The following is a 72,089-nucleotide window of genomic DNA, read 5'->3' on the forward strand; positions in this document are numbered from 1 at the left end:
TATGTGTCCGGTGTTCTGTCGAAATCTGCGACCCGTCAGAATGTGCAACCGTGACATCACCACATTCCTTAACGCACACATGACGGGTTACAGAATACGACAGAACAGCTGAGCCTGTCAGATTTTGCAGCCTTCACAGAAGCACCGCTGTTCTGGTACATTGAGGTATGTTTTCTGCTTTGCTTGAGTCATATTTTAACATGTTGGCTGCCGAAGAGAAATGTATGGTAGGCCCTGTTTGACAAATAAGGGGTTATAATGTCTTTATTAACGTTTATTATAAGTTTACCATACGGCTTTATAAAAACATAATTTATGTAAGAACTTACCTGATAAATTCACTTATTTCATATTGGCAAGAGTCCATGAGCTAGTGACGTATGGGATATACAATCCTACCAGGAGGGGCAAAGTTTCCCAAACCTCAAAATGCCTATAAATACACCCTTCACCACACCCACAGTTTAACGAATAGCCAAGTAGTGGGGTGATAGAAAAAGGAGTAAAAAGCATCAAAAAAGGAACTGGAAATATAATTGAGCTTTATACAAAAAAACATAACAACCATAAAAAGGGTGGGTCTCATGGACTCTTGCCAATATGAAAGAAATGAATTTATCAGGTAAGTTCTTACATAAATTATGTTTTCTTTCATGTAATTGGCAAGAGTCCATGAGCTAGTAACGTATGTGATATTAATACCCAAGATGTGGAACTCCACAGAAGAGTCATTAGAGAGGGAGGGATAAAAATAAAAACAGCCATTTTCCGCTGAAAAAATGAAATCCACATCTAAAAAAATAAGTTTTTCTCATAATTGAAAAGAAAAAACTTAAAACATAAGCAGAGGAATCAAACTGAAACAGCTGCCTGAAGAACTTTTTTACCAAAAACTGCTTCCGAAGAGGCAAATACATCAAAATGGTAGAATTTAGTAAATGTATGCAAAGAAGACCAAGTTGCTGCTTTGCAAATCTGATCAACTGAAGCTTCATTCATAAAAGCCCACGAAGTGGAAACTGATCTAGTAGAATGAGCTGTGATTCTCTGAGGCGGGGCCTGACCCGACTCAAAATAAGCCTGATTAATCAAAAGCTTTAACCAGGATGCCAAGGAAATGGCAGAAGCTTTCTGACCTTTCCTATGACCAGAAAAAACAACAAATAGACTAGAAGTCTTCCTGAAATCTTTAGTAGCTTCAACATAATTTTTCAAAGCTCTTACAACATCCAGAGAATGTATGGATCTCTCCAAAGAATTCTTAGGATTAGGACACAAAGAGGGAACAACAATTTCCCTATTAATGTTGTTAGAATCCACAACTTTAGGTAAAAATTTAAATTAAGTCCGCAAAACTGCCTTATCCTGTTTGAAAATCAGAAAAGGAGACTCACAAGAAAGAGCAGATAATTTGTAAAATCTTCTAGCAGAAGAGATAGCCAAAAGGAACGACACTTTCCAAGAAAGTAGTTTACTATCCAAAGAATGCATAGGCTCAAAAGGAGGAGCCTGTAAAGCCTTCAAAACCAAATTAAGATTCCAAGGAGGAGAGATTGATTTAATGACAGGCTTGATACGGACCAAAGCCGGCACAAAACAGTGAATATCAGGAAGCTTACCAATCTTTCTGTGAAATAAAACAGAAAGAGCAGAGATTTGTCCCTACAAGGAACTTGCAGACAAACCTTTATCCAAACCATCCTGAAGGAACTGTAAAATTCTAGGAATTCTAAAAGAATGCCAGGAGAATTTATGAGAACACCATGAAATATAAGTCTTCCAAACTCGATAATAAATCTTCCTAGAAACAGATTTACGAGCCTGTAACATAGTATTAATCACTGAGTCAGAGAAGCCTCTATGACTAAGCACTAATTGTTCAATTTCCATACCTTCAAATTTAACGAGTTGCGATACTGATGGAAAAACGGTCCTTGAGACAGAAGGTCTGGTCTTAAAGGAAATGGCCAAGGTTGGCAACTGGACATCCGGACAAGATCCACATACCAGAACCTGTGAGGCCATGCTTGTGCTACCAGAAACACAAACAATTGTTCCATGATGATCTTGGAGATCACTCTTGGAAGAAGAACTAGAGGCGGGAAGATATAAGCAGGTTGGTAAACTCCACCAAAAAAATCCACCAACTCTGTCTGAGGATCCCTGGACCTGGACAAGTACCTGGGAAGTTTCTTGTTTAGATGGGAAGCAATCAGATCTATTTCTGGAAGACCCCACATCTGAACAATCTCAAAAAACACATCTGGATGGAGTGACCACTCCCCCGGATGTAAAGTATGATGGCTGAGATAATCTGCTTCCCAATTGTCTACACCTGGGATATGTACCGCAGAAATTAGACAAGAGCTGGATTCCACCCAAAAAAGTATCCGAGATACTTCTTTCATAGCTAGGTGACTGTGAGTCCCACCCTGATGATTGACATATGCCACAGTTGTGATATTGTCTGTCTGAAAACAAATTAATGGTTCTCTCTTCAACAGAGGCCAAACCTGAAGAGCCCTGAAAATAGCACAGAGTTCTAAAATATTGATTGGTAACCTCACCTCTTGAGATTTCCAAACCCCTTGTGCTGTCAGAGATCCCCAGACAGCTCCCCAACCTGAAAGACTTGCATCTGTTGTGATTACAGTCCAGGTTGGAAGAACAAAAGAAGCCCCTCGAACTATACAATGGTGGTCTAACCACCAAGTCAGAGAGAGTCGAACATTGGGATTTAAGGATATTAACTGTGAAATCTTTGTATAATCCCTGCACCATTGTTTCAGCATCCAAAGCTGGAGAGGTCTCATATGAAAATGAGCAAAGGGGATCGCGTCCGATGCTGCAGTCATGAAACCTAAAACTTCCATGCACATAGCCACTGAAGGGAATGATTGAGACTGAAGGTTCCGACAAGCTGAAAACAATTTTATTTGTCTCTTGTCTGTTAAGAGACAGAGTCATGGACACTGAATCTATCTGGAAACCTAAAAAGGTGACCCTTGTCTGAGGAATCAAGGAACTTTTTGGTAAATTGATCTTCCAACCATGTCTTTGAAGAAACAACACTAGTTGATTTGTGTGAGATTTGGCAGAATGAAAAGACCGAGCTAGTACCAAGATATCATCCAAATAAGGAAACACCGCAATACCCTGTTTTCTAATTACAGAGAGTAGGGCACCGAGAACCTTTGAAAAAATTCTTAGAGCTGTCACTAGGCCAAATGGAAGAGCAACACATTGGTAATGCTTGTCTAGAAAAGAGAATCTCAGAAACCGATAGTGATCTGGATGAATCGGAATATGAAGATATGCATCCTGTAAGTCTATCGTGGACATATAATGACCTTGCTGAACAAAAGGCAGAATAGTCCTTATAGTCACCATTTTGAAAGTTTGCACTCTTACAAAACGATTCAAAATTTTCAGATCCAGAACTGGCCTGAATGAATTGTCTTTCTTTGGGACAATGAATAGATTTGAATAAAACCCCAGACCCTGTTCCTGAAACGGAACTGGTATGATTACCCCTGAAAGCTCTAGATCTGAAACACACTTCAGAAAAGCTTAAGCCTTCACTGGATTTGCTGGAACGCGTGAGAGAAAAAAATCTTCTCACAGGAGGTCTTATTCTGAATCCTATTCAATACCATTGGGAGGCAATACTCTGAATCCAATGATTTTGCACAGAATCTGCCCAAATGTTTTGGAATATTTTTAATTTGCCCCCCACAAGCTGAGCTGGCCTGAGGGCCGCACCATCATGCAGACGTGGGGGCTGGCTTTGGTTTCTTAAATGGGTTGGATTTATTCCAACTTGAAGAAGGTTTCCAATTGGAACCAGATTCTTTGGGGGAAGGATTTGGTTTCTGTACCTTATTCTGTCGAAAAGAACAAAAACGATTAGAAGTTTTAGTTTTCCCTTAGATCTTTTATCCTGAGGTAAAAAAACTCCCTTCCCCTTGTGACAGTTGAAATAATTTAATCCAACTGAGAACCAAATAAATTCTTACCTTGGAAAGAAAGAGATAGTAATCTAGACTTAGATACCATGTCAGCATTCCAATACTTGAGCCACAAAGCTCTTCTAGCTAAAATAGCTAAAGACATAGATTTAACATCAATTTTGATTATATCAAAAATAACATCACAGATAAATTGATTAGCATGATTAGCAAGCAAACAATGCTAGACAAATCAGGATCTGTTTCCTGTTGTGCTAAGCTTTCCAACCAGAAAGTTGATGCAGCTGCAACATCAGCCATAGAAATGGCAGGCCTGAGAAGATTGCCAGAATATAAATAAGCTTTCATTAGATAAGATTCAAGTTTTTTATCTAAAGGATCCTTAAAGGAAGTACTATCTTCCGTAGGGATAGTAGTGTGTTTGGCAAGAGTAGAAATAGCCCCATCAACTTTGGGGATTTTTCCCCAAAATTCCAATCTGACTGCTGGCAAAGGATACAACTTTTTAAACCTAGAAGAAGGAATAAAGGAAGTACCAGGCCTATTCCATTCCTTTGACATCATATCAGAAATAGCATCAGGAACTGGAAAAACCTCTGGAGTAAACACAGGAGGTTTATAAACAGAATTTAAACGTTTACTAGTTTTAGTATCAAGAGGACTAGTTTCCTCAATATCCAAAGTAATCAACACTTTTTTTAACAAGGAACAAATATACTCCATCTTAAAGAGATAAGTAGATTTGTCAGTGTCAATATCTGAGGTAGGATCTTCTGAATCAGATAGAAAATGTCATCAACTTTATGAGAAGTTTTAAAAGACCTTTTATGTTTATTAGAAGGTGGAATAGCAGACAAAGATTTCTGAATCGCATCAGCAATAATATCTTTTATATTCACAGGGATTTCATGTACATTAGATGTTGAAGGAACAACAGGCATTGTACTAATACTGATGGATACATTCTCTGCATGTAATAGCTTATCATGACAACTGTTACATACTACAGCTGTAGATATAATCTCCACTAATTTACAACAGATACACTTATCTTTGGTAGAACTTTTATCAGGAAGCAGGGATCCAACAGTGGTTTCTGAGACAGGATCAGATTGAGACATCTTGCAAATGTAAGAGAAAAAACAACATATAAAGCAAAATTATAAATTTCCTTATATGGAAGTTTCAGGAATGGGAAAAATTGCAAACAGCATAGCCCTCTGAGCATAGAAAAAAAGGCAAGAGGCATATCGGAAGTGGGGTTTAAATAAATAAATTATTTGGCGCCAAGTATGACGCGCAACGCAAAATGAATTTTTTTTGGCGCTAACAACATCCTGAAATGACGCAACTCGTGTCATGGCAGACGCAACCTTGTGCAAGGAGACCTGGCGTCAACTAAGACGCCGAAAATTACGAATTTGCGTTATCGAACGTACCTTTGCGCCCCAAAAAATTCTCAAGCATTTTGCGGCCTCGCAAGCCTAATTTTGTCTGCGAAAATTAATGAAAAACAGTCAATTTTGAAGAAAAGACTCTACCCCAGGTAAGAAAAAAAAAATAAAGTCCTAAATATGTTTTCCCAATTTTGAAACTGAAAGTCTGCAAAAGGAAATATACATAAACCTGACTCATGGCAAATATAAGCCCAATACATATATTTAGAACTTTACATTAATACATAAAGTGCCAAACCATAGCTGAGAGTGTTTTAAGTAATGAAAACATACTTACCGAAAGACACCCATCCACATATAGCAGATAGCCAAACCAGTACTGAAACAGTTATCAGTAGAGGTAATGGGATATGAGAGTATATTGTTGATCTGAAAAGGGAGGTAGGAGATGAATCTCTACGACCGATAACAGAGAACCTATGAAAAGATTTCCCGTGAGGAAAACCATAGAATTCAATAGGTGATACTCCCTTCACATCCCTCTGACATTCACTGTACTCTGAGAGGAATCGGGCTTCAAAATGCTGAGAAGCGCATATCACAGAAGAAAACCAAGCAGAAACTTACTTCACCACCTCCATAGGGAGGCAAAGTTTGTAAAACTGAATTGTGGGTGTGGTGACGGGTGTATTTATAGGCATTTTGAGGTTTGGGAAACTTTGCCCCTCCAGGTAGGATTGTATATCCCATACGTCACTAGCTCATGGACTCTTGCCAATTACAAGACAAATAAGGGATTATAGTGTCTTTATTAACGTTTATTATAAGTTTACCATACGACTTTATAAAAACAAAATTTATGCTTACCTTTCTTTCCGGACATGGAGAGTCCACAATGTCATTCCAATTACTAGTGGGATATTCACTCCTGGCCAGCAGGAGGAGGCAAAGAGCACCACAGCAAAGCTGTTAAGTATCACTTCCCTTACCCATAACCCCCAGTCATTCAGCCGAAGGGAAATGGAAAACGAAGATAACACAAAGGTGTAGAGATGCCTGAGGTTTAGAGAAAAATTACTGTCTCATCTAAAGGGTGGGGTCGTTGACTCTCCATGTCTGGAAAGAAAGAAATTTATCAGGTAAGCATAAATTTTGTTTTCTTTCCTAAGACATGGAGAGTCTACAACGTCATTCAAATTACTAGTGGGAACCAATACCCAAGCTAGAGGACACGGAATGAATAGGGAGGGAGAATAAGACAGGCAGACCTAAACAGAAGGCACCACCGCTTGAAGAACCTTTCTCCTAAAGGAAGCCTCGGCCGAGGCAAAAGTATCAAATTTGTAGAATTTGGAAAAAAAAGGCCCAAGATGCAGCCTTGCAAATCTGTTCCACAAAAGCTTCATTTTTGAAAGCACAAGAAGAGGAGACAGCCCTAGTGAAATGAGCTGTAAGTCTCTCAGGAGGCTGCTGTCCAACAGTCTCATAAGCAAAACGAATCATACTTCTCAGTAGCCTTCTGACCCTTACACTTTCCAGAGAAACAAACAGGGCAGAGGAGAGGCAAAAATCCTTAGTAGCCTGTAGATAGAATTTTAAAGCACGCACCACATCCAAGTTGTGCAGCAGACGTTCCTTATGAGAAGAAGGATTAGGAAAGAGAGAAGGAACAACAATTTCCTGATTACTATTTCTATCCGAAACTACCCTAGAAAGAAACCCCCAATTAGTACGATGGCCCGCCTTATGTGCATGAAATATAAGATAAGGCAAATCACACTGTGAAGCCGAGAGTTCAGATACTCTCCGAGCAGAAGAGATAGCAACAATAAACAAAACCTTCCAAGATAACAACTTAATATCTATGGAATGCATTGGCTCAAACAGAGCCTGCTGTAAAACTTTAAGAACAAGTTTAAGGCTCCAAGGAGGAGCAACAGATGTCCACACCTGGAATGTGGATAGCAGATAGAAGACAATTGAGAGCTTCCGCCCACTGCAGAATGCGAGACACCTCCTCATGACCAAGGAACTCAGAGTTCCACCCTGGTAGATGATGTAAACCACTGAGGTGAAGTTGCCAGACTGGAAACTGATAAACTGGGCTAAAGACAACTGAGACCATGCCATCAGAGAATTACAAATCGCTCTCAACTTCAAGATGTCTATGGGGAGAGGAAACTCCTTCCTAGTCCAAAGGCCCTGAACCTTTAATGAGTCCTAGACTGCACCCCAGCCTTGCAGGCTGGCATCCATGGTCATAATCGCCCAGGAGGGTCACTGACCATCGACTTGTAAGTCAGGCATGCTAACCAGTAAGCTATGACAGACCATCCCTGAGAAATCCACCACAAGAGAGAGATCCTTGGCAACCGGACCAAATTTATCCTCTGAGACAAATGAGAATGATCTCCATTCCATTGTATGAGCATGCATGGTTGCAGAACTCTCAAATGGAAGCGAGCAAATGGAATGAAGTCCGGGAAGTGACCAACAGACTAATTACCTCCATGCATTGAGCTTCTGATGACTGAACAGAAGTCTGTAGAGAAAGGCAAAAGGAGAGAAGTTTTGATTCTCTGACCCCCATCAGAAAAAGCTTTATAGATAGGGAAACCATTATGGTCCCTAAGAAACACACCCTTGTAGGAACAAGGGAACTTTTCTCCAAATTCAGTTTCCATTCATGGGAACGAAGAAAGGACAACAAGATCTCCGTATGAGAATTTGCTAGTTGAAAGAATGGCGCCAATATTTTTAAACGCAAATTCGGTCACTTGAAAATCATGATTTAGGCAAGGCTAGTTGGAACCCATCAGTGAAAGGGCACTCGCTGTGAGGAACACCTAGTCACAGCCGGATTTGAACTCTTGACCTTCAGCTTTGAAGGCAGCAAAGTTTACCAGTAGGCCATTGTGTCCAATTAAGGCGCCACAGCAATTTTCTGAGACCTGACAACCGCTGAAAATTCTGGGAGCTGTGCCAAGGCCAAGCAACAATTAGAAGTGCTTGTCTATAAAAGCGAGTCTCAGGAACTGGAGATGATCCCAGAGAATGGGAACATTAAGATACACATCCTCCAGGTCTATGGTCGACATGAACGGACCTTATTGAACCAAAGGAAAAATGGAACGAATAGTTTCCAATTTGAAGGACGGTACCCTTAGAAATAAGTTGAGACACTATAGATCTGAAATGGGTCGAAAAGTTCCCTCTTGTTTGGAAACCACAAACAGATTTGAATAGAATCCTAAACCCTGTTACCTTACTAGAACTGGAATAATCACTCCCATGGAGGAAAGGCCCTGGATGCAACTTAAGAAGATTTGTCTCTTCAATAGTTTCCAATTTGAAGGACGGTACCCTGAGAAATAAGTTGAGACACTATAGATCTGAAATGGGCTGAAAAGTTCCCTCTTTTTTGGAAACCACAAATAGATTTGAATAGAATCCTAGACCCTGTTACCTTTCTGGAACTGGAACAATCACTCCCAGGGAGGAAAGGCCCTGGACGCAACTTAAAAAGATTTGTCTCTCCAATTTGTGCTCCAATACCGCCGCAGGGCAGATAGGCAGCAAGCGACTAAGGACACCGGCATAAACTAAAGCAGTCTTATGTTTAATTTTAAAATACTACCCACTGAACCGGTACTAACTGCCATATTGAGACTTCACACTACCCTCTATGCTCCCGACTGAAAACTGCCACTACGCTTCAGAAATTGGAGCGCCAATAAGGAATATAGATACAGTATGTCTCTCATATTAGGCAACTAATAAATAAATACATGCCCCATAGTTATAAAAGGTAGTGCGGCGTGTTACAGTGCAAAAATACACTACCATACACATGGAAAAAGGAGCTCCGGTGCTAAAAGGGATACACCGGGGATTCCTATATAAAACCCCACATAATTCAAACAAAGGAGATAAGCTGCTCAAATTAGTTAAGGAGAGCCGAGCCTAACCAAGGCCTTATCTCCAAGTATTAACCGCCCATTAAATAAATCCCTTAATCTAGAGATTTGTTAAAGACTTAGGCTCCATCTATAAAAGAAAGGAGGATGAATCCCCAAAGTGCTAGGGCCTTCTCACCTAGTGGTGCTTCAGCTGCAGTGCAGGAATAGCTTCTTAGGTGTGTTAGACACACTAACATCTAACAGGGACCTGAAAATTCAGTTGTCGGGCAGGAAGCCAGCTCACAAGGCAAGAAAGGACACATACGCCTTAGAGAGACCTATAGAAAAAAAAGAACAGAGTAACCAACTCTGGCTTTCTATACCAAGGGCAGCAAATATGTTAGAAAACAAAGCAAGGACTACATCACCACATTCTAACTGCTTAAAAGCCACCACTACTCTTACTCAAGAGATTGATGTGGACACAGCTAAACCCAAATCCTTGCTTGCAGGGAAAAGTACCCAAAAAAGAAAAAATATCTTCAGACACCGAACTTCACCTCCTCCATTGACAGAGGCCAAAGAGAATGACTGGGGGTTATGGGTAAGGGAAGTGACACTTAACAGCTTTGCTGTGGTGCTCTTTGCCTCCTTCTGCTGGCCAGGAGTGAATATCCCACTAGTAATTGGAATGACGTTGTGGACTCTCCATGTCTTAGGAAAGAAAACATATTTCTAGAGAGAGCAGCTGAAGAGAGTATGAAAGTTTACTCAAGATATAAGTGCTCAACTAGACAGCACACATGATGAAGCGCATCTGGTATTGTCACTGTTACAATGTACTATAAACACATTATTGCCACTAGTGCTGCGGGCTGTATCTTCAGTCACGTAAGACCTGGAGTAACATCTGTCCAATAAGCCAGGGTTTCCCACTGGGATGTTACTGCTGCTGGTAGTGGTCAGAATTATGGTGACATTGCGAGGCAATGCTTCTGTGAAGGCTGCAAACAGGCTCAGCTGTTCAGTCGGATTCTACGACCCGTCACATGTGCGCTCAGGAATGTGGTGATGTCACAGTTGCACATATCAACAGAACACCGGCCATGCCCCCTTCAAGTAAGCGTAAGAGAGTATCTGACAAACAACCTACTATTGACTTGTCTAGCTACTCTGAATATCATAAGATCAGGCTTGCTAAACAATTATTTTTAGAATTGGATTCTACTTCTGATGGTAAGTTCCTTTCCGATGACCAGGAGTCCCTGGAGGAGCTGGAATATTTACGTTTCCTTTTAAAGGAGGTGTTATCCACTTTCTATGTCCAGTACTCAAAGCCATGCATCACTTTTAATCCATCTTCCACTTTTAAGAAAATGTATCTGCTATCCCCTTCAAGTGTGAAACTTTGGAAAGCTATCCCAAAAGTTAATGGTGCCATTCCCACTTTAGTTAGTCGCACTACTATCCCTTTGGAAGATAGTACTTCCTTTAAGGACCCTATGGATAGAAAATTAGGGTGTTTTCACTGTAAGACTTTTCTTCAAGTGGGTTATTTGTTCAAGCCAGCTATCAGCATAGCTTGTGTAGCTGCAGCTACTACTCTTTCGGTCTATCTGACAAACATCCAGATGATTCTGAGGATGAAGAAGTTCACAGTGATTTGAGGTTGATTTGTGACACTAATGTAGACATTATCAAAATGAATGAAAAAAAAATGGCATTTTCTGTGTTAGCAAGGAGAGTCTTATGGCTTAAATCTTGGTCAGCAGACACGGTCTCTAAATCTAGATTATTACCTCTTCCTTTCAAAGGAAATATTCCTGATTTGGATGATATTATCTCCACTGTAACTGGGGGGAAAGGATCTTTTCTCCCTCAGAAGAAAAACAATATTCCAATAGTTTTTTGTTCCTTTTGTCAACCTCCTCTTCTCAAAAGCAAGATTCTACCATATCATTTTGGAAATCTAATCCAAGTTGGTCCAAGTTTTAACAGTCAAAAAGCCTAACCCCTCTTCCAAGACTGCATGAAGGTATGGCCCCCGATCCAGATCTTGTTCTGGTAGGGACAGATAATGCCTTTATCGGAAGGCCTGGCCTCAATCCGTTCAGGATCCTTGGGTGCTAAATATAGTTTCCCAAGGTACAGAATAGGCTTCAGGACAAGGTCAGCTGAGAACAAAAAATGCACGCTCTCCCAAGTGTGAGAAAATACAAAAAATAACTTTTATTGTCAAGGATTAAAAAATAAGATTACAGACAGACATGATGCCTAGCAGAGAGCAAAGTTATTTTTTATATTTTCTCACACCTGGGAGTGCCTGCATTTTTTGTTCTCAGCTGGCATTTTCCAGGCAGTTTGATCTACCGCGGCTACGGCACTCCGGACCTGGGGAGTAATCTTTGGGCTATCTTCAGTTTTCCTTACGGTGCACCCGGATGTGCTACCCTACGTCGTGGTACTTGTGTTCACTGCTTCAGGACAAGGCCTTGCAAAGTAAGTTGTTTTCTGTCTGATGCTCCAAAGGATCCTGTCAAAGCGCTAGCCTTCTTTCATTGTGTTTAAGAACTGGAAACTTTGGGAGTGAATGTTACAGTCCCAATTTCGGAACAAGTCTAGGGATTCTATTCAAATCTGTTCATAGTTCCCAAGAAAGAGTGCATTTTCAGGCCTATTCTAGATTTAAAAACTCTAAAAAAATTCTCAGGGTTCTTGATTTCAAAATGGAAACTATCTTAAAGGGACAGTCCAATCCCTAGTTTTGCATTACCAACACAGTTATATAAATACACTTTTTACCTCTATGATTATCTTGTATCTAAGCCTTTGCAAACCCCCTTATTTCAGTTCTTTTGACAGACATCCATTTTAGCCAATCAGAGCTGGCTCACTGGAACTCCAAGTGCGTGAGCACAGTGTTATCTATATGACACACATGAACTAACACCCTCTAGTGGTGAAAAACTGTCAAAATGCCCTGAGAGAAGAGGCGGCCTTCAAGGGCTTATAAATTAGCATATTAACCTCCTAGGTTTAGCTTTCAACTAAGAATACCAAGAGAACAAAGCAAAATTTGGTGATAAAAGTAAATTGGAAAATTGTTTAAAACTACATTCTCTATCTGAATCATGAAAGTTTTGGACTAGACTGTCCCTTTAACTATTCTCCCCCTTCTCAAACAGGGACAGTTTATGTCCACAATAGACTTGAAGGATGCTTACCTTCATATCCCTATTCACAAGGATCATTATCATTTCTTTTGTTGCCTTTTAGGACAAATGTTTTAAGTTTGTAGCGCTTCCATTTGGTCTGGCTACTGCTACCAGAACTATTTTATCTGTCATCTGCTCTCAGGGTATTTATGTGGTTCCTTACCTGGATGATATCTTGGTACAGGCTCCATCTTTACCTTTAGCAATTTCTCATACCAACAAGCTTTTGTTGTTTCTTCGCAATCATGGCTGTATAATCAAAGTTTTGAAGAGTCGTCTGTCCCCTCAAACCAGAGTTTCTTTTCTAGGTGCCATTATCGATTCGATGAGTCTTTCTTTGACAGAGCAAAGGAAAATCAAATTGCAATCAGCGTGTGTGATACTTCAATCTACTGCCAATCCTACAGTAATTCTTTTCATGGAAGTTTTGGGTCTAACGATTGCTGCATCATGTGCCATTCCCTATGCTCTGTTTCACAGGTGTCCTTAGCAGCTATGAATGCTAAGTCAGTGCTACAAGGATTACACTCTTCTCTCTGCTGGATCTAATAATAAAGAATTCTTAGTGGACAGAGAATCAATATCTCTAGGAGCATTGTTTCTTCAGCCTTCCTGGACGATAATCACATTGGATGAAAGTCTTTCAGGTTGGGGGCAGTGTGGGGATCACATAGAGTTTGGTCTCCTCAGGAGGCGAGGTTACCAATAAACATCCTAGAGTTCTATGTGATCTTCAGGGCCCTCCAGAACTGGCCCCTTCTGAAAGAAAAGTCTTTCCTTCTCTTCCAATCAGACATTGTCAAAGCGGTGGCTTATATCAGTCACCAAGGAGGAACTCGAAGTTCTCTGGCAATGAAGGAGGTTTCACACATCCTATATTGGGCACAAAAGAATATCTGTACAATCTCTGCGATTCATATCTCAGGGGGTTAGGAATTGAGAAGCAATGACTTAAGTCGCCAAGCTCTTAACCTGGGGGAATGGTCTTTACACCTAGAATTATTCAATCTATGGGGTCTTACACAGATAGGCCTAATGGCTTCTCGTTTGAACAACATACTTCCCAGGTATTTCTTTCATATAGGTGGAGAGAGTCCACGATCCGTTACATATGGGATAAACATTCCTACAACTAGGAAGAGATGAAGTTTCCCAAACCCCAAGAGCCCTATAAAACCCCTCCCACCTCACACATACCTTAGTTTTTACTCTGCCTCAATTGGAGGTGGTTGAAGCATGAAGATGTGCATGATTTTTTTCAGTGGAAGGGGCTTTCAGTCTATGTTGAAGCCTGGTTCCCCTCTGAGTACAGTGATTGTCAGAGGTATTTATTTGGGGTATGGTTTGTGATACAATGATTTTGCCTCATGGGAAATCCTTTGTAGGCCCTCTGTAAATTTGGTTGCTGGGACACGTCTTCTGCCTTCCTTTACAGATCTACATTATACTCCTATTACCTCTGCTGATATGTTTTAGTACTGTTTTGGCTGTCTGCTACTTGCTTTAAGTGGATGAGTGTCTATGGGCAAGTATGTTTTAAATGTTTATATATAGGCACTCATATAGCCATATTGTCGGCTCCTTTAATTGTTAAAAGTTTATCTATATAGTATGTATATACGGCTCTGGGACAGAATATCACTATTACCCTTGCTTTGTACACAAATTTATTTTGGCATGCTTTTTATCAAGCCAGCTGTAGTAACCCAATGATTAGATCAGCTACCTAGCAAGCAGACAGGTTTAGAAATTAAATCCAGCTGCAGGTACTTGCACCTCGATTGTGCCTTCAAAAGTTTGTTTAAAAACACTAGACTGAACATGTTCCAAAGGATACTGGTATACCTGCATTAACTATCTGTAAAGCTATTTAAAGGGAGTATATTTTTTTTTTCCTTTCCTCAAAAGCTTTCTTACAGTTTTTTAGTGCGTATTATTTTACTTTGCTTATGCAATGCAGCAAACTCTGTCCCTAAACTTACCCTAGAAACTGAATCTCCTGAACACTTTTCTATTATTATTTAAGTGTGCTTATTATAAAATAAATAAAGTACTTTCTTTCCTAAGATATGGTGAGTCCACGGAATCATCAATTACTAGTGGGAATATCTCTCCTGACCAGCAGGAGGTGGCAAAGAGCACCACAGCAAAAACTGTTAAATACCACTCCCCTTACCCACAACCCCTAGTCATTCTCTTTGCCTGTAGTAGTTGCAAGGAGGTGGTAAAGTTAGGTGTCTGTAAGATTCTACAATCAAGAGTTTGTTATTTTCAAAGCAGGACAAGATGTTCTGATCTTTGCTAAGGGTTTAGCCGTAGTCCATTTCAGTCTCTTCAGTAGAGCATTGGTGGCTTTTAAGCATTTGGGAACGTATGGGGTATAATCCCCTCTGTGCCTCCCAATTGATTTATTGCTGCCCTTGTCATAAAGCCTGTTTTTAAGTTGGCACAGTCTTTTTATTTTTCACAGGTCCATATGAGGAGGGTGCCTCTTAAACTTTGTGAGCTGCCTGCTGCAGGGCAGTTACTTTTATGGTAAGTGCTATATTATATTATATTCTTATATTGGCACTTAAACGGTTAATTCAGTTTTTCTGATAAGGGGTTATATTACAGGGCATTGACAAGGTTCTAGCTCGTGATATTTTTATTACTTTGTATGCGATTTTCAGTTTAATGTTTTTTGCAACATTTTTTTCCCTGGGTAAGGTTATGAGTGTCTGGGTGTGTTGTGATGTTTTGGTGGGCGGAGCCTGCTGAGGAAAGTTTTGGCGCACTTTTTCAAACCAGGAAGTGTTTGTTTTATTTTAGTACAGCTCTGGGCTGTGTACAAGTGGCTGTTTCTTTGCTGCAGTGTGGTTTCAGTCCGGAGTGTTACTATTTTTTCTCCGTTTGATCAGCAGGTTCAGGTAGGCACTTCAGCAATCTGGCTGAGGTGTAGAGGTGCCCATGTTTATTTTACTTTACTTTTATAAAGTATAAGTTTATTGCTATAAATGTCTGGGTTAACGTTACTTTTTTAAAGGTATAGTAACGTTTTTTTAGGCTTCTTTTTTTCTTTTGTATAAATTTATTATTTGTAATTTATTTTTTGTGTTTTGATGGACTAAGTGGCCCTGCAAAATGTTATTTGTACTCTGTTGGGGGCCAATATGGAACCTCCTATTTCTTTCTGTTCCTCATGTATTGAGGGAACATTGCATTACAAAGATAAACTTTTTGAATCTGAGCTGTTTTTTTTCTAGGGAAGATGCTATTCAAGTGCAGCCTTGTTCTCAGGCATCCCTACCCTTGTCTGCCCGCATGTTATACCCTGTGCTTCCTCTCATGCTCCAGCTGGAGTTTTCTTTGTAGTATATGGCTTCTTATATATCTTCTGCAGTTTCTGAAGCGTTATCTGCTTTCCCTATGTTGCAGGGGAAGCGTAAGAGGAAATTTAAAAATTTGGAGACCCCTGTTTCAGGGGTTGTTTTTTTCTAATGTCTCTTCTCAGAAGTCTGAGGAAGAGGATTCTTCTTTATTGTCTGAGAGTGAGATGGTTAAATTCCTAGTCTGCGGATGTTTCTTCTAAACTAAGCTTTTGTCTTTTCCTTACAAGGGTAAGACCTTGTTTGGACCAGGTCTGGCTGAGATTATTTCTGATATTATGGGAGGTAAGGGTAAGTTTCTTCCTCAGGATAAAAGACATATACAAAAGGGTCATAGTAATTTTCGTTCCTTTCTGAACTTCTCAGCTAAACCTTCCCCTTCCTCTTCCAAGCAGGAGCATTCTAAGTTTTCCTGGAAGTCCAATCATTCCTGGAATAAGGGGAAGCAATTTATAAAGCCTGTTACTGACTCAAAGTCAGCATGAAGGGACTGCCCCTGATCCGGGAGCGGATCTTGTGGGGGGAAGATTTTATTTTTCGCTCAGGCTTGGGTTTGGGCTGTTCCGGATCCCTGGGTGGTGAACATCATATCCCAGGGTTACAAGCTAGAGTTCAGGACTTATCCCAGGGGCAGGTTTCTTCTCTCCAGTTTATCTGTAAATCAGATAAAGAGAGAGGCATTCTTGTGTTGTGTCCAGGATCTTTCCGATATAGGAGTAATAGTTCCTGTTCCTTTTCAGGAGCAGGGTCTGGGTTTTTATTCCAATCTGTTTGTAGTTCCCAAATTAGAGGGAACATTCCATCCTATTCTATATTTCCAGAGTGTGAACAAGTTTATCAGAGTTCCGTCTTTCAAGATGGAGACTGTTCATTCTATTCTTCATTTAGTTCAGGAGGGTCAGTTCATGACCACAGTGGATTTAAAGGATGCGTATCTGCATTTTCCTATCCACAATTATTTTCACAAGTTTTTAAGATTTGAGTTTCTAGACAAACATTTTCAGTTTGTGGCCTTTTCATTGGGTCTTGCTACGGCTCCCAGGATTTTTTCGAAGGTTCTGGGAGCATTTTTGCCGGTTCTTTGGTTACAGGGTATTGCAGTGGCGCCTTATCTGGGCGATTTTTCTGGTTCAGGCACCATCTCTTCAACTAGCTCCCTCACAGAGATATTGTCTTTTCTGCGCTCCCACATTTGGAAGGTGAATTTAGGAAAAAGTTCATTGATTCCGGTTACAGGAGTGGTATTTTTGGGAACAATAATAAATTCCCTAGAAATTACGTTTTTTTCTGGCAGAGGTCAGAAAATCAAAGATCTTCAATCCTTGTCTTATTCTTCAGGCCTTTCTCTGGCCATCAGTAGCTCAGTGTATGGAGGTTATTGATCTGATATTGTCAGTTATAGACATCATTCTGTTTGCTTGGTACCATCTCAGGCCTCTGCAGCTGTGCATGCTCAGACACTGGAAAGGGGATTATGTGGATCTGTCTCCACATATTGTTTTTGATAAGGAGATAAAAACTCTCTTCTGTGGTGGTTGTCCCAGGATCTTCTCTGGGAACCTGCTTCCGCAGACCTACCTGGGTGATTGCGACCATGGATGCCAGTCTTGGGATGGGGAGCTGTCTGGAGTTCATTAAAGGCTCAGGGTCTTTGGACTCGGAAGGAGTCGGTTCTTCCCATAAATATTCTAGAGCTGAGGGCAATCTTCAATGCTCTTCTAGCCTGGCCTCAGTTAGCTTCAATTGTTGTCTGTCTTCGATCCACATTCCAGGGGTGGACAATTGGGAAGCGGATTTTCTAAGCCGACAGACTTTTCATCCAGGGAAGTGGGTACTCCATCCAGAGGTATTTTCTAACTTGATTCTCAAGTGGGGGCAGTCGGAGCTGGATCTCATGGCATCTCTTCAAAATGCCAAGCTTCTAAGGTATGGGTCACGGTCTTGAGATCCTCAGGCTGTACTGTTAGATGCTCTGGCTGTTCCTTGGAACTTCAGTCTAGCGTATGTTTTTCCTCCGTTCGCTCTACTTCCACGGGTCGTTGCTCGAATCAGACAGGAAAGGGCGTTGGTTATTCTCATTGTCCCGGCGTGGCCTCACAGAATCTGGTATGCGGATCTGGTGGAGATGTCATCTTTTCCACATTGGAGTCTTCCGTTATGGAAGGGCCTTCTACTTCAGGGGCCCTTCCTTCATCAAAATCTTGTTTCTCTGAAGCTGACTGCTTGTAGAGGGAACGCTTGATATTATCTAAGTGTGTTTTTTCTGAATCAGTTATTTAAGCTATGATTCAGGCTGATAAGCCTGTGTCTACAAATATTTATTATAAGATTTGGAGGTTATATTTGTATTGGTGTGATTCCAGAGGTTTTTCTTGGAATAGAGTTAAAATTCCTAGGATTTTGTCTTTTCTCCAAGAGGGTTTGGAGAAGGGTTTATCTGCTAGTACCTTGAGGGGTCAAATTTCTGCTTTATCTATTTTGTTGCATAAACATCTGGCGGATATGCCAGATGTTAAGTCTTTTTGCCAGGTTCTGGTTAGAGTCAGGCCTAGGTTTAAATTTGATACTCCTCCGTGGAGGATCAATTTGGTTCTTAGAGTTCTTCAACATGCTTATTTTGAACCTATGCATTCTTTGGATATTAAGTGTTTATCCTGGAAAGTTTTGTTTTTGGTTGCTATTTCTTCTGCTCAAAGAGTTTCGGAGCTTTCAGCTTTGCAGTATGAATCTCTTTTCCTTATTTTTCATTCTGATTATGTTGTTCTGCGTTCTGCCTTAGTTTTTCTTCCTAAGGTGGTTTCAGATGGGAATATTAATCAAGACATTGTTGTTCATTCCTTGTGTCCTGATCCTTCTTCTCATAAGGAACGTTTGTTGCACAACCTAGATGTGGTACGTGCTTTAAAGTTTTATTTACAGGCAACTAAGGATTTTCATCACTCTTCTTCCTTATTTGTTGTTAATTCTGGGAAGAGAAAGGGTCAGAAAGCTACGGCTTCTTCTCTTTCTTTTTTGTTGAGGAGTTGATTGGCTTATGAGACTGCTGGACGGCAGCCTTCTGAGAGAATCACGGCTCTTTCTACCAGGGCTGTTTCTTCTTCTTGGGCTTTTAATAATGGAGCTTTTATGGAACAGATTTGCTGGGCTGCTACTTTGTCATCCTTTCACACTTTTTCAATATTTTACAAATTTGATACTTTTGCTTCGGCTGAGGCTTCTTTTGGGAGAAAGGTTCTTCAAGCAGTGGTGCCTTCTGTTTAGGGTACCTGTCTTGTCCCTCCCTTATCATCTGTGTCCTCTAGCTTGGGTATTGATTCCCACTAGTAATTGATGATTCCGTGGACTCACCATATCTTAGGAAAGAAAACATAATTTATACTTACCTGATAAATGTATTTATTCCCGGATATGATGAGTCCACGGCCCACCCTTTATTTAAGACAGTTTATTTTTCTATAAACATCAGGCACCTTTGCACCTTATATTACTTCCTTTCTCCTTTCCTTTTTGTCGAATGACTGTGGATTGTGGGTAAGGGGAGTGGTATTTGCTGGTCAGGAGAGATATTCCCACTAGTAATTGATGATTCTGTGGACTCACCATATCCGGAAATAAATAAATTTATCAGGTAAGCATGAATTATGTTTTCTTCAGTTCTTTTATATGACTCATGTTTAGATTTGTTAAATGCATACTGACCAATCTAATGATTCTTTGGGTACTAATACACCTGTCCTCTGTTTATTACAGGATGATGCTAACAAAGTACTTCTGACTACATTTTGCAACACTATTTATACATTTTTTTGCAGCTTACCTGCCTTCAAACAATGGTAAAAGGTCAGTTCAAATGTTTTCCTTATAAGTGCTAGGCACCCTGTTCCAAGGGATACTGTGGTATCTTCAGATAATGAGGGATCCTTACTCTTTAGAGGAAATCTCATCTGCTGTAGAAACCTGATAATTACTCTTTTTTTTTTTTTATTTTAAAGGGACAGTCTAGTATAAATTAAACTTTCATTATTCAGATAGGACTTTTAATTTTAATCAACTTTCCAATTTACTTTTATCATCAAATTTGCTTTTTTTCTCTTGGTATTCTTAGTTTAAACTAAACATAGGTAGGCTTGTATGCTAATTTCTAAGCCTTTGAGGGCTGCCTCTTATCACATGCTTTTTAAATCTCTTTTCAACACAAAGAGACAGAAAGTACATGTGGGCCATATAGATAACACTGTGTTCAGGCACAGGGGGTTATTTAAGATTTAGCACAAACCAATGCTAAATTTAAGACAATAGATAATAAACAGTCACAGTCATGTGATCAGGGGGCTGGAAGAAGGTTCCTATATATAAGGTAATCACAGAGGTAAAAAGTATATTAATATAACTGTGTTGGTTGTGCAAAACTGGGGAATGGGTGATAAAGGGATTATCTATCTTTTAAAACAATAACAATTCTATGGTAGACTGTCCCTTTAAGTTGAACACATCATTCTCCTTTTAAAGAGTTCTTAGTCACTTTAAGGATTAAAAATCCTAAGGGTATACTTTTCTGGAAAAACTTTATCAGTTTGTTGCTCTTCCACTATGGTCTAGCTACAACTCCAGGCTACCGCAACACTGCCCTGAATGCGCCCGATCCCGTCTGATCTCTGAAGTTATGCAGGGCCAGGTCTAGTCAGTACCTGAAAATGAATAAGATCAAGGTTCTAGGTAACCTTTTGTCTATAATAGAGCTCAAGGTAATGCAGTGCTTTCACCACACAAATTCATTACCTGAATGATATCTTAGTACTAGCTCAGTCCTTTCCTTTAACAGCATTTCACACAAAACAACTATTGTTGTTTCTTCAAACAAATTCAGTGTCAATTAATTTTTCTCAAAACAGATTAGAGACGGATAAGACTGGTATTAACCTATCTGAATATTCAGTCTCTTTCTCTCCCTTCAGTGGCTATGTGAATAGAAGTACAAGGTCTCATAATTTTCATTTGCTCAATTTCACATAAGACCTCTTCAGCTTTATATGTTCTGTCAATAATGCAAGGTTTATACCCAGATTTTTTAGATTTCAATACAAACCTGGTGGCTGAATCATCAATGTATTATTCAGGAGGCTTCTTACTCGTCCTACCTGATCTGTGATTACCACAGATACAAATTTTCAGGTTGGATAACCGTTTGGGGGTCTCTGAGAGCACAGGTTTTGGGATCGATCCTCAGAGGCAAGGTTGCCAATCAATATTATAGAACAATTTTCAGGACCCTTCAAGTTTGCCATCTGTTAATAAGGGAGTCTTATCTTCATTTCCAGTCAGACAATGTCACAACAGTAACTATTGTCAACCATCAAGGGGTAACTCACAGTTCTCTAACCTTGATGGAGGTGTCTCGGATTCTCTCTTTGCAGAAGTCAACTTTTGCTAAATCATATGAGTAACATCTCAAGAGTGACCAATGGGAGGCAGACATTCTCAATCATTAAAGTTCAACCACCCCCGAGAGGAGACCCCGGGTGCACCTGCCACCTTTGAAACACACAATCCCGTACTACGTGTATTTCCAAACTTGAGCCGTTCACGGCATCCCTTTGGATCCACTATACCATATTGGTGAGGTATGGCACCACTTATCCGCTAGAGTTAACATGTTGTGACATGTTAACATGGTTTGTGCCAGACTTATGTGTAGTCTAACAGATTGTTGCTAGCAATAAGCTCTCCAACTCTATAATAAGTTGACCCCTACCGAACGATCCCTGTAGAACTGAACGAACTAGTTCTTTAGTGTACGTTTTTTATTTAAGGGGGCAATTGATATGTAATTATCTTAAACATGTTACGTAACAACACCAATTCTAATATTGGTCACGAGTAATAGTTGTTCTGATATTTAGAGCCGTACTGGACAGAGGTCACTGTATAACTGTTTAACAAGAGAACTGCCTAGAATATTATGAAATTAATACAGTTGAATTACGGAATCAATTCAAAGCGTGGTTGGTATCTACAGCACTCTTGTTTAAAGTTACTTTGTATCAATATGCAACCAACCAATATTTAATCTCTAAATCCATTTCAACGGCCAGTAATGAATGATATATCATTAATTTCAGTATAGTATCTATTATAAAGCGGCTGCAACTAACTTACATGAACTCATATAGGGTATATAGTGTATACTTTGAACACATCACTTTCATATTATAGGGACAATTTAATAATATATGTGTTCAAGCATTACATACACTATATATAGGTTCTATACATTCTAAATAGTGAATACTAATCCAACTGTGAATATAATATCAAAACCATTAAGAGGGGCATGAGCACGATAATTTCAGCTGTCCAATTAGTTTTGATACACATTATATATTTATTGATGGACCCTAGAGGTTAAAAGTGAGGGTTAACATTTCTTGTGCTAAGTGCAGACGAGACTGCACCTATCAGAGAGCGGTCGCAAGCTCATAGTGAACGAGTGGAGAGTATATCGCTACACTATTTATATTCAGTAATTTAAACCAGCGGATTCACGATATATATGGATTGATCTGATCCATTTACAGACTTGGGAGCTAATCACAAATAATTAATCAAGGGGAACTGTGATCATACTTACAATAAGGTCTAAACAGTATCTAACATTAGTCCCCGTTGTGTGTATATATATATTTTTCACACGAGTCAGTGTCTGAGTTTTTTTTTAATGTGTGTGTTACCCTCATTTTAATAAATTGTGAATAAAAGTTATATTTTAACCACATTTTTTTAATCATACTGCCCAAAAGTCAGGGTCCAGAGTGCTATATGTGCATGATTTGTGTGGGGGAACTCTGCTTTCCTTTGTTACCCCATTTTGTGCTTGGATAACAGATGTATTAACCTGAATCTTCAGTCTCTTTCTCTCCCTTCAGTGGCTATGTGAATAGAAGTCAATTCTTGCCTAAATCATATGATTAACATCTCAAGAGTGAACAATGGGAGGCAGACATTCTCAGTTCAAACACCCCATAGAGAGGAGACCCCCAGGTACACCTGCCACCTTTGATACACACAATCCCATACTGTGTACGTGTATTTCCAAACTTCAGCCGTTCACGGTGCTGTGTCCCTTTGGATCCACTATACCATATTGGTGAGGTATGGTACCACTTACCCCTACTTCATGGCCCACTTGTATTCAGCCTTTAGGGAGACCCCTCTCCTAGGCTCTGCTTGGCTATGAGGCTCCTGTGATTTCCTGTGCTTACAGGCGTATTACTCTCACCATCCTCACACTCTGACCAGCTTCACACACTCACGGATCTGTTGCGGCTCGCCCGCTGTCATTTCTCCACAAGCCTCCGCTCCAGGTGATGATGTCACTTGACGCGGCCGGCTTACTGGGGGTAAGGTAGTTACTTGATGCCTGTTTGACTTCGGTCTGAGCGTGTCCTTCTAGATACTTGATTCAAAGTGTATGCAACTTACTGGAATCAGTGCTGCTCTCTCTCCATTTGGGCCAATGATTAATCATGAAAGAACAATTCTGGAGATGCAGCAACTTTATAAAAACAGTCTTTTATTTGCTTTTTAAAACAGGAACATAAAAATAGCAATAACAATGCACTTTAGCTGAAATTAAAGCTTACGCATTTCGGCTTAGATGCTGTACTCATAGCTCTCTAGGTTTACCTACTGCTTATGGGCTTAAAAAAGGGGGTAAGACCAATGCATTCACTAATGGGCAGGTGGTTGCTAACTATTAATTAGAGGCTCACCTTAAAGGTATACTGCCTCAGTTGAACACCTTTGTATTGTGTAACTTAACTTTAACCTGTTCATGTGAAACATACCCCATTTGTTAACTTATATAGACTGTCACATAATTGATGTGGTATAGATGGGCTTGCATATAGCATTTTGTGCACCTATTTTGATATGCCAAAACAGTATATACATATTCTATATAGTTATAGCATCACTAAGCTAGACAGCTTTATACATACATATCATTATAAACCATCTAACTGTAAAACAGCATGGACAGAATAAATCCTAATATAACACTTACAATTTGCATATATATATATATATATATATATATATATATATATATATACACACACATTCCCTATTGTACCCATTGTTTCAGGACACTTTGTATTAATTTATTTACCGATTTCTATAATACCTACATGATCTATATTGTATATATACTTAACCCCTCAAACATACTGTTTATAGAAGTTTTTATAAATGGAATTTTTTTCATGTGACATTCTAAAACCTCTATTCTCCTGATAAACATTTTCATACATTTTGTAGTTTAATAGTTTAACAGCACCCTCCAAAATATCATAGCTTATGTCTTATAATAGATTTCTTGTGGGATCAGTGCCATTCAGACAGTCATAATGCCCACATTGTTGGTTGTATTATATTGTATTGCATCACATTGCAAACTTGTACATGAGGTGTTTCAAGTGATTTGAATTGTAGGGACTATATAGGATATACGTTTAAACATATAATATGGAAGTTGAAGTTGTCACAGAGACAGGGTCATTCTTTTCTTTGAAATCATTACATGAGAGGGACAATAATGTACAGGATTTTTATGTCATTTCTTTCATGTAATTGGCAAGAGTCCATGAGCTAGTGACGTATGGGATATACAATCCCATACGTCACTAGCTCATGGACTCTTTAATTATGTTTTTTTTGCATTAAAAAAATAAGGAATAAACAAATGTATTAAAGATTTTAATTTACACATTATTTCTTTATTCTTTTAATAAAGCGTTCATTAATTTGGTTTTGTACCGAATGCACGAATTTGGCAATGTACACATCTAACGTGTAAAAGGAATCAATTATATTGCATCTTCAATGTAGGCACCAATGCTGCTTTGAAAGTATCACCCGTATCAGAAAATCCTCACCTCCCACAAAAATATATAGTAAAACGCCTCTCTGTGAGACTTGAAGCATTGATTTCAACCCTTTTGAAAATTTCACATGCAATCTCGATCTCGCAACAGATCCCTTTTGCAAATATCACCATTACCAAAATGCTTTTATTATCAAAGCCCTCAGGAGCAGCAATGCATTCTTGAGAGCTAGCTGCTGATTGGTGGCTGCTCATAAAAAAAAAATTTGTCATTGGTTCACCAGATGAGTTCTGCTAGCTCCCAGTAGTACCTTGCTGCTCCTTCAAAAAAACAATACCAAGAGAATGAAGCACTTTTGATAACAGAAATAATTTGGAAATTTGTGAAAAACTGTTCCCTCTTATCTGAAGCATGAACGAAAAAAAAATGGGTTTTATATCCCTTTAAATTAAAGCTGCTATTCAGTTGCTCCTCTGCTGCCCCAACAAGGGGTTAATTCATTTCCATTAACATATGGATGATGCTGTCAAAATTCAGCCAAACTGAATGACCCAAGGAACTAATCTTGAATGAAAGATCTATAACCATTTTACTCATTTAACTGTCCTTTGATATGATGGCCACTAGATGGCAGTGGGACCAAACTAATGGAGTCCAGGACGATTGAGTTCTCCTAATTAAAAGAAAATAACAGCAAGTGCATTTAAAATATAATTAACAGAATGTTTGTCGTTTGAAAATTTTATCAATACCAGAACTTTCAACATACGCAATGTGCAGAAGGGGCTGCAAGTGATCTATAACCATAGTTATAACAAATGTGTGCATTTTTACTACATGCAAATAATTTTTTGTACTTGAATATATAAATAAATATACATATATAAATGCATATTTTTATTCATATAGTACTAGTTATCTAGTTTAGTATTTAGTAGACCATTATGTTTTAAATAAGCACTTCTACACTGCTATAGTGAAGCTAAAGTGATGGCAACATTTATATGTTTTAAAATCAATTCTGGAATCTAAGCAAAATTTTAGATGGACTTTAATTGATCACTAATAATGATGTAACTTTTTAATCTAGCCGTGCCATCCTAATACCCAGCGCACCGGCCGCCCACTTCAAAACTCGGTTTGAACTGTTCTCTAATCAATGAACTTATTTACCTCAAGCACAATTGCTTGCAAGGATTTGAAGGTGGTCATTCTTTGGCCTTTAACTCTTCATAGACTTCAGTGGCCAGTCTAAGTTACCCATTAATGGGTTTTCTCCAACATAGGTGTGTCCGGTCCACGGCGTCATCCTTACTTGTGGGATATTCTCTTCCCCAACAGGAAATGGCAAAGAGCCCAGCAAAGCTGGTCACATGATCCCTCCTAGGCTCCGCCTTCCCCAGTCATTCTCTTTGCCGTTGTACAGGCAACATCTCCACGGAGATGGCTTAGAGTTTTTTAGTGTTTAACTGTAGTTTTTATTATTCAATCAAGAGTTTGTTATTTTAAAATAGTGCTGGTATGTACTATTTACTCTGAAACAGAAAAGAGATGAAGATTTCTGTTTGTAAGAGGAAAATGATTTTAGCAACCGTTACTAAAATCGATGGTTGTTCCACACAGGACTGTTGAGAGGAATTAACTTCAGTTGGGGGAACAGTGAGCAGACTTTTGCTGCTTGAGGTATGACACATTCTAACAAGACGATGTAATGCTGGAAGCTGTCATTTTCCCTATGGGATCCGGTAAGCCATTTTATTACAGACAGTAAATAAGGGCTTCACAAGGGCTTTTTAAGACTGTAGACATTTTCTGGGCTAAAACGATTGATATATAAGCATATTTTATACTCCATAGCCTTGAGGAATTATTTTAATCTTGGGAATTTTGTAAAATAACCGGCAGGCACTGTATTGGACACCTTATTCTCTAGGGGCTTTCCCTAATCATAGGCAGAGTCTCATTTTCGCGCCTGTATTGCGCACTTGTTTTTGAGAAGCATGACATGCAGATGCATGTGTGAGGAGCTCTGATACATAGAAAAGACTTTCTGAAGGCGTCATTTGGTATCGTATTCCCCTTTGGGCTTGGTTGGGTCTCAGCAAAGCAGATACCAGGGACTGTAAAGGGGTTAAATATAAAAACGGCTCCGGTTCCGTTATTTTAAGGGTTAAAGCTTCCAAATTTGGTGTGCAATACTTTTAAGGCTTTAAGACACTGTGGTGAAATTTTGGTGAATTTTGAACAATTCCTTCATACTTTTTCGCAATTGCAGTAATAAAGTGTGTTCAGTTTAAAATTTAAAGTGACAGTAACGGTTTTATTTTAAAACGTTTTTTGTACTTTGTTATCAAGTTTATGCCTGTTTAACATGTCTGAACTGCCAGATAGACTGTGTTCTGAATGTGGGGAAGCCAAGGTCCCTTCTCATTTAAATAGATGTGATTTATGTGACACAAACTTTAGAGAAAATGATGCCCAAGATGATTCCTCAAGTGAGGGGAGTAAGCATGGTACTGCATCATCCCCTCCTTCGTCTACACCAGTCTTGCCCACACAAGAGGCCCCTAGTACATCTAGCGCGCCAATACTCCTTACTATGCAACAATTAACGGCTGTAATGGATAATTCTATCAAAAACATTTTAGCCAAAATGCCCACTTATCAGCGAAAGCGCGACTGCTCTGTTTTAGAAAATACTGAAGAGCATGAGGACGCTGATGATATTGTTTCTGAAGGGCCCCTACACCAGTCTGAGGGGGCCAGGGAGGTTTTGTCTGAGGGAGAAATTTCAGATTCAGGGAAAATTTCTCAACAAGCTGAACCTGATGTGATTACATTTAAATTTAAGTTGGAACATCTCCGCGCTCTGCTTAAGGAGGTGTTATCCACTCTGGATGATTGTGAGAATTTGGTCATCCCAGAGAAACTATGTAAAATGGACAAGTTCCTAGAGGTCCCGGGGCCCCCCGAAGCTTTTCCTATACCCAAGCGGGTGGCGGACATTGTAAATAAAGAATGGGAAAGGCCCGGTATACCTTTCGTCCCTCCCCCCATATTTAAAAAATTGTTTCCTATGGTCGACCCCAGAAAGGACTTATGGCAGACAGTCCCCAAGGTCGAGGGGGCGGTTTCTACTCTAAACAAACGCACCACTATACCCATAGAAGATAGTTGTGCTTTCAAAGATCCTATGGATAAAAAATTAGAAGGTTTGCTTAAAAAGATGTTTGTTCAGCAAGGTTACCTTCTACAACCAATTTCATGCATTGTCCCTGTCACTACAGCCGCGTGTTTCTGGTTCGATGAGCTAGAAAAGGCGATCACTAGTAATTCTCCTTCTTATGAGGAGATTATGGACAGAATCCGTGCTCTCAAATTGGCTAATTCTTTCACCCTAGACGCCACTTTGCAATTGGCTAGGTTAGCGGCGAAAAATTCTGGGTTTGCTATTGTGGCGCGCAGAGCGCTTTGGTTAAAATCTTGGTCAGCGGATGCGTCTTCCAAGAACAAATTGCTTAACATTCCTTTCAAGGGGAAAACGCTGTTTGGCCCTGACTTGAAAGAGATTATCTCTGATATCACTGGGGGCAAGGGCCACGCCCTTCCTCAGGATAGGTCTTTCAAGGCCAAAAATAAACCTAATTTTCGTCCCTTTCGTAGAAACGGACCAGCCCCAAGTGCTACGTCCTCTAAGCAAGAGGGTAATACTTCTCAAGCCAAGCCAGCCTGGAGACCAATGCAAGGCTGGAACAAGGGAAAGCAGGCCAAGAAACCTGCCACTGCTACCAAGACAGCATGAGATGTTGGCCCCCGATCCGGGACCGGATCTGGTGGGGGGCAGACTCTCTCTCTTCGCTCAGGCTTGGGCAAGAGATGTTCTGGATCCTTGGGCGCTAGAAATAGTCTCCCAAGGTTATCTTCTGGAATTCAAAGGGCTTCCCCCAAGGGGGAGGTTCCACAGGTCTCAATTGTCTTCAGACCACATAAAAAAACAGGCATTCTTACATTGTGTAGAAGACCTGTTAAAAATGGGAGTGATTCATCCTGTTCCATTAGGAGAACAAGGGATGGGGTTCTACTCCAATCTGTTCGTAGTTCCCAAAAAAGAGGGAACGTTCAGACCAATCTTAGATCTCAAGATCCTAAACAAGTTTCTCAAGGTTCCATCGTTCAAAATGGAAACCATTCGAACAATTCTTCCTTCCATCCAGGAAGGTCAATTCATGACCACGGTGGATTTAAAGGATGCGTATCTACATATTCCTATCCACAAGGAACATCATCGGTTCCTAAGGTTCGCATTCCTGGACAAGCATTACCAGTTCGTGGCACTTCCGTTCGGATTAGCCACTGCTCCAAGGATTTTCACAAAGGTACTAGGGTCCCTTCTAGCGGTGCTAAGACCAAGGGGCATTGCAGTAGTACCTTACTTGGACGACATTCTGATTCAAGCGTCGTCCCTTCCTCTAGCAAAGGCTCACACGGACATTGTCCTGGCCTTTCTCAGATCTCACGGATGGAAAGTGAACGTAGAAAAGAGTTCTCTATCTCCGTCAACGAGGGTTCCCTTCTTGGGAACAATAATAGACTCCTTAGAAATGAGGATTTTTCTGACAGAGGCCAGAAAAACAAAACTTCTAAACTCTTGTCAAATACTTCATTCCGTTCCTCTTCCTTCCATAGCGCAGTGCATGGAAGTAATAGGTTTGATGGTAGCGGCAATGGACATAGTTCCTTTTGCGCGCATTCATCTAAGACCATTACAACTGTGCATGCTCAGTCAGTGGAATGGGGACTATACAGACTTGTCTCCGACGATACAAGTAAATCAGAAGACCAGAGATTCACTCCGTTGGTGGCTGTCCCTGGACAACCTGTCACAGGGGATGAGCTTCCGCAGACCAGAGTGGGTCATTGTCACGACCGACGCCAGTCTGATGGGCTGGGGCGCGGTCTGGGGACCCCTGAAAGCTCAGGGTCTTTGGTCTCGGGAAGAATCTCTTCTACCGATAAATATTCTGGAACTGAGAGCGATACTCAATGCTCTCAAGGCTTGGCCTCAGCTAGCAAAGGCCAAGTTCATACGGTTTCAATCAGACAACATGACGACTGTTGCGTACATCAACCATCAGGGGGGAACAAGGAGTTCCCTGGCGATGGAAGAAGTGACCAAAATCATTCAATGGGCGGAGACTCACTCCTGCCACTTGTCTGCAATCCACATCCCAGGAGTGGAAAATTGGGAAGCGGATTTTCTGAGTCGTCAGACATTACATCCGGGGGAGTGGGAACTCCATCCGGAAATCTTTGCCCACATTACTCAACTGTGGGGCATTCCAGACATGGATCTGATGGCCTCTCGTCAGAACTTCAAGGTTCCTTGCTACGGGTCCAGATCCAGGGATCCCAAGGCGACTCTAGTAGATGCACTAGTAGCACCTTGGACCTTCAAACTAGCTTATGTATTCCCGCCGTTTCCTCTCATCCCCAGGCTGGTAGCCAGGATCAATCAGGAGAGGGCATCGGTGATCTTGATAGCTCCTGCGTGGCCACGCAGGACTTGGTATGCAGACCTGGTGAATATGTCATCGGCTCCACCATGAAAGCTACCTTTGAGACGAGACCTTCTTGTTCAAGGTCCGTTCGAACATCCGAATCTGGTCTCACTCCAACTGACTGCTTGGAGATTGAACGCTTGATCTTATCAAAGCGAGGGTTCTCAGATTCTGTTATTGATACTCTTGTTCAGGCCAGGAAGCCTGTAACTAGAAAAATTTACCACAAAATATGGAAAAAATATATCTGTTGGTGTGAATCTAAAGGATTCCCTTGGGACAAGGTAAAAATTCCTAAGATTCTATCCTTTCTTCAAGAAGGATTGGAGAAAGGATTATCTGCAAGTTCCTTGAAGGGACAGATTTCTGCCTTGTCTGTGTTACTTCACAAAAAGCTGGCAGCTGTGCCAGATGTTCAAGCCTTTGTTCAGGCTCTGGTTAGAATCAAGCCTGTTTACAAACCTTTGACTCCTCCTTGGAGTCTCAATTTAGTTCTTTCAGTTCTTCAGGGGGTTCCGTTTGAACCCTTACATTCCGTTGATATTAATTTATTATCTTGGAAAGTTTTGTTTTTGGTTGCAATTTCTTCTGCTAGAAGAGTTTCAGAATTATCTGCTCTGCAGTGTTCTCCTCCTTATCTGGTGTTCCATGCAGATAAGGTGGTTTTACGTACTAAACCTGGTTTTCTTCCGAAAGTTGTTTCTAACAAAAACATTAACCAGGAGATAGTCGTGCCTTCTTTGTGTCCGAATCCAGTTTCAAAGAAGGAACGTTTGTTGCACAATTTGGATGTTGTTCGCGCTCTAAAATTCTATTTAGATGCTACAAAGGATTTTAGACAAACATCTTCCTTGTTTGTTGTTTATTCTGGTAAAAGGAGAGGTCAAAAAGCAACTTCTACCTCTCTCTCTTTTTGGATTAAAAGCATCATCAGATTGGCTTATGAGACTGCCGGACGGCAGCCTCCTGAAAGAATCACAGCTCATTCCACTAGGGCTGTGGCTTCCACATGGGCCTTCAAGAACGAGGCTTCTGTTGATCAGATATGTAAGGCAGCGACTTGGTCTTCACTGCACACTTTTACCAAATTTTACAAGTTTGATACTTTTGCTTCTTCTGAGGCTATTTTTGGGAGAAAGGTTTTGCAAGCCGTGGTGCCTTCCATTTAGGTGACCTGATTTGCTCCCTCCCTTCATCCGTGTCCTAAAGCTTTGGTATTGGTTCCCACAAGTAAGGATGACGCCGTGGACCGGACACACCTATGTTGGAGAAAACAGAATTTATGTTTACCTGATAAATTACTTTCTCCAACGGTGTGTCCGGTCCACGGCCCGCCCTGGTTTTTTAATCAGGTCTGATAATTTATTTTCTTTAACTACAGTCACCACGGTATCATATGATTTCTCCTATGCAAATATTCCTCCTTTACGTCGGTCGAATGACTGGGGAAGGCGGAGCCTAGGAGGGATCATGTGACCAGCTTTGCTGGGCTCTTTGCCATTTCCTGTTGGGGAAGAGAATATCCCACAAGTAAGGATGACGCCGTGGACCGGACACACCGTTGGAGAAAGTAATTTATCAGGTAAACATAAATTCTGTTTTTCTAACTCTGAGGGTTCTCTTGCTGAGGATAGTCTCTCTGAGGCCCTGATATTCAAAGATTCTCCAGCTTGGAGAGAAATTGTTGTTCAAACTTCACAGGGGCTGAACTCATAGAATTTTTAAAAGAAAAGTGCAGAACTCTCCAGCACTGCGAGATCTCTCTCATTTATGTATGTGACTCGAGGCAGAGACAAGCACAGTGCAGTTTTGTTACACTTTGTGCATTGTATTTTATATTATTATACATTTTAGATTGGGTTCTTTCAATATTATTGCATTTAAAGGGACAGTCTTCTCAAAAATTGTTATTGTTTAAAAAGACAGATAATCCCTTTATTACCCATTCCCCAGTTTTGCACAGCCAACATAGTTATATTAAGCAAGCGATAGACCAGGCAGGACTCAAGGCGCTAATAATCCAAAAGTCAGCTTTATTTAGGAAACTTTAAAATCTTAAGTTAGCAGAGCATGACAGCTCCCAGACAAAAGTGTCTTACGCGTTTCGGCTATACAAGCCTTACTCATAGACAACATAGTTATATTACTATACTTTTTACCTCTGTGATTACCTCTTATGACAGCCCCATTTATCACATGGTTATTTATTTATTATCTATTGACTTGCATTTTAGCCAATTACTGTTATGTCCTGCACAACTCCGCGAGAGAGAGAGCACAACTTTATCTATATGACACACATGAATTAGCAGTCTCTTGTGAAAATCTAATAAAAAAAAGCATGTGATAAGAGGCTGTCTGTACTGACTGAAATGTAGAGGTTTAAATGTTATAAAGTATATTTATATAACAATGTTGGTTGTGCATAGCTGGGGAATGGCTATTAAATGCATTATCTATCTTTTAAAACAATAACAATTTTGGTGTAGACTGCCCCTTTAAGCATTGTGCTTTTCTCATTTATATTTTAATGCATTTTTTATCTAGCAGAGATTTTTCGGATTATACTTTGTGTATTCCTGTGTTTCTTTTACAAATTACATTGCACTTTTTATTTTCTCCATTGTAAACTGACAGTTTCACAAATTGGGAGAGACAGGGTAGTTCCCTGGGCTGAACAGGGGAGTTCCCAGGGTATGTCGGAAGCTCTCAAAAAAAGTCTTGTGAAATTTTGTAAGCAGTTTACACAAGCTGGTCTCACTGATTTGTCTCCCCAGCTGTATGCATGTGAAGTTTGCTCAGAATTCACAATACACTTATTTTAACTAACAGATAAGTAATATATACTAAATATAGACAAAGGCAAGTTAAATTGTAGTGAAAATATTTCAGTTTAATTTTGAATTGATACAAATGGAGCCTTTATAGCAGCCCCAGGGGTTCTCCAGTTACCTTCTCTCTCCCATGTGAAATTTTGTATCCCAGAAACTACTTTCTATGGAAGGCATCTCTCATCTCTCTGGGATTTCCAGGTTTCTCCCCTTTTCTTAGAAAATTCATCAAGTTCTGCCCCTGTGAAGTCAGCACTATGTTTTCTCTCCAAACTAGAGAATGCTTGATTATATGTCACATAGAAAGTAATGAGACTCTCTTGGAAACTGAAGTTGACAATTTTTCAGTTTAATGTAAATAAAAGACAAGGAAAGAGCAATCTGATTTGTAAAAAAATACACATAAATATACAAAGTATGAACCTAACTTTAATTTGTTAAAGTTACACTCTGAAGGCATAATCAGAATTTGTAAAATCCCAATCCTAAATACACTGCTATAAATGCAACAGAACTGTCATGTCATGTAGTGCTATATTGCACTGGGCTTGTCTCTCCTTCACATACAGAAATGCAGCGAATGTCCCTTGGAAAAGTACAGCAAAATCCAACTTTTGAAAATATCACTAGGTATTTCTCGCAATGCTGGAGGATCATTTTATATCATTTCACCTGAGCAGCAAGGTTTTGAATATCAGGGCCTGAGTATCAGGACTCTGCTACTGTGGCAGAGAATGTTTTGTTAAATTTAAGGCTTGAGCATAAAAGCAAGAAAATAGAGAGACGCACTAAACTGAGACAGAACAAAAGCTAGAAAAACTTCCATGCTTAACCACAAGGTCAGTGCCTCTCAGTGTGCAGTCTTTTTTAGCACATTATGCCTTTCACAGAGAAAAAATATCCTGTAGCATATCAGTCTGACCCAATGACAGTCCAACGCCGAAACACCAGGCAATTCTTCTCTGAACAAGAGAAAACAACAAACCCCAGATGTACGTTTTGGCCTCTCTAGCTTTTGTTCTATCTCAGGAGTGCTGTTCTCTCTCTTCTGATATTTATGCAAATTACTCTTGGGTCTCCCTAAGAGTAATGGGAGAAACCAGACGTGGACTCCTTGCACACATGCCCTTAGAGAGATACAACTACACCTGCACGAGGCCCACAGAAAGCCGAAACGATTGTCTGTGTAATGCTCGTGGGATATCCCAGAGCAGAGAAAGTTAGTAAGATGAGGAGGGCGGCACTCACCACAGGCAGGACAGTCCCCAGCGGCAACGGCAGAGCAGTCCAAGGGCACACCACTAGAATGGTCAGGCAGGCAGGGTTTGGCAACAAAGAGACAATCCAGAACAACAGGGGTTAATGAGCAGAGTAGTCAGACAGGCAGGGATCAGCAGCAGTGTATCAGTCAAGCAATTTAGGGGTTAAATAGGCAGAGTAGTCAGACAGGCAGAGTTCAGCAGCAGTATATCAATCCAGCAATTCAGGGGTATAGCAGGCAGAGTAGTCAGACAGGCAGGTTCAGCAGCAGTATATCAATCCAGCAATTTAGGGGTTAAACAGGCAGGGTTCAAACACATTAAGGCAGTACTGAAGTAACGATCTATCACACCCAGGAGCACACAAAGTAACACCTATACTTGGGCAGTGATAGATCATTATAGAGGGACTTACATAGGCACAGAATTGTCTATGTGAGAGAGAGGAGTGTGCGTCAATAACGTCAGCGCCGCACGCATCTGGACCCGACACAGCCCCTGGGAACGAGCAGAGAAGGAGACCCCGCGCCCCTAGCAATGGCTAGAGCGGTGCGGCGTGACGTGACAGTCTGGGGTTGTTGTTTCTCTTGTTCAGAGAAGAATTGCCTGGTATTTTGGCGCTAGACTGTCATTGGGCATGGTCAGACTGATAAGCTACAAGATATTTTTTCTCTGTGAAGGGGCATAGTGTGCAAAAAGAGTGTGCATCCTGAGTTGCAATTAAAATGAACAGGCATGGAAGTTATTCTAGCTTTTGTTCTATCTCAGGAGTGCAACTCTCTCTCTTCTGATATTAAGGCTTGAGCATATTCATGCATTATTGGGGGAAGTTTTAATTGCTTTAGAGATAGAGGACAGTCCGAAACAGTCAAGCAACCTGTTAAGAGGATTGATACATTTTTAAGGCATCTTGAATGCAGCCTTCCTCTTTTCCTGTGCCTGATTCAGTTTCTGAAATTATTACTAAGAAATGGCAGAAGCCAGTTATTCCTGTTCCACCATTGAAATGTAAATCAGTTTCCTCTCCCTTCAGTGAAAACAGAGATTTGGGATACTGTTCCTAAGGTAGATGCAGCAAATTCCACTTTTGCCAGGCCTACTACTATTCTTTTGGTTCTTTTAAATGGACATGAAATACAAAATGTTTTTTTCATGATTCAGATAAAGAGGCCTACTTATCAAGCCGTCAACTTTCTTGCATTCGACTGCACAAATACGCTCGCCTGACATCGCCTAACATCACAGCCGCTGACCTAAATACGCTCTCCATATTTATATAAAAAGCTGTGAACTAACTAAACAGTCATCGATCTCTATTCGGCTTTTTCCCAGCTTTATTTATTGCCTGTCACTAAACACCGCCACTATACTAAACTGTTTAACCCCTATCTTGCCACTCCCCGACCCCACCGCAACTTTAATAAAAGTATTAACCCCCACCCTGCCGCTCCCAGAGCCCGCCGCAACTTAATAAAGTTATTAACCCCTATCCCGCTACTCCCCGACCCCGCCACAACTAACTAAATGTATTAACCCCTAAACCTCTGGCCTCCCACATCACTACCACTTACTAAACCTATTAACCCCTAAACCGCCAGCCCCCCACATCGCCATAAACTAAATTAACCTAAACCTAACAACCCACTAACTTTATATTAAATATTAACTCATCCCTATCTTATAATAAATTAAAACTTACCTTTAGAATTAAAATAAACGATATTAAACTAATAATTAACCTACCCTAACTGTTATACTAAAATTACATTAAACTATATTAAATTAATAATTAATCTACCCTTACTGTTATACTAAAATTACATTAAACTACAAATTAAATTAACTAAATTACATATTTAAAAACCTAACCCTACTCAAATAATTTAAATCTACTATTAAAAATTACAAAGTTACAAAAAATAACAAACACTAAGTTACAAAAAAAATAAACACTAAGTTACACAAAATAAAAAAAATATCAAATATTTAAACTAATTACACCTAATCTAAGAGCCCTAACAAAATAAAAAAGCCCCCCCCCCCCGAAAATAAAAAAAACCTAGACTACAATAAACTACCAATGGCCCTTAAAAGGGCCTTTTGCGGGGCATTGCCCCAAATAAATCAACTCTTTTACCTGTAAATAAACAATACAAATACCACCCCCAACAGTAAAACCTAGCACCCACACAACCAACCCCCCCAAATAAAAACCTAATCTAAAAAACCTAAGCTCCCCATTGCCCTGAAAAGGGCATTTGTAGGGGCATTGCCCTTAAAATGGCATTTAGCTCTTTTTCAAAAGCCCAAACCCTAATCTAAAATTAAAACCCACCCAATAAACCCTTAAAAAAGCCTAACACTAACCCCCGAAGATCCACTTACAGTTTCTTAAGAGCCGACATCCATCCTCAATGAAGCGGCAGAAGTCCTCATCGAAGCCGGCAGAAGTCTTCATCCAAGCGAGCTGAGTTCTTCATCCAGACGGCATCTTCTATCTTCATCCATCAGGCGCGGAGAGGCTCCATCTTCAAGACATCCGACGCAGAGCATCCTCTTCTTACGATGTCTTCTTCCGATTGAAGGTTCCTTTAAATTATGTCAGGCAAGATGGTGTCCCTTAGATTCCTATTGGCTGATAGAATTCTATCATCCAATCGGAAATAAGGTTGAAAAAATCCTATTGGCTGTTGCAATCAGCCAATAGGATTGAGCTTTCATCCTATTAGCTGTTCCAATCAGCCAATAGGATTGAGCTTGCATTCTATTGGCTGATTGGAATAGCATCCAATCCGAATTAAGATTGAAAAAATCCTACTGGCTGTTGTAATCAGCCAATAGGATTGAGCTCACATTCTATTGGCTGATTGGAATAGCCAATATAATGCAAGCTCAATCCTATTGGCTGATTGCAACAGCCAAAAGGGTTTTTTCAACCTTAATTCCGATTGGCTTATAGAATTCTATCAGCCAATTGGAATCTAAGGGATGCCATCTTGGATGACGTCATTTAAAGGAACCTTCATTCGGAAGAAGACGTCGTAAGAAGAGGATGCTCCGCGTCAGATGTCTTGAAGATGGAGCCGCTCTGCGCCGGATGGATGAAGATAGAAGATGCCGTCTGGATGAAGACTTCTGCCCAGTTGGATGAAGACGTCGGCCCGCTGTCAGGGTGCCAGGAATCAGACTGAGACGAGAAGTGCAAAAATAATCACACCTTTATTAATAGCAAAAAATAATAAAAAGTCCACAAGTCAAATAACAAGCCAGGAATCAAAACCAGATCTGGAAGTCAGACGAGCCGAGTCAGGAGCCAAAGGGAATAGTCAGACGAGCCAAGTCAGGAGCCAAAGCGAGTAGTCAGACGAGCCGGAGTCAGGAACAAGCCAGGGATCAGGAACCAGGAGGGACGTCAGACAGCCAGGTAATACACAGGAGCTCTTACAAACAGGTCTGAGACAACGCAAGGGCAAAACATACTGAACAGAGGCCCTTTATATAATAAGTGATGACATCACAATTCTGAGACTGCATCCTGTCTCACACGGATGATGTACACCAGTCTGGCCATAAAAGGAAGTGCAGGAAATGAGCAGCATCACAAGGTATGCACCAGAGTCAGCAAGAGAGTTGAGTAAAATGGCTGCCAGCAGCACATGGCAAACAAAACAGGGAAAAAACCCTGACAGTACCCTCCCCCGCGGGAGGACAAAAGGCTTATTGGGGAAATGGGCATGGAAGGCACTGAGGAGGGCGGGAGCATGAACATCAGAGCAGGGAACCCATGAATGCTCCTCCGGACCGTAGCCCCTCCAGTGAACCAAATACTGTACACGGCCCCTGGACATACGAGAGTCAATAATGCTGCTGACCTCATACTCCTCATGGATGTCAACAAAGATAGGACGGGGAAGAGGCAACACAGTGGTAAACCGATTACAAACCAATGGTTTCAAGAGGAAGACATGAAAAACATTGGAGGTCAAGAGCGTAGGCCATAGGATTGATCCATCTGAGTATTCAAAAAGGACCAACATAACGGGGAGCCAGTTTATTGGAAGGCACATGAAGGTTCAAGTTGCGGGAGGACAGCCAAACTCTCTCACCCTGGTAGGAAGGCGCAGGCAGATGCCTACAATCAGCCTGGAACTTTTGGCGCTGCATAGAACAATGAAGGCAATGAAGGCAATCCTGAATCTGCACCCACATGGAACGGAGTTGCCAGAGATGCTCCTCCAAAGCCGGAATACCCTGAGACATGAATGAATCGGGCAACAAGGATGGTTGAAACCCATAATTCGCCATGAACGGGGATAACTTGGAGGAAGTATTAATAGCACTATTAGGAGCAAACTCTGCCCAAGGTAACAGTTCAGACCAATTATTGTGGTGATCTGAGACATAGCAACGGAGGAACTGTTCCAGAGCTTGATTAAACCGTTCCGCAGCCCCATTGGATTGAGGGTGATATGCTGAGGAGAAGGAAAGCTGGATCCCCATTTGAGCACAAAAGGAACGCCAAAATCTGGAGACAAACTGGCTAACCCGGTCCGACACTATCTCCTTGGGTAACCCATGTAAACGGAAGACCTCCCGGGCAAAAATTGAAGCAAGCTCCTGAGCGGTAGGACACTTCTTCAAAGAAATGCAATGTGACATTTTAGAAAAACGGTCAACCACCATAAGGATAACAGTATTGCCATTGGAAACAGGGAGCTCGACAATGAAGTCCATGGAAAGATGTGTCCAAGGACGCTCACCATTAGCAATAGGTTGAAGAAGATTCACAGAAAGATGTTGAGGAGTCTTATTCTGTGCACAAACTGAGTAGGAGGCAACATACGCAGCAACATCAGAACGAAGACCTGGCCACCAGAATTGTCGAGTGACAGACCAAATCATTTGGTTCTTGCCTGGGTGACCTGCGGCTTTAGGATAGTGGTAAGTGTGCAAAAGTTTAGTTCGAAGATTCTCAGGAACAAAACACTTACCACTAGGTTTATCAGGAGGTGCATTGGTTTGTGCAGCCAGGATCTCCTCCCTCAAGGAAGAAGTCAAATTAGCACGTATGGTAGCCAAAATATGGTCAGTAGGTATAACTGGAGTAGGTACAGACTCCTCCTTGGACAGAGGCGAAAATTGTCGAGAGAGGGCATCAGCCCTAACATTCTTACTACCAGGCAGGTAGGAGACCATGTAATTAAACCGAGACAAACATTGCGCCCATCTGGCCTGTCGGGGCGACAAACGTTTTGCTTCAGATAGATAAGTTAAATTCTTGTGGTCAGTAAGAATGAGCACTGGCACGCTAGTACACTCGAGAAGATGCCTCCATTCCTCGAATGCCAAAATTATGGCTAGTAATTCCCTGTCGCCAATTTCATAATTGCACTCCGCTGGAGGCAATTTCTTAGAGAAGAAACCACACGGATGCAAGGAACCGTCAGGCATAGGATGTTGAGACAAGAGGGCACCTACTCCAGTCTCAGACGCATCGACCTCAAGAACGAAAGGCAGGACAGGGTTAGGATGAGCCAGAACTGGAGCGGCAGCAAAGGCAGTCTTAAGACTATCAAAGGCCTTAATGGCAGTAGGTGACCAATGGAGTGGATCATTCTCTTTACGGGTCATGTCTGTGATAGGTTTGACCAAGGAAGAAAGGTTTTTAATAAACTTTCTATAGTAATTGGCGAACCCCAAAAAACGTTGATTAGACTGAAGACCAACTGGGCGAGGCCACTGCAGATAACTTGTCAGGATCCATGGAGAACCCTGCAACAGAGATAACATAACCTAGAAAGGTTACTTGAGTCTGATGGAACTCACATTTCTTGAGTTCACAAAACAGGCCATTCTCACATAGTCTCTGAAGAACCCGTGTAACATCAGAACGATGAGCCTCGAGTGTAGGTGAGTATATGAGGATGTTGTCCAAGTACACCACAACACACTGTTGCAACATATCTCGTAGGGCATCATTAATAAATTCCTGGAAAACAGCAGGAGCATTACATAGGCCAAAGGGGATTACAAGGTACACATAATGCCCACTCCTGGTGTTAAATGCTGTTTTCCATTCGTGGCCCTCCTTGATCCTAAAGAGATTGTACGCTTCTCTCAAATCAAGTTTAGTAAAGACAGTTGCTCCCTTGAGGCGGTCAAAGAGATCCGTAATGAGCGGAATAGGGTAAGCATTCTTAATGGTAAGATGATTAAGACCTCTATAATCGATGCATGGTTTTAACTCGCCACCCTTTATCTTCACAAAGAAGAAGCCAGCCCCTGCAGGAGAGCAGGATTTGTGGATGATCCCCCGTAACAGAGCATCGGCAACATACTCCTTCATAGCACAATTCTCCGCAACAGACAGAGGGTAAACCCGGCCCCAAGGAGGAATGGCTCCGGGCTGCAGTTCTATGGCACAATCGTTAGACCAGTGAGGAGGCAACGTACCGGCACGCACCTTGTCAAAAACGTCTAGGAACTCTCGGTACTCCTCTGGCAATTGAGATACCGAAGAAGTGCACAAGACTTTAACTGGTTTCCGAAGACAAATGGAAATACATTGCTGAGACCATGATAAAATTTTGGACCTGCGCCAGTCGAGACCGGGATTGTGCTTTTGGAGCCAGGGATAACCCAGAACAACCGGAAAATGCAGAGAGTTTATCACCTGGAACTGGAGGGTTTTAAAATGGAGAGCCCCAACAGCCATGGATAACAGAGCAGTTTCGTGAGTAACGAGTGCGGGCTGAAGGGGCTTGCCATCAATGGCCTCAATAGCAAGCGGAACGGACCGAGGCAAAACAGGAATGGAGTGCTTTGATACAAAAGCACTGTCAATGAAATAGCCTGCAGCACCGGAGTCAACAAGAGGCTGGGTGACTATGGAGGAGTCCACCCAGGAAAGGACAACCTTGACCAAAGGTTTCTCCTTTAGCAGTTCCGGGGACAAGGATAAACCACCCAAGGTCTGCCCCTGACAGGTCCCGGCCGTGTAGGACAAGACTTCAAAAGGTGGCCCTGTAACCCACAATCTAATAGAGGCAGAGCCCCTCCCTCCTCCTAAAGGCCCTCTCCGCCGTGGAGAGATGCATGAATCCCAACTGCATCGGCTCAGCAGTACCTGGTGACTCAGGACCAGGAGGCATGGGAGGAGAGGGAGGCATGGGTAGGAACGAACACGTAGGGGACAACAGAACAGGAGGTTTCCGCAAGCGCTTTTTGAAAGAGGGCCTCTCTCTGAGTCTGATGTCAATTAGGATAAAAAAAGACACCAATGCAAGGGCTTCATTGTTCCAACCTACCTCTGCGGCAAGCATATGGAACTCAATGGCATACTGAGCAACAGATCTTGTACCTTGCTGAATGGACATGAGTCGTTTAGCAGCAGGGGAGGAGTGAGCCGGAACATCAAATACCCTTCAAAAGGAGGCCACAAATTCAGGGTAATTTGAAATCACAGGTTTATTAGTCTCCCACAAGGGATTGGCCCAGGCAAGAGCTGTGTCAGAGAGTAACGAGATGAGAAATCCCACCTTAGCTCTGTCAGTGGGAAACGCCTGAGGTAACATCTCAAAGTAAATGCCCACCTGGTTCAAAAACCCTCTGCACTGATTAGGATCGCCTCCATAACGCTGAGGTAGAGGTTCAGAACTGGACATGCTCCTGGTAGGACTAGGTGCAGCAGTGGAAACAGGAGCAGCCATAACTTGCGGAACACTTTGGTCCAAATGTGCAGCGGTAGACCCTTTCCTGCCTGACCGGTAATACCAGCGGGCGTTAAAAAGCAGCGTTAGGACCCCTTAACGCTGCTTTTTAAGGCTAACGCAAGACTCGTAATCTAGCCGTTAGTGTTTTGTTATTTTTTGTAACTTAGTTGTTAGTTTTTTGTAACTTTGTAATTTTTAATAGTATATTTAAATTATTTGAGTAGGGTTAGGTTTTTAACTATATAAGTATATATATTTTAGTATAACAGTTAGGGTAGGTTAATTATTAGTTGAATATAGTTTAATGCAATTTTAGTCTAATAGTTAGGGTACATTAATTAATAGTTTAATATAGTTTAATTTAAATCTAAAGGTAAGTTTTAATTTATTATAAGATAGGGATGTTGTAATTTTAATGTAAAGTTAGCGGGTTGTTTTGTGGTTTAGGGGTTAATAGGTTAATTTAGTTTATGGCGATGTGGGGGTCTGGCGGTTTAGGGGTTAATAGGTTTAGTAAGTGCTAGTGATGTGGGAGGCCAGGGTTTTAGGGGTTAATACATTTATTTAGTTGCGGTGGGCTCCGGGAGCGGCGGGATAGTGGTTAATAACATTATGTAGGTGGTGGCGGTGGCGGGGCGGCAGATTAGGGGTTAATAAGTATGATGTATGTGGTGGCGGTGTAGGGGGAGGCAGATTAGGGGTTAATAAGTATAATGTGGGTGGCGGCGGTGTAGGGAGCAGTGGAAAAGGGGTTAATAACATTATGTAGGTGGCGGTGATGTCGAGGCGGCAGATTAGGGGTGTTTAGACTCGGGGTACATGTTAGGGTGTTTAGTAAGTGCTAGTGATGTGGGAGGCCAGGGTTTTAGGGGTTAATACATTTATTTAGTTGCGGTAGGCGGCGGGATAGGGGTTAATAACATGTAGGTGGTGGCGGTGTCGGGGCTGCAGATTAGGGGTTAATAAGTATAATGTATGTGGCGGCGGTGTAGGGGGAGGCAGATTAGGGGTTAATAAGTATAATGTGGGTGGCGGCGGTGTAGGGAGCGGCGGAAAAGGGGTTTATAACATTATGTAGGTGGCGGCGATGTTGAGGCGGCAGATTAGGGGTGTTTAGACTCGGGGTACATGTTAGGGTGTTAGGTGTAAACATAACTTTTATTCTCCCATAGGAATCAATGGGATATCGGGCAGCAGCGAACAGAAGCTTTCGTTGCTTTCAGACTCCCATTAATTCCTATGGCATCCGCCGCCTCCAGGGCGGCGGATTGAAAACCAGGTACGCTGGGCCGGAATAGTGGCGAGAGTACCTGGTAGTTATTTGTTAACTAGCAAAAGTAGTCAGATAGTGCCGAATTTGCATTCGGAACATCTGTAATAACGTAAGCATCGATCTGTGTCAGACTGAGACCGGCGGATTGTATGTTACGTCACAGATTTCAACTTTTGCCGGTCTGTAGGCTTTGATAAATAAGGGGAATCAGGCTCTTCACAATTATGCTTCGGAATTCCAGGGTATTGATAAGGCTTGATAAATAGGCCTCAAAGCATACACTTTTAAACAACTTTCTAATTTACTTCTATTAGTATGAAAATATATTTGTTCTCTTGGTATTCTTATTTATTTATTTATTATATATTATCGGTTATTTGTAGAGCGCCAACAGATTCCGCAGCGCTATAAACAAAGGGGGAGTACAACAAAACAATTATAGGGTAGAGGGCCCTGCCAATAGTTGCACTGTTGTAGTCAGCTCTTAAGAAGGTGATCTACAAACAGCTGGACTATTAGGCTTACATGCTAAGAGGGTTCAGGGGATTGCAGTGGAGGAGAGAAACTGGTATTAGGAAAGGTTAGCGTAGGTTGTATGCGTCCCTGAACAGTAGAGTCTTTAGGGAGCACTTGAAGCTTTTAAAACTAGAAGAGAGTCTTGTGGAGCGAGGCAGAGAGTTCCATAAGATGGGAGCCAGTCTGGAGAAGTCCTGTAAACGGGAGTGTGATGAGGTGACAAGAGAGGAGGAGAGTAGGAGGTCATGAGCAGAGCGAAGGGGACGGGAGGGAGAGTATCTGGAGATAAGGTCTGAGATGTAGGGGGGAGCAGTGCAGTTGAGGGATTTGTATGTCAGAGTGAGAGTTTTGTGTTTGATCCTAGAGGCAAGAGGAAGCCAGTGAAGGGATTGGCAGAGAGGCGCAGCAGATGAAGATTGTAAAGGACATAGGCGGCAGGTGGGGAGACCAGAGAGGACAGAGTTGCAGTAATCAAGGCGGGAAAGAATGAGAGAGTGGATTAAAATCTTAGTTGTGTCTTGTGTAAGGAAGTGTCTAATTTTAGAGATGTTTTTAAGGTGGAAGCGGCAGGCTTTAGCCAATGACTGAATGTGGGGAGTGAAGGAAAGATCTGAGTCAAATGTGACCCCGAGACATCGGGCGTGCGGGGTAGGGGTAATGATGGAGTTGTCGACAGTTATAGAGATATTGGGGGTGGAAATTTTGGAAGAAGGGGGGAAAATGAGGAGCTCAGTTTTGGAGAGATTTAGCTTGAGGTAGTGAGAGGACATCCAGGAAGAGATGTGAGAAAGACAGTTAGTGACACGGGTTAGCAAGGAAGGAGATAGTTCTGGTGCGGAGAAGTAGATTTGGGTGTCATCGGCATACAAATGATATTGGAAACTGTGGGACTTAATTAGGGAACCTAGTGATGATGTATAGATTGAGAAGAGAAGGGGACCGAGGACAGAGCCTTGCGGTACTCCACACACCAACTAAATATAAATTAATGCAAAGGTCTTAAGTTATATATATTTCCAGATTGCGGTTCAGCGCCCCTTCCTACCCCACTATAATTTCTTTTTTTCAAAAACTTTAGGTGTAGTCACTTGTGAGAAGACTACACTAGTGAAGGAGGATATATCTGGAGTGAGTTAGATTGTTCAAATTACCCTATCTATACCTTGCGGTACTCCGACAGAAAGTGGTGACGGGGCGGAGGAGGCCCCAGAGAAGGCCACACTGAAGGTACGGTTTGACAGATAGGAAGAGAGCCACGAAAGGGCTGTGTCACAGATGCCGAAGGATTGGAGGGTTTGGAGCAGAAGAGGGTGGTCGACAGTGTCAAAGGCTGCGGACAGATCAAGGAGGATAAGCAGAGAGAAGTGGCCTTTTGATTTAGCTGTAAGTAGGTCGTTGGTGACCTTAACAATAGCTGTCTCTGTGGAGTGATAGGGACGAAATCCAGATTACAGCGGGTCAAGAAGGGAGTTTAACGTAAGGAAATGGGATAGGCGTGCATATACTAGTTTTTCGAGAAGCTTAGAAGCAAGAGGGAGGAGGGAAATTGGGTGGTAGTTGGATGGGGAGGTAGGATCAAGGGAAGGTTTTTTGAGGATAGGTGTGACCAGCGCATGTTTCATTGATGAGGGAAATGTACCAGTGCTGAGGGAGAGGTTGAAAGTGTGTGTTAGTATAGGGGTAAGGGTAGCAGAGAGAGAGGAGAGCAGCTGTGAGGGGATAGGGTCAATGGGACAGGTAGTGAGGTGAGAGCGTAGTATAAGTGCTGAAACTTCGTCCTCAGTAACAGGGGAGAATGAACTAAGTTTCAGGTTATGAGGGTTGTGGGTGAGTGGGAGTATTTGAGGGGGGGAGAGAATGGAATTGTGTTGAGAGCTGATTTCGTGTCTGATGGAGTCAATTTTGTTAATGAAGCGACTGGCAAAGTCTTGGGCTGACAGAGAAGTTGTATTAGGAAGTGGGGGAGGGCGGAGGAGAGTATTGAAAGTGGAGAACAGACGTTTTGGGTTTGAAGAAAGATTAGAGATAAGAGTAGAGAAGTAGTGTTGCTTGTGGAGATTAAGGGCAGAGTAGTAGGAGTTCAAGATGAATTTGTAATGAAGAAAATCAGCTGAACTCCGTGATTTTCTCCAATGCCGTTCAGCAGTACGGGAACATCTGCGTAGGTACCGTGTCAGAGGAGTATGCCAGGGCTGGGGATGAGTGTGTGATTTCCTAGCAGTGGTAAGGGGGGGCGAGATTTTCAAGGACGGATATAAGGGTGGAATTATAGAGGCAGATAGATTGTTCAGGGCAGGAAAAGGCGGAGAAGGATGAGAGGAGCGGTTGAAGGGAATTAGCAAGTTGTTGCTGATCTAAAGACCTAATGCTTCTGTGAAGTTTGGTGTGAGGAGTAGAAGGTGGGAGAGTTGTAGGAAGGGATGATATGTTGCAGGTAAGGAGATGGTGGTCAGAAAGAGGAAAAGGGGAGTTTGAGAAGTCTGAGAGAGTGCATCGATAGCTAAAGATCAGGTCAAGGGAGTGACCGTCTTTGTGAGTGGGAGAGTCAGTCCATTGTGACAGACCGAAAGAGGAAGTGAGTTGCAGAAGTTGTTTAGCAGATGAGGCAGTGGGATTGTTAAGGGGGATGTTGAAGTCGCCAAGAATGAGGGCAGGGGTGTCTGAGGAAAGGCTACCAGAAGGCTACCTGTAGAAAGTTATGTGGCAATTGCAGGAGTTAAGTGAGAAGGTCTGTGTTTGTTTTTTTTTCTGTGTTCTGAGATAGACTGTGTAAAGGGAGAGAGATAAATTGGTTAATGATGGTCCAGAGAAAGTGTGTTAAAATGAGTGGGAGGGGACATTTATGGACATTTTAAGCTAAGGGTCAATCATGCAGAAACCAAAAAAAAAAAAAAACACATCAAAAAACAAAATATTGCAGAGTTAAGACAGACATACAAGGGGTGAAATAAGACCATTAAAACAATGCAGATAAATGGACAATAGCTGCTTAAACTATGCAAATTATGACTAGCACAGCCTGTAATATATACATTTAAAATAAAAACAAGACAAAAGGAATTATCACTAAATATACAAACACATACAATAAAACAACTTAGTAGGTAAAATATAATGAAGCTGTTTTCCAGAAGGCTACCTGTAGAAAGTTATGTGGCAATTGCAGGAGTAAGTGAGAAGGTCTGTGTTGGTTTTTTTTTCTGTGTTCTGAGATAGACTGTAGAAAGTTATGTGGCAATTGCAGGAGTTAAGTGAGAAGGTCTGTGTTGGTTTTTTTTTCTGTGTTCTGAGATAGACTGTAGAAAGTTATGTGGCAATTGCAGGAGTTAAGTGAGAAGGTCTGTGTTGGTTTTTTTTTTCTGTGTTCTGAGATAGACTGTGTAAAGGGAGAGAGATAAATTGGTTAATGATGGTCCAGAGAAAGTGTGTTAAAATGAGTGGGAGGGGACATTTATGGACATTTTAAGCTAAGGGTCAATCATGCAGAAACCAAAAAAAAAAAACCACATCAAAAAACAAAATATTGCAGAGATAAGACAGACATACAAGGGGTGAAATAAGACCATTAAAACAATGCAGATAAATGGACAATAGCTGTTTAAACTATGCAAATTATGACTAGCACAGCCTGTAATATATACATTTAAAATAAAAACAAGACAAAAGGAATTATCACTAAATATACAAACACATACAATAAAACAACTTAGTAGGTAAAATATAATGAAGCTGTTTTCCAGAAGGCTACCTGTAGAAAGTTATGTGACAATTGCAGGAGTTAAGTGAGAAGGTCTGTGTTGTTTTTTTTTTCTGTGTTCTGAGATAGACTGTAGAAGGTTATGTGGCAATTGCAGGAGTAAGTGAGAAGCTCTGTGTTGTTTTTTTTTCTGTGTTCTGAGATAGACTGTAGAAAGTTATGTGGCAATTGCAGGAGTAAGTGAGAAGGTCTGTGTTGGTTTTTTTTCTGTGTTCTGAGATAGACTGTAGAAAGTTATGTGGCAATTGCAGGAGTAAGTGAGAAGGTCTGTGTTGGTTTTTTTTTCTGTGTTCTGAGATAGACTGTAGAAAGTTATGTGGCAATTGCAGGAGTAAGTGAGAAGGTCTGTTTTGGTTTTTTTTTCTGTGTTCTGAGATAGACTAGAAAGTTATGTGGCAATTGCAGGAGTAAGTGAGAAGGTCTGTGTTGGGTTTTTTTTCTGTGTTCTGAGATTGACTTCTTGGTTGAAGAAGCAGCAATTTAAACAATTTTGATAAACTGTGAAGTTTTTATATTTCTTCTCCTGCATATTGAGTGTTATCCATCTACATAGTGAAGTTTTCACATAGTTAACTCCCACAAGGTGCATTGTTTGGGAGCTGTACATACGAAGAGTCTATATCCCCCCCACAGTCCAGGGACGTTTGACTGACAAGGATTTCCAGCTGGCGTAAGGGAGCTTGCCGGGCAGCTTATATGTGCTTCTTCAAATGTGAGTGGATTGGTTTTGGATTATACTGTTTATATTGTTAGTTTCTGCACCATGAGGCGCCTTCTTGTTTTTGTTGTTACTCTATAGATGTTGAATGGTGTGCATGACCGGTTACTGAAGAGCTGCTCTTGGAATAATATGCAGAGAACACCTTTGAATGTGGACTTTCACATATACTTTATAATATTTTGTTAAATCTTGACCATTTGCAATATATCTATTTATTGTTTATGTTACTTTATTAACAGTCTATAGTATTGTGGTGGGCGCTCTCAATTTTTAGGAGCCCAAGAAGTCTACCCCTGCTCCCAAGACCGCATGAATGTGCAGCCATAATACCAGACCAGGCACTGGTGGGGGGCAGATGGAGTCTTTTTCAGAAGGCTTGGGATAGAACTATTCATAATCCCTAGGTTTTCAAATGATTTCCCTGGGGTAATACGTTTTCATTTAAGGCCTATTCGGAGAAGATTATTTCAGTCTCGAGTGCCTCAAGATCCTTTAAAGGAACAAGCTTTTTTTGGCTTGTGTGAAATATTTGGAACTAATGGGGGGTGATTTCTCCAGTTCCAACTAAATAATTAAACCAGGGTTTTTATTCAACTCTCTTTATAGTGCCAAAGAAAGATGGTACTTTTCTGCCTGTTTTGGATCTAAAAAATTTTTTAACACATTCCTGATAGTTCCTCCTTTCAAGATGGAAACAAATTGCACTTTGCTTCCTTTAGGGTCAGTTTATGTCTACCTTAGACTTAAAGATTTCTTTTCATAAGGATCATGTCAAGTTCCTGAGATTTGCTTTACTAGACCCTTTTGGCCCTTCTTTTTGGTTTGGCTACAGCTCCCAGAGTTTTTAGAAAAGTACTTGGACCTCTGTTGTCTGTAATTTAAGCTCAAGAAATTTCTGTAGTTCCTTACTTGGACGACATTCTGGTTCAAGCTCCTTTTCATCTGGCTGTGTCTCACACTCAGATGGTTCTTCAATTACTTCAGAGCCATGGTTAAAAAGTAAATCTTCCAAAAAGCTCATTAATCACACAGACTTGTGTGCTTTTTTTCTGGGGTTCATAATCAATTCTGTGACTATGTTTTTATTTCTGACAGATCAGCGCAGACTGAAGCTGGAACAGGTCCCTGCCCTTCTGCAGCTGAATCCTCTCCCTTCCGTAGCTCAGTGCATGGAAGTTGTGGGTCTCATTCCACTTGCCAGATTTAATCTTCAAGCCCTCCAATTGCAGATGTTGCATCAATGGAATGGGGACCAAAAGGATCTCTCTCAGAGGATTCAGTTAGATCACAAGAGAACACAGTCCCTGACTTGATGGCAGACTCATCAGTCCCTGGTTCAGGGAGCATTGTTTCTTCGTCCAGTGTGGATTGTAAATTCCACAGATGCCTGCCTGTTAGGTTGGGGTACAGTCTGGGGGTCTCAGAGAGCACAGGGAGTTTGGTCTCCTCAAGAGGCGAGGTTACCAATAAATGTTCTGGAACTTTGGGCGATATTCAGGGCTCTCCAGAGTTGGCCCAACCTCAGACACATATCTTTTCTTAGATTCCAATCAGACAATGTCACGGTAGTAGCCTATGTCAATCATCAGGGAGGAACTTTCAGTTTTTTAGAAACAAGGGAAGTGTCCCGCATCATCAGTTGGGCAGAACCCTATTATTGCAGGATTTCTGCCATCCATATTCCAGGTGTGGACAACTGGGAGGCAGACTTTCTAAGTTTCCAGTCTCTTTTCTTAGAGGAATGGTCTCTGAATAAGGAAGTGTTCAACCTAATAGTGAGGTGTTGGGGTCTGCCTGAGATAACTCTCATGTCCTTCCATTTGACTCACAAACTGCCTCAGTATTGTGCCAAGTCTTGGGAAACTCGGTCAAGTCTGATAGATACTTTAGTGGTCCCTTGATCATTCAACCTGATTTACATGTTTCCTCCGTTTGTAGTGCTATTCAGCATTAATAGCCAGAAATAAGCAGGAAAAAGCCTCAGCAATTCTGCTGGCTTGGTGGCTTCCTCTAACAAAGGATCTTCTCTCTTAAGGCACTTTCTTTTATCAAGATCTCAAAACTTTTTACGGTATGGAGATTAAATACTTAAAGTGACAAGAAACCCAATTTTTTTTTCATGATGCAGTTAGAGAATACAATTTTAAAAAAGGTTACAATTTAATTCTATGATCAAATTTGCTTCATATCTTATTATTTGCTTCATATCTGTTATTCTTTGTTGAAGATATATCTAGATAGGTAGTGCGCATATTTCTGGAGCACTACATGACAGGAAATAGTGCTGCCATCTAGTGCTCTTGCTAATGTATAACATTGTTGCAAAACTGCTGCCATATAGTACTTCAGACACATGCACACTGCTGAACTTACCTTCCTGCTTTTCAACAAACAATAAAAATAAAACAAATAAAATTTGTTAATAGAAGTAAATTGGAAAGTTGTTTTTAAAAGTATGCTTTATCTGAATCATGAAAGAAAAATTATGGGTTTGTCTCTTTAATCCTGTCTCAGAGAGGTTTTTTTATTCATACCTGGATTCAGAATAAGAAAACCTAGAGTCCTTGAGTTCATGCAGGAAGGCTTAGATAAGGGTTTATGAGCCAGTTCTTTGAAGGGTTAGATTTTAACTCTTTCCATTCTGTTTCATAAGATAATTGAATATAATTGTACAGTATATTCTTTTCTTCCTAAAGTGATATCTCCAGATATTATCAATCAGGAAATTGTGGTTCCTTCTTTTTGTCAGGCTCCTAAGAATTCTAAGGAGCAACTTATCCACAACTTGAAAGTTGTAAGAGCTCTTAAATATTATGTGGAGGAAACAAAAGATTCCAGACTTTATTCTTCTCTTTTAGTTTATTTTTCTGGGCCTTGCAAATCTCAAAAAGCTATGGCTGTTACTTTAGCAGCTTGGCTTAAAGCTTTAATTCGCAAAACTTATTTGGCGGAAAACTTCCCCTGAGCGCATTACTGATCATTCCACTAGTGCAGTTGGATAATGAGGCTTCTATTAATCAGATATGTAGGGCAGCTACTTGGTCTTCTCTGTACACTTCTGAGACTTCCTTTTGCAGGAAAGTTCTGCGGGCCGTAGTGAATGAATAGTTACATCCTGCCTTCACTCTTTATCCCCCCATTCATGGTGGTCTCATGGACTCCATGGCTTGGGTATTGTTTCCTACACGTGATGGCTCATGGAGGCCGGTTTAATAAATCTCGGATGGACATGATCCGCTGTAGCGGATCATGTCTGCCCGACATCGCTAAATGCGATGCTAAATGCTTGTGCAATGCTGGCCCCTGCAGATTCACGGCCAATCAGCCCCTAGCAGGGGGTGTCCATTATCCCGATCGTATCTGATTGGGATGATTGCTATCCGCCGCCTCAGACATGGTGGATGTTGCAATGTGAAATGCTTGTGCAATGCCGGCCTCTGCAGATTCGTGGCCAATCAGCCCCTAGCAGGGGGTGTCAATCATCCCGATTGTATCTGATTGGGATGATTGCTTTCCGCCGCCTGAGACGTGGTGGATGAGTTAAGGAGTAGCGGTCTTACGTCCGCTGCTTCTTAACTCTTGTTTCCAGCGATCTAGAAACTACGGGGGTAGATTTCAGCATCCGCTGCTTGTTAAATTACCCCATGGACTCTCACTTTCTGATGAAAGAAAACAACATTTTCGCTTACCTGATAAATTAATTTCTTTCATGAGCCCCGCCCCTTTTTTTAGGTGGAGGTAGTACTTGTTTTGCACTTCTTTGCCCTGCTTTATCTTTTCTGCTTTTCTTTTTTTCTCATCTATGACAGAGGATCATGGGAAGTCGGAGGGATTTGGGGCTCCTACTAGTGATCAGGAGGGGAATATTCCTACACATGATGGATTGTGGACTCTCACCATCATGAAATACATTAATTTATCAGGTAAGCGTAATTCTTTCCCCCCACTCGAGTGCTAACTACATTCAAAGTAAAATATTAGTTTGGCTGGATTAACTAGCACATTACAAGTTGACAGTTAAATGTTTGTGTGTGAGCAAAAGACTCACACGCGCTAACTTCAGGACTTCAGATATTGCAACCGTGCTAACTACTTTTTTCCTGTAGACTTCTATGGGGTGTGCTAGAAAAAGTCTTATTAGCTATCGCTCGCGCGCTAACCAGACACTGCGCTAAACCCAAAGGAGTGTTAGGAATACTTAATTTCTTTCCCATGGCATGGAGAGTCCACTAATCCATTCAATTACTAGTGGGAACTCAACTCCTGGCCACCAGGTAGCGGCAAAGAACACTCCAACAAAGCTTCAAGTATCTTCCCACTACCCACAATCCCCAGTAATTCTTTGCCTGTGTAATATTGTAGGTGATGTGCTAAGGTGTCTGAAGAAATCAAGTTGTTAATCCTTTAATGGGTACTTTCCCCTACAAGCAAGGATTGGGTTATGCTGTGTCCATGTAATTATCTTTAGTAAGAGTAATGGTGGCTTTTAGCAGTTGGAAGACGGCGAGGTGGTCTTTGCTTACCTTCCAACATTTTTGATACCCCTATATAGAAAACCAGGGTTGGTTACTCTGTTTTTTCTTTATCTACAGGTCTATGTCAGTGAGGATTCTGTCACACCTGTTTGCTGTACCTGCCCTACAGCAGATCCACAAGTAAGTGCTTTACCTTCTAGGTGAGAAGGATGCAGCACTTAGGAGTTCCTTGTTTAAAAAAAAAAAAGGCTACTTAGAGAACAAGGTGGATCCTTATGGGACTTAATATCCCTTTTAAAGGTTTGGGATTTATTGGGCAGCAGTTCAGGGCACTGTTCTGTCATGTGAAGGCTTTTTTTTATTTTGGCTATGGGAATTTGTTTGCACAAGTTTACCTTTTATTTAGTTTAGGTAATATCTCTTTAAGAAAGTTGCTGGACCACACCTTACTTTTGAATTTGCGATCATGTGACCGCTCTGTTACTTCCTGAGTGCTGAACAGTTTGTTTCTAGACGGCTGTTTGGAAGCTGGATTTTGAAAGAAACAGACCGGATTTCCTGGCATTAGATAGTTTTTCCTGCCTGTCACTTCTCTCTGATGTTTGCAGCTTTCTAGGATCTGCAGTTTGAACAGGATTTATCTGCTGGTGTGGATTGGATTCCTGGTTACTGGTTGGGTTGAGTCTCTCTAGCATGGCTGGGGTGTAGAGGTGCCGGTTTTAATAATTATTTATCTATACTTAGAATTTTATTCTAATTTTTTTTATATTGAAATTAGAGTTTAAGGGAAATAAGGGGCTATTTTATTTACTATGGAAGCCGCTCTCAGGCTTTCTCATTCATTTGATAAATGTCTTTATTGTGCAGATGCCCAGGTTATACCTCCTGTTCAATTTTGTTCCCCTTGCCTTAATAAGGTTTTATTATCTAAGGATAAGGATTCCTTATCTGAGCCTTCTTTTTCTCAGGATAATGCTGTTCAGGGGTTGACTCGGCCTTCTGCTAACATGCCCCAGTCTTTGACAGATTCACATGCAGTGCCCTGCAGTTCCTCTCAGTCAATCTCTGGGAGTTTGCCTAAAGATTTTGCTGCGCAGTTGACTTCTGCAGTTTCTGCACTCTGCAGCCCTAAGTGCTATGCCTAGTTCTGGTAAAAGAAGTAACATAGTAACATAGCAACATAGTAGATGAGGTTGAAAAAAGGCCGAAGTCTATCAAGTTCAACCTATACAAATCTAAAATATATACAAAAAGCTCCAGTTAAATTTAAATAATCCCACTAAAAGGTGACCCATTTAATACTAGCAATCATATCCATGAATTTTGTTTATAGACAGAAATGTATCCAAATAATTTTTAAATGTATCTAGGGTATTGGCATTCACTACCTCCTTTGGTAATGAGTTCCACAATTTTATTGCTCTTACAGTGAAAAAACGTTTCCGTTGAAGGAGATTAAATCTCCTTTCCTCCAACCTTAAATTGTGACCTCTGGTCACAAACAATTTTCTTGGAATAAACAGAGCTTCTGCCATCTCTGTATATGGGCCTTGAATATATTTATATAAAGTAATCATGTCACCTCTTAAGCGCCTTTTTTCTAAAGAAAACAGACCCAGTTTGGCTAGCCTCTCCTCATAGGTTAAATTCTCCAATCCCCTTATTAGCTTTGTGGCCCTTCTCTGAACTTTTTCTAGTTCTGCAATATCTTTCGCCTAGATTTAGAGTTTTGTCGGTAAAGACCCGCGGTGCTAACGCTGCTTTTTTTTCCAGTGCACCCTTAAGACAACGCTGGTATTTAGAGTTGTCTGAATGGCTGCGTTGCCTCAGAAAAGGGAGCGTAGAGCATAATTTAGCTCCACTTCAACCCTCAATACGAGCGTTGCCTACGGTAGCGGTAAGCTTGAAAAACGTGCTCGTGCACGATATACCCATAGGAAACAATGGGGCTGAGCTGGCTCAAAAAAACCTAACACCTGCAAAAAAGCAGCGTTCAGCTCCTAACGCAGCCCCATTGTTTCCTATGGGGAAACATTTTCTAAGTCTGCACCTAACACCCTAACATGAACCCCGAGTCTAAACACCCCTGACCTTACACTTATTAACCCCTAATCTGCTGCCCCTAACATCGCTGACACCTACATAATATTTATTAACCCCTAATCTGCCGCCCCCAATATCGACACCTACATTATATTATTAACTGCTAATCTGCCGTTCCGGACACCGCCACCACCTAAATTATAGCTATGAACCCCTAATCTGCTGCCCCTAACATCGCCGACACCTATATTATATTTATTACCCCCTAATCTGCCCTTCTCCAACGTCGCCGCCACCTACCTACACTTATTAACCCCTAATCTGCCGACCGGACCTCGCCGCCACTATAATAAATGTATTAACCCCTAAACCGACGCACTCCCGTCTCACAAACACTATAATACATTTTATTAACCCCTAATCTGCCCTCCCTAACATCGCCGCCACCTACCTACAATTATTAACCCCTAATCTGCCGCCCCCAACGTCGCTGCTACTATAATAAAGTTATTAACCCCTAAACCTAAATTTAACCCTAACCCTAACACTCCCCTAAGTTAAATATAATTTAAATAAAACGAACTAAAATTACTATCATTAAATAAATTAATCCTATTTAAAACTAAATACTTACCTATAAAATAAACCCTAATATAGCTACAATATAACTAATAGTTACGTTGTAGCTATTTTAGGATTTATATTTATTTTACAGGCAACTTTGTATTTATTTTAACTAGGTACAATAGCTATTAAATAGTTAATAACTATTTAATAGCTACCTAGTTAAAATAATTACAAAATTACCTGTAAAATAAATCCTAACCTAAGTTACAAATACACCTAACACTACACTCTCAATAAATTAATTAAATAAATTAACTACAATTAGCTAAACTAAAATACAATTAAATAAACTAATATATAATACAAAAAAAACAAACACTAAATTACAGAAAATAAAAAAAAATTACAAGAAGTTTAAACTAATTACACCTAATCTAAGCCCCCTAATAAAATAAAAAAGCCCCCCAAAATAATAAAATGCCCTACCCTATTCTAAATTACAAAGTAATCAGCTCTTTTACCAGCCCTTAATTGTAGTTAATTTATTTAATTAATTTATTGATAGTGTAGTGTTAGGTGTATTTGTAACTTAGGTTAGGATTTATTTTACAGGTAATTTTGTAATTATTTTAATTAGGTAGCTATTAAATAGTTATTAACTATTTAATAGCTATTGTACCTAGTTAAAATAAATACAAAGTTGCCTGTAAAATAAATATAAATCCTAAAATAGCTACAATGTAACTAATAGTTATATTGTAGCTATATTAGGGTTTATTTTATAGGTAAGTATTTATTTTTAAATAGGAATAATTTATTTAATGATAGTAATATTTATTTAGATTAATTTAAATGATATTTAAGTTAGGGGGGTGTTAGGGTTAGACTTAGGTTTAGGGGTTAATAAATTTATTATAGTAGCGGTGACGTTGCGGGCAGGAGATTAGGGGTTAATATTTGTAGGTAGATGGCGGTGATGTTAGGGAGGGCAGATTAGGGGTTAATACTATTTATTATAGTGTTTGTGAGGCGGGAGTGCAGCGGTTTAGGGGTTAATACATTTATTATAGTGGCGGCGAGGTCCGGTCGGCAGATTAGGGGTTAAAAAAGTGTAGGTAGGTGGCGGCGACGTGGGGGGGGGCAGATTAGGGGTTAATAAATATAATATAGGTGTCGGCGATGTTAGGGGCAGCAGATTAGGGGTGCATAGCTATAATGTAGGTGGCGGCGATGTCCGGTCGGAAGATTAGGGGTTAAAAAAGTTTAGGGTTGGCGATGTGGGGGGGCCTCGGTTTAGGGGTTCATAGGTAGTTTATGGGTGTTAGTGTACTTTATAGCACAGTAGTTAAGAGCTTTATGTTCCCGCGTTACCCCATAAAGCTCTTAACTACTGACTTTTTTTGACTGTAGGAGTCTTGTCGGTAGAGGCTCTACCGCTCACTTCTTCCAAGACTCGAAATACCAGCGTTAGGCAAATCCCATAGAAAAGATAGGATACGCAATTGACGTAAGGGGATCTGCGGTAGCATCGAGTCCCGGAAAGAAAGTGAGCGGTAGACCCTTTCCTGTCTGACTCTAAATACCAGCGGCTGGTAAAAAACAAGGTTAGGACCCCTTAACGCTGCTTTTGACGGCTAACGGCAAAATCTAAATCTAGGCTTTTTTTGCGATTGGTCCCCAGAACTGCACTCCATACTCAAGGTGAGGTCTTACCAGGGCTTTATATAGTGACAGAATTATGCTTTCCTCCCTTGAGGCAATGCCTCTTTTAATACATGCTAGTATCTTATTAGCCTTTGAAGCTGCTGCCATGCATTGTGCACCCATCTTTAGCTTGTTATCTATTACTACCCCTAAATCCCTTTCCTCCTGTGTTTGGCTAAGTCTTGTCCCATTTAAATAATACGTTGCCTGCTTATTTTTACTTCCAAAATGTAGAACCTTGCATTTTCCCATATTAAATCTCATTTTCCATTTACCTGTCCATACTTCTAATTTTTGCAGGTCCCTTTGTAACGAAAGTTCATCCTGCTCTGACCTAATGACCTTACTTAACTTAGTATCATCTGCAAAAATAGAGATGTCGCTATTTAATCCTAGTTCCAAGTCATTTATAAAAATATTAAAATAGGGCCCAGCACTGATCCCTGGGGTACTCCCCTGATTACCTTTGTCCAATCTGAGTATGATCCATTTACTACTTCCCATTGCTCCCTATCTTTAATCCAGTTATTTATCCACAAACTAACATTTTCAGCTGTTCCCAGTCCCTTAATTTTGTGCATTAATCTCTCATGTGGCACTGTATCAAACGCCTTTGCAAAATCTAAGTATATCACATCGACTGATTCCCCTTTATCTATATTTTTACTTACTTCCTCATAGAATCTAATTAGATTAGTTTGACATGATCTATTTCTCATAAAACCATGCTGATTAGAACTCATAATCTTGTTTACATGAATTTGCTCATCAATATAATCTCTTATAATCCCTTCAAATATCTTCCCCACTAATGATGTCAGACTAACTGGTCTATAGCTTCCTGGATCATCCCTACTTCCCTTTTTGAAGAGTGGCACCACATCAGCTTTACGCCAGTCCTTGGGTACCATGCCTAAGGATAATGAGTCTTGAAAAATTAAAAGTAGAGGCTTGTCTATAACAGTGCTAAGTTCCTTTAACACCCTTGGGTGTATTCCATCTGGGCCTGGAGTTTTATTTACCTTAATATTATCCAATTTGTTCCTGATATCCTCTATACATAACCCAATTAATGGTATGGGCTGGCATGTTCTATTTTGTTCCAAAGTATCATCCAATAGTTCCTCTCTTATGTATACTGAAGAAAAAAACTGGTTTAGAATCTCAGAATTCTCCCTGTCACTGTTAATCATGCTACCCTCCCCGCATTTTAATGTACCTATATTGTCTTTCTTAGATTTTTTGCTATTTATGTACTTAAATAACCTTTTAGGGTTAGATTTAAAATCCTTTGCAATTAATTTTTAATTTTCAATTTTGGCTAATTTGATTGCTTTGTTGAATGCTTTGTTACATTCCTTATAAATATGGAATTTTGAATTTGTATTATTTTCTTTGAATAATTTAAATGCCCTACATTTTTTCCTAATTTCTCTTACCACATTTATATTCAGCCACATCGGCTTGGATTTTTTATTTTTATTTTTATAACCATATGGTATTTGTTGATATGTATATTTATTTAACAAAGTTTTTAATGTTATCCATTTATCCTCTGTATTTTTATTAGAGAATACTTTGTCCCAATTTATGTTATTTAATGATTTCCTTAAATCGTTGAATTTTGCTTTCTTAAAATTAAAAGTCTTGGTTAAACCTTTAAGACACTGCTTATGAAAAGAAATTTTAAATGTGACCATGTTATGATCACTGTTATCCAAATGTTCTTTGACTTCTATGTTTGATATTATATCTGTATTATTTGATAGCACTAAATCCAATATAGCGTAGGAAATCTAAGAACATTTCTATGGGTTCTGATTCTGCCAAGACTGATTTGGTTAGTCTTTTTCAGTTATCTAGTGAGGATCATTCATCTGCAGCTTCTGAGGGCGAGATCTCTAATTCAGAATCTGCAGTTCCTAGTACAATAGATTCTGAGGAGGTTTATTTTAGATTTAAACTGGAGCATCTCCGTTTACTTTTGAAGGAGGTTTTAGCTACTTTGGATGATTCTGAAACTGTTGTAGAGGCTCCTTAAAAGGCTAATAAACTGAGTTTTTAATGTCAAACCTAAATCTGTGGAGGTTTTTCCTGTTCCAGATCGCATGTCTAACATTATATCTCAGGAATGGGAGAAGCTGGGTGTTCCTTTTAACCTGTCTCCTGTGTTTAAAAAGATGTTTCCTGTGGCTGATTCAGTGCGAGATCTGTGGCGCACTGTTCCTAGAGTAGAGGGCGCAATATCTACCTTAGCCAAGAAAACTATTACTCTCGAGGATAGTTCCTCTTTGAGAGATCCTATGGATAAGAAACTGGAGTGTTATTTAAGACAGATGTTTCTTCATCAGGGTTTGCAGTGGCAACCAGTTACTAGTATTGCGACAGTTGCTGGTGCAGCCTCTTATTGGTGTGACTCTTTGTCTGGTCTGATCAAATTTGAGAGGAGACTACTATAGAGGAGATCCAGAATAGGATCAAGGCTCTAAGCTGGCTAATACTTTTATCTGTGATGCTAGTATGCAAGTTGTTAGGCTGGGAGCCAAGATTTCTATTTTTGCGATACTAGCCCGCAGAGCCCTTTGGTTAAAGTCTTGGTCTGCGGGTGTGACTACTAAATCCAAGCTTCTGTCTCTACCTTTTAAGGGTAAGACTTTATTTGGTCCTGGTCTGGCAGAGATCATTTCCACGGTTACTGGTGGAAAAGGAGTTTTTTTCCACAGGATAAGAAAAATAGACCCAAGGGTCGTCAGACTTCTAATTTTCGTTCCTTTCACAACTTCAGGGGACAGAGGTCTTCCTAGTCTTCTAAATCTGAGCAAGCCAAGACTTCTTGGAGAGCTAGCCAGCCCTGGAACAAGGGCAAGCAATCCAGAAAGCCTTCCGCTGAGGCTAAGTCAGCATGAAGGGGCTGCCCCTGATCCAGTTTCCTTTTTTCAGAAGGCTTGGATTTGCGACGTTCAAAATCCTTGGGCAGTGGATGTAGTCTCCCAGGGATACAGGATAGGATTCAAGTCTTGTCCCCCCAGGGACAGATTCCTATTATCAAGATTATCTGTAAACCAGGTAAAGTGAGAGGCCTTCTTAAACTGCGTAAGGGATTTGTCCTCTCTGGTAGTGATTATCCCAGTTCCTCTAGCAGAACAGGGTCAGGATTTTATTCAAATCTTTTTCTAGTTCCCAAAAAGGAGGGAACTTTTCAACCGATTCTAGACTTAAAGTCTCTCAACAAGTTTCTCATGGTCCCATCCTTCAAAATGGAGACTATTCGTTCTATTCTCCCTCTAGTTCAGGAGGGTCAGTTTATCACCACTCTAGACCTAAAGGATGTGTATCTTTATCTGCCTATCCCCAGGGAACATTTCAAGTTCCTGAGATTCGCTTTTTTGGATCAACATTTCCAATTTGTAGCCCTGCCTTTCGGGCTCGCCACTGCTCCTCAAATCTTTTCGAAGGTTCAATGGGCTCTTTTAGCTGTGCCCAGATCACTAGGGATTGCAGTTGCTCCTTACCTGGATGATATCCTGGTCCAGGCGCCATCTTTTAAGTTAGCAAGATCCCATACAGATTCTCTGTTAGCTATTCTCTGCTCTCACGGGTGAAAGGTGAATCTAGGAAAAAGTTCCTTGGTGCCAAGTACCAGGGTATGTTTTCTGGGGACAATCATAGACTTAGTATCTATGAATATTTTTTTGACGGAGGTCAGAAAATTCAAGCTTCTGGAGGCCTGTCGTTTTCTTTAGTCCTCTGTTGGTCCATCGGTGTCTGTGTGCATGAAAGTAATTGGTCTCATGGTGGCATCCATGGACATTATTCCGTTTGCTCGCTTCCATCTGAGACCTCTACAGTTATGTATGCTCAATCAATGGAACAGAGAACACTCTGATCTCTCTCAGAGGATAGCTTTAGACTCTCAGACAAGAATGTCTGTCTTGGTGGATCTCCCAGGACCATTTGTCTCAGGGCACTTGTTTCCTGGGATCTTCTTGGGAGATTGTGACCATGGATGCCAGTCTGTTAGGCTGGGGATCAGTTTGGGGGTCCCTAAGAGTTTAGGGACTTTGGATTCAGAAGTAGTCTGCCTTCCCTATAAATATCCTAGAATTGAGAACAATTCTCAATGCTCAATGCAGCTTGGCCTCAACTGAGTTTAGTCCGGTTTATCAGATTTCATTTGGACAACATCACTTCGGTGGCATATATCACCCACCAAGGAGGAACTCGGAGCTTGTTTGCTATGAAGGAGGTGACTCACATTCTTCAGTGGGCAGTGTCACAATTGTCATCTCTCTGCCATTCACATCCCAATTGGGAAGTGGATTATCTGAGCAGGCAGACGTTTCATCCAAGGGAATGGGCTCTCCATCCGGAAGTTTCCTCTATGTTAAACCGCAAAAGGGGAGTTCTGGAGCTGGATCTGATGGCATCTCGTCTAATTGTCAAGCTTCCAAGATACGGAGCAAGATCAAGAGATCCCCAAGCAGCTCTGGTAGACGCCCTGGCAGTGCCATGGGATTTCGGTCTAATTTATCTGTGTCCTCCGGTTGCCTTCCTTCCTCAGGTGATAGCTCCTATCAAACAGGAGCAGGCTTCAGTGATTTTTATAGCTCCAGCGTGGCCTCGCAAAACTTGGTTTGTGGACCTAGTGAGGGTGTCATCATTTCCCCCAGGGAAATTGCCTCTGAGGGAGGATCTTCTACTTCAGGGTCACATCCTCCATCCAAACTTAGTCTCTCTGAGGCTGACTGCTTGGAGATTGAACGCTTAGTCTGGTCCAGATGAGGTTTTTCTGTGAAAGTTATTGAGACTATGATTCAGGCTTGTAAGCCTGTTACTCGCAAGATTTATTATAACGTATGGCGGAAATACCTTCATTGGTGCAGATCTAGGGGTTTTTCTTGGAGTCAGGTGAGAATTCCCAATATTCTGTCCTTTCTTCAGGAGGGCCTGGAGATGGGTTTATCAGACAGTACGCTAAAGGGGTCAGATTTCTGCTCTGTTGATTCTTCTGCAGAAGCGTATGGCAATTTTGCCAGATGTTCAATCTTTTGTCCAGGCTTTGGTTAGAATCAAGCCTGTGTTTAGGTCAATTGCTCCTCCTTGGACTCTTAATCTGGTTCTTAAAGTTCTGCAGCAGGCTCCATTTGAGCCTATGCATTCTTTTGATATCAAGTTATTATCCTGGAAGGTTTTGTCTCTGCTGGCAATTTCCTCTGCTCATAGAGTTTCAGAGCTTTCGGCTCTACAGTGTGATTTTCCTTATCTTATTCTTCATGCGGATAAGGTGGTTCTCCGTACTAAATTAGGATTTCTACCTAAGGTGGTCTCGGAAACGCAATATTAACCAATAAATTGTTGTTCCTTCATTTTGTCCTAATCCTTCCTTTAAGAAGGAGCAGTTATTGCACAATCTGGATGTTGTGCATGCTTTAAGGTTCTATTTACAGGCTACATAAGATTTATGTCAATCTTCTGCTCTTTTTGTTGTCTTTTCAGGTAAACGGAGGGGTCAGAAGGCCACTTCTTCTACTCTCTCCTTCTGGTTGAGAAGTGTTATTTGATGGCTTATGAGACAGCTGAACAGCAGCCTCCAGAGAAAATTGCTTCTCATTCCACTAGGGCTGTCGCTTCCTCTTGGGCCTTTAAAAAAATGCTTTTATGGAACAGATTTGCAAGGTGGCTACTTGGTCATCATTGCATACTTTTTTTAAATTTTTTTTTACAAATTGAATGTTTTTGCCTCAGTTGAGGCTTCTTTTGGGAGGAAAGTTCTTCAAGCAGTGGTGCCTTCTGTTTAGGTTTGCCTGTCTTGTGTATCCTTCACTTCCATTCTGTGGACTTCGGTATTGGTTCCCACTAGTAATTGAATGGATTCATGGACTCTCCATGCCATTGTGCCATTGGAAAGAAAACATAATTTACACTTACCTAATAAATTATTTTCTTTCCTGGCATGAAGAGTCCACGACCCACCCTTATTTTTAAGACGACTTTTTGTCATTTTTCTAAACCTCAGGCACCTCTATACCCTTTGTGTCTTCTTCTCTTTCCATAATTCCTCTGCTGAATGACTGGAGATTGTGGATAGTGGGAGGATAGTTAAAGCTTTGCTGGGGCGTTCTTTGCCTCCACCTGGTGGCCAGGAGTTGAGTTCCCACTAGTAATTGAATGGATTTGTGGACTCTCCATGCCAGGAAAGAAAATCATTTATCAGGTATGTATAAATTGTGTTATTTCTATGTTCTTCATATAGAAGAAAATTTTATTTTTAAACAGATATAAATATTGATGTGGTCCTGGGACTACTACTATTTGGCCATATGCTGTAATTAATGCTTCCATTTTGCTTTTAATCCAGTTGTGTGCTTGCAAGAGAGTGCTAGACTTTCTATGTGTTGTTTGAATATATACATGCATACATATATAGAAATAATAAAATGTTTTCATACGGCTAGATTTGGAGTTTTGTCGGTAACGACCCGAAAAACTAACGCCGGCTTTTTTCTGGCCGCACCATAAAAATAACTCTGGTATTGAGAGTCCACATAAAGGCTGCGTTAGACTCCAAAAAAGGAGCGTAGAGCTTTTTTTTTTTTTTTTTTTTTTTTAATTTTTAAAAAAAGCTTTATTGACATAAAATGAAAAATGTTTACAGACATGTAAGCCAGTATGACAAAAGTGAAAATCACAAAAAAAGAAATCTTACAGACAATCTGGAAGCTTAGGGCATTGCTGCCTACATTGAGAATATAAGGTAGTCCGTAGTGTCCTATTGGGTAAAGGCTTTCCGGAAAACAAAGCTTGCAAAATTTATTTATTTTTTTTCAAAATCAAACAACAGTTATTATAATCACAGAAGAAAAGAGGAAAGAAAGAGAAGAGAAAAAGAAAACAAAGGAGGAAAGGGAAAAAATGTGTTACGTGACTTGGGTAGTGAGATATCAGTAAGTGAAATAAGGTTCGCAATGTAGTAGTCTTGGAGTGTCAAAGTACATCAATTATTATAACGCCATAAAATCTAATAAAACATTTAAACCGGGATAAGAACTTGGCTGGGACGTCTGTAAAGCCTTTGATTGCCAGTCCTGTCAAGATAGAGTTTCATTAGGGACTATTGCATGGGGAGAGGTCACGTCAGTAGAATGGATATATGTTTCCCAATAAAGAGACATTGCGCAGTAAAAGTCAAGCCTGTTAGTCTTAAGATAATGATATTTTTCTAGGGATAGAAGGAGCGTGACATTCTGTGTCCAGTCCCTTGTGGTGGGTATCGTCTTCTGTTTCCATAGTCTTGGGACCAGTTGTTTTGCTCTACTAATCATAATATATAATAACGTAGACTTATATTTGCATTTGACCTTAGAGGGCTTGTTAAATAATAGTACCAAAGGGTCATAGGGAATCTCGTGGGAGAGGACTTTCTGGATCTCTCTATGTATATTTCGCCAAAAGGGTTGAAGTGTAGGGCATTCCCACCAGATGTGATATAGTGTGCCTGTCTGTTTGCAGTCCCTCCAGCATAAGGGGTCAGTAGATCCGTAGATCTTAGCTAGCCTACTTGGGTGGAGATACCATCTGCTCAAGAGTTTCATATTTGTCTCAGTGATACTCATTGAGGATGGTGCTTTACCCATTTGTTGGAAAATGGTGTCCCAGGTCTCTGGGGGGACAATGAAGCCCAACTCTGCTTCCCAGACTCTGGTATATGGTGGGTTTTTTTTGGAGTGTATGGTTAATAAAAGTTTATAAATCGATGAAAGCATGCCTCTCGTTGGCTGTGTAGACCAACAAAGCATCTCAAAGGAGTTAAGGCTCCTAGTAATGTTAGCTTTGTCTTTGTGAAATTTAATAAAGTGGGACAGTTGAAAATATTCAAACCATCTATTGAAATATGGGATGTTTTTATCTACTAGAGTGGATTTTGGCAGAATATTACCTCCCTCCATCACAGAATAACAAGGTAACCCTGCTGCGGTGCTGTAGGAACCCTCTGCCCATAAATGGTGATAGGGAGGAAAGTCTTTGTTGTGGAAGAGGGGAGTTAACGGAGAGGGAATAGTAGAAATCCCCTTACTAGATCTAGTGAGGAGGTCCCATGTAAGCATTGTATCTCTGACAAGTGCGGGGAGGGGTGATAGTGTGTACCTTTGATGCTTATGTAACCAGCACTGTGTCCCTAGGCTTTTTGATCCGACTAGATCATGCTCCAGGTGTACCCATTCCTTGTCTTGGGTATTTTTGCACCAGTCTATCACCCTAGTTAAGCATGCTGCTTGCTGATAGAGTAGGAGACTGGGTACACCCAGTCCTCCTCTATTGCGGGGTCTATAGAGTGTAGCCTTTGCTATTCTAGGGTGTTTATGTGCACAGATAAAAGAGTTTACTAATGCTTGTGCTGTGTTAAAGAATTGTGTGGGGAGGTGTGTCGGCACCGTTTGGAACAAATATAGAAAGCGGGGCAAAATACTCATTTTAAACGCCTGTATCCTCCCGAGCCAAGAAAGGCTTTTGTTCTGCCAACTCTTTAATTCTACTCTAACAGAATCCAATAAATTCTGATAATTCAGCTGATATAGGGAATCCCATACGTTAGTAATTTGGATTCCCAAGTACTTAATCGAGGAGTGTTGTTGCGTAAATTTATATTGTTCAGTAATTTGAGTGGCCATATGAGCCGTAATCCCCACTCCCAGGAATTCTGATTTTAACATGTTGATTTTAAAGTTAGAGAGGTTGCTATAGGCCTCTATTACCGGCATTAACTTACTGAGCGATTGCATAGGGGAGGTTAATGTAAAAAGAATATCATCGGCATACATCGTTGTTTTATATTGTGTATCCCCTACCTGTATTCCATGTATCTCCATATTGTTCCTAACATTAGAGGCCAAGGCCTCCATTGCCAAGGCAAACAATAGAGGGGAAGGAGGGCAGCCCTGCCTTGTGCCGTTAAGAATGGGAAAGGGGTCTGACATGGAATCGTTTAGTTTAATGCGGGCTCTTGGGGTGTGATATAGGGCAAAAAATTTTCCTATGAGTTTTTCACCTATGCCGAAGCGTGCTAGTATAGATTTTAAAAAAAGCCAATCTAATCTATCAAAGGCCTTTTCGGCGTCAATGGCCAGGAAGATGGCAGGGATATTGTGGGTTTGGGAGTGTTCAAGTAAATTTAAGATCTTGATGGTGTTGTCCCGCGCCTCTCTATGAGGCACGAAACCCACCTGGTTTACGTGGATTAGTTGTGGCAAGATTTTGTTAATTCTGGAAGCAATGAGTTTTGCATACAATTTAATGTCGACGTTTAATAATGAGATGGGGCGAAAATTAGCGGGGGTATCTGTGGATTTCCCAGGCTTAGGGATTACTGTGATATGGGCCTCTAACATAGCGGGCAGAAAAGGGTGATCTTGGCCTGCCTCATTAAAGAGTGTGCATAAGTGAGGGAGTAAGATAGGCGCGAATTTCTTATAATAAAGAGTCGTGAACCCGTCGGGCCCCGGGCTCTTTCCCGTGGGTAGTTGTTTAAGAGCTGCTAAGACCTCTGGCACTGTGAAGGGTGTTTCTAATTCTGCTGCCTGGGCTTCTGTCAGTTGAGGTAAAGGCGTGTCTGCCAAGTATGCTTTTATGGCATTTTCTTTGCTATCTGAGGTGTTGTTATTCGGTAGATTGTATAGCTTAGAATAATATGTTGAGAACTGCGCGAGGATCTCTGGGGTGGTGTTAACCTTTGTGGTAGCTGAGGTTTTAATTTCATGTACGAAGGTTTTAAGCTTTTTAAGTTTTAGAGCGTGGGCCAAGAGCTTTCCCGCTCTATTGCTTTCAAAATAGAACTTTTGCTTAGTTTTTAAGGCCAGTGTGTTCGCTTCTTTTATTAATTGCTCCTGTACCACTTTCCTAGCAGTTTCCAGCTCTAACTGAATTTGAGGGTCCGCTGGGTGTCGTTTATGTTCGTATTCTAATTTAGCTAGTAGATCGATTGAGGATTTGTAGAGCGAGCGTGCTTTCTGTTTAACATGAGCCTGGTATTTAATGAATTCCCCTCTGATATAGCACTTGTGGGCCTCCCACACAACAAAAGGGTCAGTCTCGGGTAAGGAATTGAATTGAAAATACTCCGGGAGAAGTTTTTCAATCTTATTTTTGAAGTCAGGGAAGTCAAGTAAATTTTCCTCCAATTTCCATTGGAAGGTGCTCTTAGGTGCTGATGGCCAGTCAAGTTGTGTGAGGACAGCAGAGTGGTCTGACCACACTGTGTGGGACAAATTAGAGGCCAGGACATAGGTAAGGCCTTTCTGGTTTGTAAGCTGATAATCAATTCTGCTATAAGAGCGATGGGGGGAGGAAAAGAAGGTGTAATCTCTTTTTAACGGGTGTTTAAATCTCCAAATATCGAACAGTGTATGCTCATACATAAGTTTCCACATTTGTTTAAGGGCATGTTTAGATATTGAAGGGTTGGGGTTTGTAGTGTCTAAGTTTGGTTGGATAGGAATATTGAAATCACCCCCTATGTAGATTTCCCCTATAGCATAGTCTAGAATTTGTGCAAAATGTCTTTTAAAGAAGGGAAGTTGTTTCGAGTTCGGGGCATAGAGGTTAACCAGCGTGACAGGAGTGCCATACAGCAAACCAGTCACACACAAGAACCGTCCGTCTGTGTCAGTATGAGTACTTATATGAGAAAAGGAAATTTGTCTGCTTATAAGAATGCTCACTCCGTTTCGTTTGTGGTCAAATGAACTGTGAAATTGCTGTGCGTAGTATTTACCAAAATATTTGGGCTCTTTTGATTTTAGGAAATGTGTCTCCTGTAAGAAGAGGATGTCACCCCCCTTCCTCTTAAGGTCAAGCATAGCTATGGAGCGCTTCTGAGCAGAGTTCAGGCCTCTGGCATTCTGACTAATTAGTGTAATAACCTTATTAGTAGCGGCCATATTTTGTCAGTGTGGTAATGTCTAATATCCTGTAAGGAGGCTTACGTCCTGTCCCAATGTGTTCGGCTTGTATTTGTTTACTAAGGCTTATATGACACTCTGAACCTGTATCCCAAGCATGTAACATTAAATACTTGAACAAGTCATAACAATGAAACAAACAGTATAATTGAAAACATAACAGAAAATGTCTTATTACATTCTGAAACATACAACAGAAGTTATATGAGGGGAGGTGATAACCAGCTCCATCTCAACCTGTTTACATTGAAATCTAACTTATGCCTAGTAGTGGTTTGGGTATAAACTTCAATAAATAATAACTTTACAGACCCTGATTTTTAGACAGTACATTTTTAGCTCCGGCTGAATAAGGTTGCTAAGGGACGTGTCTGTATTATCAGTAGCATAACAGAGGGTTCTTTCAAATGACATATAAGAAAAGAATTAACAAAATAGAAGGGCTAGGTGATGCTTAGAACACATTAATGTAAACATACTTTACCAGGTTACAGTTCTGCAGCACACGGCCCCTACAGTTACTTCAGTCCTACAAAGCTGAAAACTAAAAAGTCCCGGAAGGAGAGGTAGTTCAGTCCGGTGTATTTCCAGGTGAAGAACTAGGGGACCTAGTCTGAGCTTGGGTTCTTGGTTTGGAGGCTACTTGTTGCCAGCTTCTAGTATCTGCCCTTGCTGGTTTCTTCTTTGGGGGCTCATGAGGTTCCTCTGAGGGCTGTCCTGCAGGTGGCTCAATTTCTAAGGCGGAGCATAAGCCACCAATGTCCTCCTGAGATTTGCATATTAGTTTCCTGTTGCCATGCAGGACATAAAGGTGAAAGGGGAATACCCATCTATAGGGAATTCTCTTTTGGCGAAGGAGTGTAGTTAAAGGTGCTAGGTCCCTTCTTCTTTGCAATGTTCGTTGCGAGAGGTCCTGAAAGACCTGTAGAACAACTCCTCTAAACTTCACCGGCTGGTTCTTACGTGAGAGATTTATTAGTTCCTCTTTTTCCCTAAAGTCCTTAAATTTCATGATGATGTCCCTAGGGGGCGCCGTATCAGGGGGTTTTGGCCTGAGGACTCTGTGGGCTCTTACCCAAGGGATGTCTGTAGTTGGCGATGTGCTCTTGAGGTGAGCAAAGAGGGATGGGAAATAGGTTGGGAAATCTTTTGGGAGCACCGACTCAGGAATTCCACGGAATCTTAGATTTTTTCTACGACTGCGATTTTCAAGGTCCTCTATTTTGTCGTACAAATCAGATAACATAGTTGCATGATGAGTGGTAGTGTCCTGAGTCTTGTTGCTTTCCTCCTGTAGATGATCAGTAAACTCCTCAAGGGCCTCCACCCTATTACCCAAAGAGTGTAGGTCTTGTTTTATTTCAGCTTATTGTTTTATCTCCTCGCGTATGCAGGAGCGGATGATGTCCGCGATGTCCTGCTTTGAGGCAAGTGTGGAGAGGAGGGCATTAGGCACTGAGGTGCTCTCTTCGGGGTCCCCTGTATTTTTGTGTAGCGCTGAGACCTTTTTCATAGGTGGCCTGCTGGCTTTTTCTTGCATTGAGGCTTTTGGGCTTGTAGGGGAGAAAAACTGTTCCACTAAGCTATCTCTTTGGCTGGCCATTTTTGGCGGTTTATTGGGCTTTGTAGAACGTTTGGGGTTCATATTTAGGCTTTATGGTAGGGTTAGTAAGTGATCTCTTAATGCCTCTCTGCTCCAGTTATGAGGAAAAAACTGGGATATGGTGTGACAGCCAGGGGTCAGTCTTTTGCACCTAGATGATGCCGAGTAGCCCAAGAAAGGGCTCAGGAGGTCTGATGCAGCCCAAAGGGAAATTTAAAAATCTCTGTGGCACCAGGGAGAAAGGAAGGCTGTAGCTTATGACTTTCCTGTGTGGGTAACAAAATGATGTGGAGCGCTGCAGTGTGCTCCCTGTGATATGCAGGCTTCCAGTGCCACCCGTGGAAAAAAAAGCAGGATGCTCAGTAAGTGATTGTTTGCAGCCAGGTGCTAATGAGATGATGTTTCACTGCTTTAAGTTAACAAGTCTAATGGCGCTGGGGTGGCCTGTGATCCCCTTCACTATTCCCCACAGTGGGTCTGAGTTACAGGTCTTAGGCTGTGTGACAGGATTGTACTTGATAGTCCCAGCGGCAATCGCTCAGCCCTCTGTGCGTTTTCATTAATGGCGCCAGAGAAAATGACAATATGGCGGCCGGTACTTATAAGTTTTATAGCTCCGGTAGCATGTGGGCTAAGTGTCACTCCTGTGTTTGGGGTAAAGTGTTCTTCGCTTGTCACTTTTTATTACCTGGGGTTAATATGATGAGCGAGATAGCAGTGTCCTCTCTTCCTTCGACCCTAGTCCTTTGCTGCCTGTTACACCGCGGCCCGAGAAAGTTACAGGGCGCGGCACGAGTTGTAAAAGCAACCGCTGTCCTATGGAACTTGCCGTCTCAGACTTAATCCGGAGGTTCTTTAGGATGATGGGAAGCCCTCTGTCATGTTTTCAGCTGTTTGGCCGTAATATTGTGGCTGTACTAGGCGATGTTTTAGAGCTGGTATACAGAGCTCTGGTGTTACGCAGCCATCTTAGCTGCGGCCAGCTCCGCCTCCTAGCGTAGAGCATTTTTTAACGCAGCTTCAACTCTCAATACCAGAGTTGCTTACGCAAGCGGCCAGCCTCAAAAACGTGCTCGTGCACGATTCCCCCATAGGAAACAATGGGGCTGTTTGAGCTGAAAAAAAAACTAACACCTGCAAAAAAGCCGCGTTCAGCTCTTAACGCAGCCCCATTGTTTGCTATGCGGTAACACTTCCTACGTCTGCACTTAACACTCTAACATGTACCCCGAGTCTAAACACCCCTAACCTTACACTTATTAACCCCTAATCTGCCGCCCCCGCTATCGCTGACACCTGCATTTTATTTTTAACCCCTAATCTGCCGCTCCGTAAACCGCCGCTACTTACATTATCCCTATGTACCCCTAATCTGCTGCCCCTAACACCGCCGACCCCTATATTATATTTATTAACCCCTAATCTGCCCCCCTCAACGTCGCCTCCACCTGCCTACACTTATTAACCCCTAATCTGCCGATCAGCCAATAGAATGCGAGCTCAATCTGATTGGCTGATTGGATCAGCCAATCGGATTGAACTTGATTCTGATTGGCTGATTCCATCAGCCAATCAGAATATTCCTACCTTAATTCCGATTGGCTGATAGAATCCTATCAGCCAATCGGAATTCGAGGGACGCCATCTTGGATGACGTCCCTTAAAGGAACCGTCATTCTTCAGTTGGACGTCGCCGGAAGAAGATGGGTCCGCGGTGGAGGTCTTCAGGATGGAGCCGGTCGTCATCGGATGAAGATAGAAGATGCCGCTTGGATCAAGATGGTTGCCGGTCCGGATCGCCTCTTCTTCCCGGATAGGATGAAGACTTTGGAGCCTCTTCTGGACCTCTTCAGCCACCGGATGATGGATCGCCAACCCCCGCTTGGGTTGGATGAAGATTTTGGAGCCAGGACGGATCGGTGATACCTGGTGAGGTGAAGACAAGGTAGGATGATCTTCAGGGGCTTAGTGTTAGGTTTATTTAAGGGGGGTTTGGGTTAGATTAGGGGTATGTGGGTGGTGGGTTGTAATGTTGGGGGGTATTGTATGTTTTTTTTTTACAGGCAAAAGAGCCGAACTTCTTGGGGCATGCCCCGCAAAGGGCCCTGTTCAGGGCTGGTAAGGTAAAAGAGCTTTTAACTTTAGTAATTTAGAATAGGGTAGGGCATTTTTTATTTTGGGGGGCTTTGTTGTTTTATTAGGGGGCTTAGAGTAGGTGTAATTAGTTTAAAATTGTTGTAATATTTTTCTTATGTTTGTAAATATTTTTTTATTTTTTGTAACTTAGTTCTTTTTTATTTTTTGTACTTTAGCTAGTTTATTTAATTGTATTTATTTGTAGGAATTGTATTTAATTAATTTATTGATAGTGTAGTGTTAGGTTAAT

The sequence above is a fragment of the Bombina bombina genome, chromosome 4 (genome assembly GCF_027579735.1).
Source record: "Bombina bombina isolate aBomBom1 chromosome 4, aBomBom1.pri, whole genome shotgun sequence".
Classification (NCBI taxonomy): Eukaryota; Metazoa; Chordata; class Amphibia; order Anura; family Bombinatoridae; genus Bombina; species Bombina bombina.